A 60,948-nucleotide genomic window follows, 5' to 3' on the forward strand; every position below is an offset into this window, starting at 1 on the left:
TTATTTTATTTTCACTTACTGAATACGGGACAGACTTGACTGGGGAAAAGAAGGGGAGAAAGAAAGAGGGAAAGAGAAACAGCTGAGAAGAGGGACGGGCAGAGAAAAAAAATGCATATATCAATCACCTGGGTCACCTGCTGAGAAAGAAAAAAGAAAACAAGCAGAAGAGAACAAGAGTAATAGAATAAACAGCATCACAATGATATATGGGAATATGACAGTAAATACTAAATATTAAACATTATTGTGCAGCACATAAGATCAACAGAACACAGTGTGCTTTGAGGTAGGAGCCAAAAAGGGTGTAGTTTGTGGGTGTGATCACCCGTGTGTACACCTGTGAGCATGGACGCGCTTGTTTTTTTAAAAGGTTCCTTCATGTAATGATCTGCTAGAGGGTGTGGGGGGGCCACAGCCCCGTCCTCCAGGGCATGAAGCAGGTATGGAGGAGATCAAAACTCCAGACATCCAGAGGCCCCCAGAACACAAGAGACCAAGGAAGACTAACAGAGGGGCAGCTGCGCCACTGTCCCAGAAAGAGCTGAGGAGAGTCCCAGATGAGGGCTCACTCAGCAGCCGCGGAGCAGAAGCCAGGGGGAGTTGCAGTGACGCGCCCGTGAGCTCCGCCGGCAGCCAGCCATGCCTGAGTGACCGAGCCCCAGGCCGAGAGGCCGGGGGCACCCCACCTCCGAAGTGGTCCGAGCGAGCCCCAGGCTCCAGGCCCCGATAAGCGGCCGCCAAGGAGTGAGTCGGTGTGTACCTGGACGCCCGTCCCCGGACACAAAGAACCACCAACGCACCGATGTCTGAGGGAGTCCGCCACTGGCAGGGGAAGTGGTGGTAGGGGGAGATAGGCCTCCAAACCTTGGAGGGCCTGAGATGTCCCCGGAGAGGTGGCGCCTGACACCCAACCTGACATATAGACACAGACATACAGGCACACACATATACAAACATCCATGCTCTCATATGCACTTACTCCACACTCAACCAACGTGGAGACAGACATAAAGAGACGTTGTACACACGATCACACTCCCCAAGCGTACTCTACAAACCGGGTCTAGGTACCCTTGCCCCTGGAGGGGGAACTGCACCCATATCCAACAACCTCGCACAGCCATTGAAGTGGAGTGGACCAACATTCCACAGGCCACAATTGACAATCTGATAGACTCCATGCGACAATGTGTTGCACTGCATCAGGCAAATGGTGGTCACACCAGATACTGACCGGTTCTGGGTCCCCAGACCCCCAATAGCGCAAAAAACTGCACATTCCAGGGTGGCCTTTTGTTGTGGGCAGTCTGAGGTACACCTGTGGACTACTCATGATGTCAGATCAGCATCCTGATGTGGCACACCTGTGAGGTGGGATGGATTATCTCAATATAGCAGATGTGCCCACTACCACACATTTGGACTGATTTGTGACCACCGTTTGGGAGGGATGGTTATATTGTGTATCTGGAATGAATTTTAGGTCTCTACGTCCATCCCATGGGGAATGGGAGCAGTAACAAAGGTGTTGCATTTATATTTTTGTTGAGTGTAGCTGCGTGTGTGTGTGTGTGTGTGTGTGTGTGTGTGTGTGTGTGTGTGTGTGTGTGTGTGTGTGTGTGTGTGTGACAGAATGCAGAAATCTAACTTTTGAACATATTCCAACCCCCCAAAAAGACAAATTATGGAATTTTCTGCAACTGAATATTTCATTAATTTTGGTTGGTCTTCCTTGAGTTTGGCCTCATTGGCTCAGTGGGCATTATAACCTACAACTCTTGCACCAATTTTGAACATAACAATGAAGCTGAAAAAATGTAGTTGTTCACCAGCATCGCAATTCCATTACTTTTTATCATGGCTTACCTTAGTGTGGTTTGCAAAGTGCTTCAGAAAGGAAATCTGTTTCTTGCACCCATCCTGATTTATTTCCACTACCAGTACTTCCTACTGGTCCATCTCTGACAAAGTGGTCTGCATAATGTATGTGTGGGAACACAAACAGTGAAGTAATTGTGTTGCCAATGGCATTAACCGCATATCCAAAGGTGACCAGTGAACATCTCTCTGCTGATGTCATTGCCCCAACTTGTTTAATATATGTTAAATTAATAGTGTGGTAAGTTGCAACATTTGCATTATTGTTACAACTAACCCAGACTGTTGCTGTTACAACTGACCCAGACTCCTGTAGCCATGAACTAGCTAACATTACAGCCAACGGCTAAAACATCAGCACTAAAGACTTACACAGAATATATCCCCATAGAATTACAAATAACATAATCTAAGTTTGACGAGTTTAACTGCAAAGCAGATAATGCTATTAGAAGATGAAATAAAGGAGAAAAAAAAAAAGGAAAAAAAACCCTTACTTTTTGGCATACAAATTACTTTTTTTCTTCTTAAATTGTCAGTGTTTGACAAAATGTGCTGATTTTTCACATGTGATAGAAGAACTGAATTGGGCATGTACAGGATGAATCACATCATTTGAAACTTAGCCCTGATTGGAGAAATTGGAAGTGTTACAACTGACCCACGTTACAACTATCCCTGGGCTCCCCTACTTTGGTGTTCCTCCACCTCCAAATAAATGTCAAAAGGAGTCCGAACCACAAAAGAAGCACGTATTCTCGGAAAAGTGGTTGCAGGAGGTGAACTGGCTTCAAACAAACGATGAAAGCACAGAGATGTGGTGAAAATCCCACTCTAGCTGACAAAAACAGTGCCTATTATATGTACGCAAACGCCCGTTGCAACTTCTTATCTGGTGTGCGTCTTTTATTTTGACAGCGCACCTGCGGACCACTTATGTGCACGGCAATGAAAACGGGTGTTAAACACGGTGCCTAAACCAAAATATTGTGAAAATGCAAGAAAGCAGACCTACACATTTTTTTTAATATGCACATTGAAGGACACGTTCTGGTGAAAATGACTCCAGGATTCCTAATAGTGTTAATGGAGGCCATAGTAATGCCATCTAGAGCAAGTATCTGATTAGACACCATGTTTCGGAGATTTTTAGGGTACAATAACCTCAGTTTGATCTGAATTTAGAAGCAGGAAATTATAGTTCATGCCTTTAGGATATTGGTATGGCTTAAAGATATTAACTGAGATGAGTTTCAGGGGTGATTTGTGGCAGAAGGATAGCACCACTAATGAAAGAGGAGGTTTGCAAAATGGTAGTGAGATCTGCTGTGATGTATGATTTCAGAATTGTGGAACTGACAAAAAGACCGAAGTCAGAGCTGAAATTGGCTAAGTTAAAGATGAGTAGACATTTCAGTGGGGTTAAGTAAGTAAGTGTCTAAAATTGACAACATTCGAAATTAGCACATCAGAGGCATAGCCCAGATTGAGCAGTTTGGAGACCAAATTATTATTAGGAAAACCTTGAGACAATTCGGACATGTGCAGAGCAGGGAGAGAGTATATAGTGGACAAAGGATATTAGACATTATTAGACAAAGAAGTAACAATAATACAGTCCATGGTAGGATATCCCTGTGTTAATACTATGTAGTACTAGGGATTACTATAGCCTGTAAAGTTGTACAAATGTAGCATGAAATTCCTGTTGTAGATGAAGCCCCTGTTTCTCAGCCATACAGGCACATTCCACCAAATCAGTACAAAGAGGTCAGGGAGCACATTTCTGAACTGTTGAGAAAGGGGGTGATTCAGGAGAGTTCGAGTTCCTATGCTTCACCAGTTGTTCTGGTACGCAAGTCAGATGGGAGTCTTAGACTGTGTGTAGACTACCGCAGACTAAACGCGAAGACCAGGCGTGATGCGTTTCCACTCCCTCGCATTGAGAAGAGCCTGGATGCCTTGAGTGGTGCAGAGTTCTTCTCAACCATAGATCTTGCCAGTGGCTACCATCAGGTAGCGGTACATGAGAAAAACAGCCTTTACCACACCATTTGGCCTGTATGAATACTTAAGGATGCCTTTTGGGTTATGTAATGCCCCCGCGACGTTTCAACGTCTTATGCAGGCCACAATGAGTGATTTGGTCTTTCAGATTGTATTGATCTACTTGGATGATCTGCTTGTGTTTTCATCAACATTCCAGGATCACATTGTGAGACTGGAGACTGTTTTGAAAAGGCTGAGGGATACGGGGCTGAAGGTTAAGGTTGAGAAGTGCCATTTCCTCCAGCTCAAGGTCAAGTTTCTCGGTCATGAAGTGTCGGCTCAGGGAATAAGCACAGATCCTGACAAGATAAACGCTGTGGCAAAATGGCCCATCCCTAGTACTGTGAAAGAGCTAAGGTCCTTTTTAGGATTTTGCAGCTACTATAGGAGATTCATTGAGGGCTTTTCCCAAACTGCGGGGCCACTCCATGATGTGGTGAATGTCTGTGTTAAGGAGATAAGTCCTGTCAGGGCTAAACAGCTTTTTGCTTCAGCCTGGACACCGCAATGCTTACAAGCTTTTGAGTTGCTTAAGGGAAAGTTGACTAGTGCCCCTGTTCTAGGCTATGCTGACTTCAGTCTCCCTTTCATGCTGGAAACGGATGCTAGCAGTCTTGGATTAGGCGCTGTCCTGTCTCAGAAGCAGGGGGGAAGGAATAAAGTCATAGCTTATGCTAGTAGGAGGCTCAGAGGGGCTGAGAAGAATGATCAAAACTTTAGCAGCATGAAGCTCGAACTCCTAGCGTTAAAGTGGGCAGTCACCGAAAAATTTAGGAGTTATCTGCTGGGGTCCAAGTTCACAATCATAATGGATAACAATCCCTTGTGCCACCTGCCCACTGCTAATTTAGGAGCCATTCAACAGAGGTGGGTAGCTCAGCTGTCTGTGTTTGACTTCGATGTTAAGTATCGCCCTGGCCGCTGCAACACTGCCGCTGATGCCCTCTCTCGGCAACCAACAGTTGACACGGCAGAACCTGACAGTGAGGATGCAGAATATGATGGCTCTATATCCATATGTAATGTGCTAAGGGCAGGTACAAGTCTAGGCTCAGATCTTGTCATGGCTGGAGTTGAGGCTTGTAGGATCAGACTGCTGCAGGCCTCCGAACCAGATGGGGAAGCAGTCAGTGAGGCTGTGCTGGGCAACACCCCAACGATGCCTGGTTATTCCAATGCAGAACTCTATCGCTTCCAAGTGTCAGACCCAACAATTGGTGTTTTGAGAGAGTTTTGGAGCAGACAGAAGAGACCCACCTACAGAGAGAGAGGGGGTCTGTCTAAACCGGTACGTTCTCTACTGAAGCAGTGGCCTCGGATCAGAGAAAAGGATGGACTGCTATACCGTGTAATTGAAGATGCTCACCTTGGACAGTGCCATCAGCTGCTACTACCTGCCTGTCTTAAAGAAAAAGTGCTCAGGAGTGTGCATGATCACATGGGACACCAGGGAATCGAACGCACACTGGGATTGTTGAAACAAAGATGTTTCTGGGGAGGCATGTTTGAAGATGTTGAGCACTGGGTGAAGAAATGTCAGAGGTGTGTGTTAACAAAGATGCCTCAACCCAAAGTTCAGGCACCCCACGCTCCATTTTTGGCTACCCGTCCACTTGAAGTTGTTGCTGTTGATTATACCACCCTTGAGATGGTCGTGAAAACGTTCTTGTAATGACTGACGTGTTCACCAAGTTCAGTCAGGCATTTGCCACACGAGATCAAAAAGCAGATACCACAGCTAAGGTTATCCTGAAAGAGTGGTTCCTGAAGTATGGGGTACCAGAGCGCCTGCACTCAGACCAGGGCAGGAATTTTGAAAGCGCAGTGATTGCTGAGCTATGCAAACTGTATGGAGTGAAGAAAACGCGTACAACACCCCACCACCCTCAGGGTAACCCACATTGTGAGAGGTTCAACAGGACTTTACACAACCTCTTGCGTACGCTTCCCCCTGAGAAGAAGCGGCGCTGGCCCGAGCATCTGTCAGAGCTGGTGTATGCTTACAATGTCACGCCGCACTCAACGACAGGGTATTCTCCCCATTACCTGCTGTTTGGGGTCCACCCACATCTACCCGTTGATGCATTGTTGGGCCGGGAGGAAGTGAAGGATGACAAACTGGACTGGTTAGCAGTGCACCAGGAGCGTCTCCAGGATGCACATGCCAGAGCCAGAGAATTTGCCGAACGGAAGGCTGCAGAGAGAGTGGTTCAGCAGCAAGGAAAGGTGTTCTGTCCACCTGTTGACATCGGACAGTTTGTGTATCTCCGTTACCGACCACCAGGAAGGAATAAAATTCAAGATGCCTGGGCAGCCCCTGTGTACAAAGTGGTTGATATCCAAGGGACAACATACACAGTAGTGCCACTGGAAGGAGGGCTGGTGAAAAGAGTCCACAGATCTAACTTGAGGCCATGCGTGGGGTCTATACCTGCACCCAACCCAAGGCTACGTGACCAGGAAGTCAGTTCTGCAGATGAGCACCAAGTGTCTGATACGGAGCTTGAGCATCCAGAGTTTGCCTTGATGGAGGAGGTCCAGTACCCAATGGAGCTGCCAGTGGCTCAGGGACCTGGGAACTTGGTTCCGACGGTCAACGAGCCTGGAAACCAATTGGAGAATGGAACTGAAAATATGGGTGAGGATCTGCTAGGGCAAGAGAGCAGCGACAACCCTGATGACCTCGAGGTGGAGCCAGCAGCTTACCTTCCACCTGGGCCAGGAAGCATTGGATTCTCCAGTGAAGAACCGGTGGCAAAACCTGTTCCAGCTCCTAGGAAAGGAAAGAAAGAGAAAGCGGAGGCCGGTCCACCCACACCTGCTACACGCAGGAGTAGGAGAGAAACTGCAGGGGTCCACACAAACCCATTTAATCTACCTAGGTCAGCATGCAATGCAGTATCCTTCAGTCCAGATGTACTCTCCCAGGTGTTAGCCGGTATGGTTCTCTACACCACCAAACTCAGGGGAATGGTGGATGAGCAGGGGGTCACCGAGGACATTGACTCGTAGCAGGGGAGAATGTAGCCAAGTGAACTAATACTACGCATGGAAAGGGTTTAAAAAGAGGGAATTGTGTTTTTGACTGGTTGCCTGTCTACCGGAGGTCTGTTGTAGGGTTGTCATGGTGATGACTAGACCTCGCGTTTTGGGGGTATACTGTCCCTTTAAGAGCCGCCATAAGCCAGAGCACGCATGCACTCAAGTTTGTGTCACACTGAGCGCTGTGAGCGGGAGCACTGGAGAGTTAGAGACTGCAAAAGATTCTGTGGCTAGCTACACACGAGGTAAATGTGCTAAAAAGTGTAGCATACTGCAAAATATTGTCACCAGTGTTGTAGTAGACTGTAATTAGCTAAGTTTCTTTAGCAATGACTCCAGGTTTGTGACCATTTCTGTACAGTTCTTAACGCGCGACGGGTCCATGTTTAATGGTCACGTGCTGTGAAAGGGACTGAAGAGCGGGTTGGCGTGAGTAGTTACAGTGTCCTAACAGATTTCAAAGTTGTTAAGTTTATACTTTTACTCACTTTGCATAACTCTGTATGTTTCTGTTTGATTCAGAGGGGAGATCACTTGCTGTGTGATTCCTGCGTGTGTACTTGTCCTAGCACAGTAGCTGTGTGGAGAAACCGAAGTGAGTTCATGATGTTCTCCCATAGAAATGTATGTTTAAAAGAGAGTTTACAGTGCACTTTATTGCCAGTTGACCTGCGAAGTTGTGGGATGTAAACAATGTGTTTATTTGTTTTGTTTTCTCTTTTTTTGTTGTATTTGTTTCTTGACAGGTCACTACTGTTGTCTATACTGTTTGGATTTAACATGTACATATGATAGTTACTGTTGTCTCAGACCCTGAAAGGCAGTTTAGGCTGAGCCAGTGGAATAGTTAAATTTTGCCGTTTCACTCAAAACTACAGAATTAAAACTGTGCTCCTCCGAGTACAGTCGGAGAATAAAAAAGCCCACAAAAGAGTATTTCCTGTGTCCTGTCTCATTCCCCATGACCGGGCCACACAAATAACAGACCTAAGCTCCAAATCTGCAGTTTGAGAAGGTTTTTGAAAAAGATCTACCTTTAAATAATATTTGTCACATTCGGAAAGTGCTTCAAGTAACAGCATAACAGACACTCTGACAAAGGGGAAGGGGAAAAGATGACTATACATATGCACAGAAGGGCAGGTAGGGAAAGAGGAGTCCTTTCCTTCCTCTGGCTAACAGAGGAACTACATCACAGAAGACAAGAAAAGCAAAACTAAAAGCAAAACACAACAAAAACTAACTCTTAAAGTAAAACAGAAAGTGTAACAGCTAAAGAGGGAAAACACAGACATGAATGAACGAAATACAGTAAACGTGACACCAGAGGATGGAATACTCTGGAGAGAAGAAAAGTATAAAAAAGCTAGCGTCTTGGAACAAGACTAAATACAAGAATGAACAAAATTGAAATCTGAGTAAACTAACCCTGTGTGATTCATTTACTTAACCTGCATGTCAGTAATTCAATAAGTAATGTGAACAAGAAAACTATGCTTCTTCAAAGTCACATGGCTTACTTGAAAACAAATAGATGAATATGAAAGTGAAAGCAGTAAGGAAACTAACAGAATACCCCCACACACCCCATTGCAGTCATTGTGTCCAGAACCACGTCGGAGAAGGTAAGACCTTTTCAATTATACTGCTTTGACTCACTGCAGTGATTTCAATGACAGAATCATGCCTGTTTTTAATGCAGTGCAGCCTGATCCTGAACACCCAATGTTGCTGAAATTGTTCCATAATTTGCATAATGTTTGTAGATTGATGAATTTCTGCCCATATTTATTTCTAACAAACTCTGCCTAAGATGCTCTTTTTATACCCAATCATGTCACTGAGCTGTTGTAAATTAACCTATTTAGCTGTAAAGTGTTCCTCTGGCTGCTTCTTGTTAGCACCATTTACTTTTCCAGCATTTTGTTGCTCACCTCCAAAGTTTTTTGTAGCATGTTGCTGTCATCATATTCACAATTAACGATTAAATTAATATTTTTATTAGTTTGTATAAATATACTTATAACTTATATTTATACTAATTACTAATATTTTTCATGAAACAGTAAAATATCTTAGTTTAAATATCTGTTATATTTTCTGTTTTACTGTCAATAAAATATTTGTTTATGAGACTCAATTGAAGGATTCTGAATCTTGGAATGGACTCAAACGCATATAGTGAGGAGGAAGGGACCATGAAAGACTCTGAATTGCAAATCATATCTAGTTTCATCTTTTTTTATTTCAGTTTGCTGACCTTTTCATATAATTGTCTTGTTTTACAGATATGGGCGGAGGTAAGTCCTGACCTGTTACATGTCGCACTAGTCTCAGAGCAAAATGCATGATCGTTCCATTGATCCAGAGTTTAAAAAAAATTAAAAACATTTATGATTGGGTTTTTTATTTTATTTTTACAACAAACACTGAAAACTGTGAAATCCTTATATGTGAAACATTTTTAAAGAACTTTTATTCTTCAACCTAACCAAGTAATTAAGGTGAACATCAAAAAAACAGTAACAATATTAGCAATAGATGCTCCACCTACTGTCACTCAAATTTTATTAAATGATAATGATGTCAAGGTAACACTTTTGCATTGTGACACTATTTGTTTATGTTCCTGTCTTCCCATTATGTTAACATATGTGATTTTCCTCTTCAGTATTTAGTCAGTCATGGAGGCCTTTGCCAAAGTGAGTATGATAAACATATATTATTGTTTTGGCTTCGTTCTGCTCCTTAACACAGAATTTAGATTTTTTGTTTTGGTAGCTGACTGTTGTGTGTGATAGCAGAGCATCGCTCTTATGCTAATAGTGCAAGCCATATCTTATTTCAATGTTTTGTTTTGTTTTAATTAACAAGAATAAATAAAAAATTCTTGATTTTGTGAAATTTCAAAAATATCAAAATAATGAAACCATTCTTCTCAAACCCCTTCTTAGCGGGCCAGCTAGTGAACAAGAATAACTCTGTTGAGACTACAGTGGTGTGAAAATGTGTTTGTCCTCTTTCTTTTGTATTCATTTTTCTTTTTTCACAATTAAATGTTTCAGATTATCAAATAAATGTAAATATTAGACAAAGATAATATAAGGAAAGACACACTACAGTTTCTAAACAAAGGCGTTACTGATTGGGGGGGGGGATCCAAACCTACATGCCCCAGATCACTGACATAATATTTGGTGTTGTTTATCCTGCTCATGATAGCTCAGTTTTTGTTGGTAAAACACAAAACTGGTATGGCCTAAAAGAAGGTTTTGGCTAAAGTTCAAGAAATATTATTTATGCTAAATTTTTAGAAAAATTTAAGTGATACCTTTTTATTTCTAAAAACAAAAACAAATTATTTGTAAAGTTTCAGTGTCTGTTTGGTTGATTGTTTGCAGGAATAACCAGGATACGCTGGATTTTCTGAAATCGTACAGTCCTCGAAATCATGAAGCTACCCATCTCAGAATTCTGCTTATTGGGCCAACTGGTGAGGGGAAATCTACCTTCATCAACTCTGTTGACAGCGTTTTACAAGGCAGAGTTGCTAGTCGAGCTCCAACAGATCAACACGTTACAGCAGATTCATTCACCAAAAAGGTATGTATGTTTCCATCTATCTATCTATCTATCTATCTATCATTTTTTTACTGTCAAATAATGACTGTAGCTGCTTTAAACAAAGACTTATGAACTCCATCTTCTGTTTTCAGTACAAAACATATAAATTCTCCAAAACCAATGAAGGTCATTACTCATTTGTTATTAATGACATCATGGGCATGGAAAGGACCAAAGGCGTTCATGTGGAAGACATTAAGCTTGCCCTACGAGGACATGTGAAAGATGGTTACGAGGTAGAATCTTTTGACCTTTGGCTTTGCTTCATATGTCTAGTTTTTTGGTTTTGTTTATTTGTGTTCTTATATGGGTTCATACGATTTGCAAATCACTAGATTTGCATTTACATTTTAGTGTTACAGTGTTTTCATTTCAAATGTATGGGATATAGTAGGGGAATATATGTTTACAAATTATTATTTTATATGCCTACAAGATAAAAGTTAATATCTTAAAAATAAGCTGTGTGAGTTCAGAGTTGAGTAATGGTGTGTAGTCTTGGTTTAGATCTTGTGACAAGTTCTGTTTATGATGTGCTACCTTTCTTTTGAGTCATAATAATTTTAGCAGTGATATTCTCAGTCTCAGCATGAGCCTGCTATTCTTCTTTCAAGCATCACTCCCTCCATGTCCTCAGGCATTTATCACAGGCTGATAATTTCTGGACTTCAGCAGCCTTTAAGTCCTTATTGCATAGTCAGTTCATTCTTTTCTGACTTTGAAGACCCTTGATTCTGACTTCTACCGTCTTTCATCCTATCTCATCTTCTCCACAGTCAAAACTTCGTAAGACTTTTTTCAGGGCTCTGTTTAGTTTGTGCCTTCTGAATATAATCATAATTAATCACAATTATTACTTAAACTCTTGTTTATTTAATAAACAAGAGATATAAACTGAGATGAGTTTCAGTAAGAAGAGGTGTAATCTTCTTTACACCTCTTCTTACTCCATTGTTTTCTAGTTTGATCCTGAAAACAAGCTGGAAGAGGGAGATCTAGGATACAACGCTGCTCCTGAACTGAGTGAAAGAGTTCATGTTGTGGTCACTGTTGTTCCTGCTGGCGTAGTGTCTTTACTAACTTCGGACATGATCGCAAAGCTGAGAGATATCAGACTGGCAGCCACTACGTTGGGTAAGGTAGCAGTTGCAAATTTTTCTGTAATACATTATTTGGACTAATTATATATATACATATATATACACATATATACATACATATATATATATATACATATATACATACATATATACATATATATATATATATTAGGGGTGCAACGATACTCGTATCGATATTGAACCGTTCGATATAGTGCTTTCGGTTCGCTACGCATATGTATCGAACAATACAACATTTGTAATTTATTTTATCAACTTTCCTTCTGACAATGCTGTCTGTGTTGAGCGCTCAGTGAATCTGCGTTCGACTACTCCGCCTAGGCTGCACTGTCGAGCGCAGATCCACTGAGCGTTCAACACAGACAGCATTGCCAGAAGGAAGAGCGCAGGGCAAGCTAGCAAGACAGAAGTTAAGCTCACCTTGCAACATGGCAAATTGAACCTCCCCCACCCTCATTCAGATCTGGCGTTTGGAATTATTTTGGTTTTCATGTGACGTATGACCCTGAAGGTAAGCGCGTCATGGACTAAAGTAAAACAGTATGTTGGATGTGCCATGCAATGCTCAATTACATGGGTGGGAACTAGTGTGTTAGTGCAGTTAGCTCGTTAACGTGTTGGCCGTCTAGCCCCACGCACGGGGCGATCAGGGGTAGCTCGTTAACGGAGATTTGCCGTGTTGTGGCGTTAAGGTCATTTCAACGAGATTAACGCAGACAACATTAGTGGGAACACAACGAATATGACTGCACATTTACGCCGACATCATCCTAGTGCAAAGACAAGTGGAAGCAGACGAAAACAACAAGCATGCAGGCATGCATGCTACAAACTTTACCCGAGTCATTTAGACAGCCGTTAGCACATGATTCTCCTTATGGGGACCTGATATGTTTAATATTGTGGCGAGCTCAGACAAGGAGGAGACGGATGTGTCTCCTCCTTGTCTTTACCCCACACAAAGTCCTGCAAATGTCCAGGTGCCTTCTTTTGGCGCACCGGCCGGTCACGACCCGCGGGGGAAAAGTCACTCGGGTCAGAACATGGGGTGCCACCATCATCCCACTTCTGACACCAATGTGGCGAGCTCAGACAAGGGGGAGACGGAGGTGTCGTTTGGTCTTACTTCCCGTGAGCTAGCCAGGGGGCACAGCCGTTTATTGACATCTGCAGAAGAACACTGCCGCTAGCTAACTGCTCAGCGCGGCAACAGCACAGCAACAACAACAACACCACACAAAAAAAAACCCACACAAACACAGGGCGCCCTCTGACCCCGGAAGGACACCGTCGGAGCGAGAGGGCGTCACCCGTCACTATGGCAACATAAACAAAACATAACTGTACAAACAGAACCCCGAACAGCCCTGACCCGCTACATAGCCCCCATCTAAGGGGTCAGTCGTCCCCGACGACCCCATTACCCCACACAAAGTCCTGCAAATGTCCAGGTGCCTTCTTTTGGCGCACCGGCTGGTCACGACCCGCGGGGGAAAAGTCACTCGGGTCAGAACATGGGGTGCCACCATCATCCCACTTCTGACACCAATGTGGCGAGCTCAGACAAGGAGGAGAGGGAGGTGTCGTTTGGTCTTACTTCCCGTGAGCTAGCCAGGGAGCACAGCCGTTTATTGACATCTGCAGAAGAACACTGCCGCTAGCTAACTGCTCAGCGCGGCAACCGCACAGCAACAACAACAACACACAGGGCGCCCATGTGGAAATGTACATACAATCAATATCAGACTCCACCAACAAAAAAGCTCTCAAAACAATATATGTATGTGAATTTTTGCGTGTATTCCTATAATTGTTACCTTTTTCTTTTACCCTTGGCTTTTATGTTCATGTTCTGTTGTTTTGTATACTTCATCTGTTCGTATGTTGTATACTCATTGTTTGTTAAATAAAGTTAAAAAAACAACAAAAAAAAAACACACACACACACAGGGCGCCCTCTGACCCCGGAAGGACACACCGTCGCAGCGAGAGGGCGTCACCCGTCACTATGGCAACATAAACAAAACATAACTGTACAAACAGAACTCCGAACAGCCCTGACCCGCTACAATATGCTGCTGAGAATATAGCCCAGAAGAAGCGGATAGTATAGCTTTTATTTTGGAAAGAGCCATTTCTCTGTAATAAACTCTCTTTTCCAAAGATGAGTGATTCCTCAATCAGATACAGGGCTTGCAACATCGCTAGCCCGACGTCCCGGGGCTAGCGATTTTTCCAGTCGGGCTACCAAAATCGATCTCTGCCCTGCCCGTCGGCCTATTGTAGGAAGGAAAAATATATGTCAATGCTTTTGCATTCTTTCGGAAATGTAGCTGGGTAATTATGTCATTGGCATCGGTGAGCCACTGTCAATATGTGACATATTGAAATCGCGTTTGAATTTGCGCTTGTTTTTTGCTTTCACTTTGCAATCGCCCGAACTGTGTATAGAGAGCGACAGCACTGATTGGTGAGTGATGATAATTTGTGCACCAATTCCTCTGACATCGTCTTATCAATCGTTAGCTTACTATGCAAACATGACAAGTGAAATCTCCCGCAGCAAGCTTAAACATGTGAGAGGTTGATCGCGCAGAGAATCGCTGACCGTTATGTGTGTGTGTGTAAAAGCAGCAGGATATATATTTTAGTTCTGCTGAGCCAAATAAGACAGGTCAGGGTGAAGAAGTGACAGCCAAAGAAAAGCTTACCACAAAACGGAAAAGTTATGACAAATCAGACTATAAGGCAAAAAGAAAGTGCAGCTTTATGGTTTCATGGACAAAAGAATTTCTGTGGCTGCAATATGACGAGCTAAATAACCAGGGCTGCACATAAGTGGTCCGCAGGTGCGCATTCGCTGTCAAAAAAAAAAAAAAAAACGCGCACAAGATATGAAGTTGTAACGCGTGTTTGCATACATAAGATTTTCTGGAGGAGGACAGACATTTGTTTAGAACTCTTAAAGATGTCGAAGAAGCTCCTTTAAGCAATTACTTTGGTGTTCCTCCACCTCCAAACAAATGTCAGAAGGAGTCCGAACCACAAAAGAAGCACGTATTCTCGGAAAAGTGGTTGCAGGAGGTGAGCTGGCTTCAAACAAATGATGAACGCACAGAGATGTGGTGCGGAATGTGCCGTGAAAATCCCACTCTAGCGGACAAAAACAGTGCTTTTTATATGGACGCAAACGCGCGTTGCAACTTCTTATCTGGTGCGCGTCTTTTATTTTGACAGCGAACGCGCACATGCGGACCACTTATGTGCACCCGTGTAAATAACATAATGTTCTGCCGGGTGTGTTGTTGGTTTTCTCTCGATTTCTGAGTCGACAAGCGCCTTTGTTACTGGGACCAGTCATTTTAAGAAAGGCCCCCATTAGAACCCATGAGAAATGCAAGAAATGCATTATTGCTCAGTCTGCAATATCTTTCCCAGAACAAACACCAATTGCAAATAACATACTAAAAATAAACCTGAAAAATCTGTTTAGAACAGCGTACTATGTTGCAAAGAGTGAACTACCACTGGCAAAATTTAGCAGTCTTTGCAAACTTCAAAAAGCAAATGGCCTAGATCTTGGTTCCACTTTTTTCTTACCCGTAACTTCAGTGGAAATTTCAAATTCAGGATCTGACACAGACTGATTCATGTCCTACACAGTTCTTACAAGTTCATAGAAATTTCTGTTCAATTAGAACCAAGTATTTGAGTTGATGATTGTAATTTTTATACAATGTTGTAATTTGTTTTTCAACAATTTTTTGATTAATGTTTTGTTTCCTTTACAATATTATACTTTAATGTATAATATTGTAAAGGAAACAAAACATCAATCAAAAAATTGCTCTCTTTTTTATTCGGGCTACTTAAATTTATTTTGGGCTACCAAAAACTGAAGAGTCCCTGCCCGAAGGGCTACCAGGGATTTTGAAATTTTGAGAGCCCTGAGATATATTTATTTTTTTAATTACTTTTGTTTCAGCAACATTAAATTAAAAAACTGTACTTTTGAGTTAAAATATATATTTATAAGTTTAATAAATGACAAATTAAAAAGGCATGAACATTTTTTTTGTATCGAAAAAATATCGAACCGTGACACCAAAGTATCGAACCGAACCGTGAATTTTGTGTATCGTTGCACCCCTAATATATATATATGTATATATATATACACATATATATATGTATATATATATATACATATATATATGTGTATATATATATACATATATACACATATATATATAAGTATATACACATATATATATGTATATATATATGTGTATATATATATATACATATATATATATATGTGTATATATATATATACATACAGTGGGGCAAAAAAGTATTTAGTCAGCCACCGATTGTGCAAGTTCCCCCACCTAAAATGATGACAGAGGTCAGTAATTTGCACCAGATGTACACGTCAACTGTGAGAGACAGAATGTGAAAAAAAAAATCCATGAATCCACATGGTAGGATTTGTAAAGAATCTATTCGTAAATCAGGGTGGAAAATAAGTATTTGGTCAATAACAAAATACAACTCAATACTTTGTAACATAACCTTTGTTGGCAATAACAGAGGTCAAACGTTTACTATAGGTCTTTACCAGGTTTGCACACACAGTAGCTGGTATTTTGGCCCATTCCTCCATGCAGATCTTCTCGAGAGCAGTGATGTTTTGGGGCTGTCGCCGAGCAACACGGACTTTCAACTCCCGCCACAGATTTTCTATGGGGTTGAGGTCTGGAGACTGGCTAGGCCACTCCAGGACTTTCAAATGCTTCTTACGGAGCCACTCCTTTGTTGCCCGGGCGGTGTGTTTTGGATCATTGTCATGTTGGAAGACCCAGCCTCGTTTCATCTTCAAAGTTCTCACTGATGGAAGGAGGTTTTGGCTCAAAATCTCACGATACACGGCCCCATTCATTCTGTCCTTAACAAGGATCAGTCGTCCTGTCCCCTGGGCAGAAAAACAGCCCCATAGCATGATGTTTCCACCCCCATGCTTCACAGTAGGTATGGTGTTCTTGGGATGCAACTCAGTATTCTTCTTCCTCCAAACACGACGAGTTGAGTTTATACCAAAAAGTTCTACTTTGGTTTCATCTGACCACATGACATTCTCCCAATCCTCTGCTGTATCATCCATGTGCTCTCTGGCAAACTTCAGACGGGCCTGGACATGCACTGGCTTCAGCAGCGGAACACGTCTGGCACTGCGGGATTTGATTCCCTGCCGTTGTAGTGTGTTACTGATGGTGACCTTTGTTACTTTGGTCCCAGCTCTCTGCAGGTCATTCACCAGGTCCCCCCGTGTGGTTCTGGGATCTTTGCTCACCGTTCTCATGATCATTTTGACCCCACGGGATGAGATCTTGCGTGGAGCCCCAGATCGAGGGAGATTATCAGTGGTCTTGTATGTCTTCCATTTTCTGATGATTGCTCCCACAGTTGATTTTTTCACACCAAGCTGCTTGCCTATTGTAGATTCACTCTTCCCAGTCTGGTGCAGGTCTACAATACTTTTCCTGGTGTCCTTCGAGAGCTCTTTGGTCTTGGCCATGGCGGAGTTTGGAGTCTGACTGTTTGAGGCTGTGGACAGGTGTCTTTTATACAGATGATGAGTTCAAACAGGTGCCATTCATACAGGTAATGAGTGGGGAACAGAAAAGCTTCTTACAGAAGACGTTACAGGTCTGTGAGAGCCAGAGATTTTCCTTGTTTGAGGTGACCAAATACTTATTTTCCACCCTAATTTACGAATAAATTCTTTACAAATCCTACCATGTGAATTCATGGATTTTTTTTTTCACATTCTGTCTCTCACAGTTGAAGTGTACCTCTGGTGCAAATTACTGACCTCTGTCATCATTTTAAGTGGGGGAACTTGCACAATTGGTGGCTGACTAAATACTTTTTTGCCCCACTGTATATATATGTGTATATATATATATATATATATATATATATATATATATATATATATATATATATATATATATAAATTTATGGAATATGCAGCAAAAAAAAGAGGGAGAAAAACAAATGTTTATAAAGTGATTACGTTTTTGCATTAACAGAAATTCCCCAGCTGGCTATTCTCACTAAAGTTGATGACGCCTGTCCCAAGGCACAAAAGAATGTGAACAACATCTACAAGAGTGACTACCTGAAGGAACAGGTAAATTTTATTAATTTTGAATGCACTTTTTCAGTTACATTTTCTAAATTTAGCACTGAAATCTTTTTACAGTTACTGAATCACTGAAATCTTTTCAACACTCAGGTCTACAAATTTAGCCAGCTTCTGGGCCTCCCAGTGAACAGCATCTTTCTTGTGAAGAACTACAGTTCAGAAATCAATACAAATGATGCCACTGATGCTCACATCCTGTGTGCACTGAAACAGATGATTGTCTTTGGAGAAGACTATCTCAGCCACTTGAATGACTGAGACATGAGAAAATGAAACATTTCATTTAAACATCAGACTGAATATTTATTCAGTCGCACGTTTTATACCTAGACTGTCTGTTAATTTTCACAGTCAGCTTTCTTTCCTGGCTTCAAATAGGCTAAAGTTCATTAATATGTAGCATTTCTTTTCCTATCTCACTGACTTAATGCACAAACTTTTAATAATACATTAGTCTACAGTGCCTTTCCTCTCATACACATCACACCACTGCTTTTATGCAAAAACTGTATTGTTTTCAGTCTGTATTGTGTGTTTGACCTCGTCATGTTTTTCCCATAGCACAAGTCACCAGTGTCTTCTGCTTGATTTTACTTCCTCCCCAGTGTGATTGTTTCAATTGTTTTTATCTGTGTCTGTTTTGCCCCTACGGTTTCCACTTCTTTTGTATTTTTTTTTACTCACTTAAAAACTCAGATTAAAAAAAAAGAAAAGCTTTCAAATTGTGTGAATAGAGTCATTGTGTTTCAGGACTAGGCTTTACTCCAGGACATTGTGGGTGTGACCTTTAGTCCAGATCTTTCCCAGAAGTATTTTCCAGTTCCTCCTAGGGGATCTCACACTGCTCCCTGCTGGGTGTGCCAGGAAAAACCTTTAACCATTTGATCAGATGGCTCCATGTCAGCTGCATCCTTTCAACATGAACGGGGAGCATGGCCACTAGCTCTGCTAGCTCCCTGATACCAATTTTTCAAACATGTTAGATAATGGATTTGCATCTATATTAGTTTCATACATTAGTTAGAATAGAGTCATCTCCAACAGTCATTCACTGTATTAGAAAGAATGAAAGAAAGAAATAACTATATGGATGACATTTTCACTCTTGGGCCAGCACGGTGGCATGGTGGTTAACACTGTTGCCACACAGCAAGAAGGTCCACCATCTGGTTGGTGCCTTTCAGTAGGGTTTGAGGTTGGACTTCCTTTATTTTACTCATCTATTAGATCATCCTAGCTTCTGAAGTAAAAATACTTGTTAAGTATTTTTGTCTGAGTTTGTTATTTATAGAGAAAGACCACAATATTCTGATTCAGGACTCTCCAAGCCTTCACTGAAGAAAGACAACCTATAGAAGTTAAAGTTGTACACAAAATTTGTTTTTCCATTTGATTTTTTTTAAGTCATCCGTGTGACTGTTCATAATCTAATTGTACATTTAGCTGAGCTAAATTATGTATGGGACTCCCTTAGTACTCACTGAGTACATCATACATCAAATTTAATGAAGTCCTTTTGTGTGGGATTGCATCTCCCCCCATGCTCTTATCTGCTTAACTCTACTTTTGTCAAATAAAGACTCCGAAACAAAAACCCTTAAATTATCTTCAGCTGACTGAATATGGTTTCAGGGAAACCAGAGAGGTGGTTCAGGCACAAGGATGTCTCCTGGGGGGGTGTTCTGGGTTTGTCCCACTGGGAGGAAGCCTGGGGGCAGAACCAGGACACGGTGGAGAGATTGCTGCGTAGCACGTCCGATAGGCTCATCTACAGAGACGTCACTGCAATGGGTCATTTTATAGTGTACAGAGGAGAGAGTCTAGTGGGAATGAACAAATTCTACTTTTAAACAGTTCATCAGTGAAAAATCATACAGGGTAAAAGCACTGGAAGGTTTCATAGGTAAACATATACCGATTTTTGCCATAATGTGGCACAGTGAGACTTTATTCATGTATGAAATACACGCGCTTGATTAAATCACACTCAGAATTAACACATGCTTTAAAAGAGACAATATCCCAAAACGTTGCATCCACCAAGAAGTGAGTGGTCGCTCTTCTTCATAAAAGAGGGTCAACGAGTCAACAAGTCAGTGAAGCTGGACTTGGGTCCAGCTCGGGTCCAGGAAAAATTCAGGCTCTAGAGCTCATTTTTATCAGGTAAGTAATTCTTTGAGCACTGGAGATTATTCTCTTTGTCGCTGTTCAGAGAAGAAGAATTATTATGTTAAAGCCTAATAATCAGAATTTTATGGTTAGATTTAGATGAAAGTTGTGTACTGTAAAAGAGAAATGTTTAGCTGTTACGGTAAATAAGTCACCTTATCAGCGGAGACCATAAGGCAGTTGGTATTGTGATTCAATAAACTGAGGCTTAAATAAGGCTGTTTCCTAAAAGTACAAATAGATAAGTCAGTGAAACTGAACTCCAAACTGAAAATCAGTGTCACGCCAGCACTTCACTCGCCCTGAATAACTGATCCTGAATCAGCATGACCTTGTTCCACTTTGACCTTGAGTGGTTCTCTCTCTCTCTCCCAGTCACCATCTACTGTGTGTGTGTGTGTGTGTGTGTGTGTGTATGTGTGTGTGTGTGTGTGTGTGTGTGTGTGTGTGTGTGTGTGCGTGCGTGTTGCTTCTGCTTATTTGCAGGAGTGGAGATAAGTCTCTTGTAGCAGAGTTTCTCAAGTTTATATGTCTTCTAAAAACCACAACCTGCTTTATCGTCCCATCTCCGGCTCCTTCCTGCTGGATCACCCTGTTGCCGCACCAACCCGACTTAGCTCTTCCATCCACCACTTCTGGTTTCCACTTGCCTGCAGTCAGCCTGTGGCCTATTTACTGAAACTGTGAAACATCCTTTCTCAGTCAATCAGGCCGACTCTGTTATTTGTTTTAGGAAATTGCTAAAAACTAATTTTTATATATATTTGATCATTTTTGGCCTTAGTTTGCAATCATGTATGTGTGTATGCATGTATGTTGGAATGAATGTTTGTCATTATGGCTGATTACATGTCTGTATGTTTTAACATGTACACTTATTTTCAATCTCTGGCTTTTATTTGAACTGTTAAGCACCTGTAATTCTGTTTTGAAAAGTGCCATATAAATGAAGTTACAATAATAACAACAACAACAACAATAATAATAATAATAATAATAATACTGCCTCCTCACTTTTTTTTTAACATATTTCCCTTTAGTCTCTAGCACAGTGTAGATTGATGACAGGGGAGAAGGCTCTGATAGGCTGGGTGAGGTCTGCAATGATACAGTTGATAATAAATCTGTTAGGATGACATTTGAGCACCTATACTGTGCAAAGTCATTGCTTATTACTAAAAGGCCAGCCAAGGCTGATAGAGAAACCCATATGCTGACTAGTTTCATCACAGCTTAGCTAAACACTTACAGCGCATGAAATACAAACTTGGTTCAAAACTGGCATGTACTGTTTTCGGGAAGTTTTCCTGAGGAGCTGCGTTGGCCAGAGCTCGGCTGATCGTTCTGCCTCGTAAAGCATCATCAACCGAGTTGATGAGGCTGGACTTTCCAGAACCAGTGGGTCCATAAAGAAGAATTCTGAGATACTGGATCTCACTGTTATGAGGCTGGTATGTATTTATGTACTGTAGATCATTCTCTTTTCTATTTGTGGAAGAACATTTGCGGTGTTAAAGCCAAATAAGCTAGTGATGCAGATACTTTATAGTTACAGTACAGACGCAGTTCAGAACAAGGGTAATGGTGACTGATTGCAGAAGGTAATCATTTGTAGTTTTAGTCCATGAAGCCAAAAAGCAAACACTGAACATCAGCACACATTCATCTTCATTCTAGTTTCCGCCATTCATTTTCTAAATCTAACAAAATACATAAAGAACATTAACTGTGCAATGTTTCCCAGTTGTTTTTGTAAAGCTTAAACTTGATTCTCCGTTTTAAACGTCTTACTCTTAGAAGACAAGGAGTCATCAGGTTGAGAGCTCTGTCCTCCCATAGCTACAACAAAGCACAATATTACAGCACCTACACCTACATAGGCACAAATATTCTTTTTGAAAAGGGCCGCTGGCAACATCTCCACAACATGTAGACCAACTAATGCTACTAACCCTCATCTCCAGGCAGAAAAACATGCAACACTAAAGAGAAGTAACTAGTTACAACCATTATAGATGGTTTCAATGTCATAAAAATTAATTAATTAAAACTAATTAAGCTCAAGAAAAAAACAGGAAGTTATACTGAACATTTTTCAGCCTCCTTACCTCAAACAATGTACCAGGGGAAACTACTCAGCTGTGTATGCTTTTTGCTTCTCTCTAAAATAAATGTTTGAGCTGCTCTTTTTTTGTTGACAACTACACAGAAAGATTTTCTATTTTCATGTCACATTTTATTTAAAAGTATTTTCCCTTATCTTCCTCCATGTGCTTTACATGTTGTCACAACACACCCTGGGATTCTCTCTCTACAGCATCCAGCATGCCGTGGGATTATATCTAAAACTTTCACAAGGTTTTGTGTGTGTGTGTGTGTGTGTGTGTGTGTGTGTGTGTGTGTGTGTGTGTGTGTGTGTGTGTGTGTGTGTGAGTGTGTGAGTGTGTCGACCTTAAGCTCCCTACATTTCTGCACAGTATCTTAGCTATTCTGTGACTGCACTCTTCTGGACAGAGACCTCCAGTGTTGTACCTGGAATCTACTGGAGCCATTGGAGGACTTACAGCTCGCAATGCTCATATTACCACTAGAACTACTTCAGATGGTTCTAGCTGGTGTTTTCTCTGGGGTGGAATGATTGTACATAACAAACCTTTGAATTTTTTAAGTTATTAATTACTTTAATGACTTTACAAAACAAGACAAAAACTGATAACTGCAAGCTCGACTTAAATTTGCAGCTGCCCACATGGACAAGTTTACCACAGTGTTTGTCAAACACAGCGGTAGTAGCATCATGCTCAGGCTTTTTGCTGCCTGTGGTAGTGATACATTGTAGATTGAAGACAAAGTAGATTGATTAACAAAGAAGGAAGACAACCTCAACTTCACCTCAAATCAACAGTTGAAACTTGGATCTTCCAAGGACATTGATCCCAGACACAAGCCAACATTGTTTTTGAAATGGATAAAAAAGGCTGACATTAAACTTCTGGAATGTTCTTCCCAAAGCCCCGACCTAAGCCAACCTTTTTAGAAACGAACAAGTTTATCTGAACTCCTCCAATTCTGGTCAAATTAGCAGAATTATTCCAGAAGCTTGTTGATGACATGGGGATAAACATTTAAAAAAATATGTCAGAAGCTGAAGAACTACATGAAGAACAACAAAAAACAAATAATCAAAATGAAAATTCCTTGGCTTTGTAACCCTAGCCCTTTTCTCACAAGTTAATTAAAAAATTTAACATACCTTCAAACGAAAGTGCAAAATTGAAAATCAGTTAATTAGTTAATCTGTTTGTTTATTCATTAATCGTGTGTGTTATGTGTCAGACAGACACTTAATCACACAGTCAAACCGCAGTCAAACAAAACAAAATCATGTTGTTTTTTCAGGATGATTCCAACATCAGATCAATGATGAAATTAGCCTCCTAACCACACTCATTTATCTGTGCATTTAATTACCACAAAACAATATTCCAAGGATATTCCTTTATTGTCCGAGTTTTGCTGGTTACACAGAAATAATTTGGAAATAAGTTTAAGAGTTTGGGTGTCTAAGTAATTCAAAGCGCATTAGAAGTATTGCAATACAAAACTAGGTATACTAAGAGAAAACAAACAATAAAGATGATACATATAAAATATCGTGCAATCAGTGGCATAAAATTATATGATAAAAACATACAAAGAAGTTTATGAAAAAAATATAATCTATTAGTATTTACAGATTTAATTTTTGTATTTGTAATGTTACAAATGTATCTGGTGTATAAACTCAATATTTATTTATCTCAAAATAATATCATGTCTAAATACTGAATTACAGCATGAGCAACTGCCCAGATTCACATCTGAGCAAAGGAGAAAAACTCATAACTACAACATGCACCTGATAAAAGTATTTATTGGTATGTTGTTTGGCTTGAATCTCTTGATTTACAAATCTTCCACTGATTTCTGTCATAGTCAAGTGGGTAAGAGTCATCAAAAGATTCACATTCGCTTATAAACGTAGATGACTCTGCCACAGGATGAACAGTGGTGCTCCACATCTTGACAGGAATCAACGCAGAATGGGATACAGCAGCAAAGAAAGCACCTGTAGGTGGAAAAAAGCACTTGTAATGTTAAGGTTTTCTTAAGATCAAATATGTGTCTCAGCTCTTTTAGAGTTTTAGCTTGAAAATCCTCTACCTAAATGGTTGTATTTACCCAAAGAAGACGAGGCCTCCACAAATAGCCCACGTCAGCAGGCCCGGGGTGTGTTGTGTCCTGGTGATCACTGCCTGGTGGCAGTGAGGACACACAGTTTGTCCAGGAACATCCTGTAGCCTCGGTGTTACTACAATGTTAGTCACTGAGGAACAGAAATGTGTAAAACACAGAATAAAGGTGTTTATTCCTATTATTTCTATTAACCTTTGTTTCCATTTTAAAATTCAAAGCACAGTCGAGCTTCATAGACTGGCTTTAAACTGACTATCAAACTGGCAGTGAGGATCTCATGTCTGTTGCATCTTGCAGCAGACATTTGCAAGATGCAGGCTGATGACCAGAACTCTCCTGCAAAGGAAAACCAAACAACCCTCAAAACTTCCATAAGGAGCCACCTTATGTTGATTGATCTCAAGCCAACTTCCTGCAGCTGGCCTGCTCCTATTACTTAACTATAACCAAACCCAGTGTGGTTTCAAATCATTCGTCAAGTGTGTGACCCTTCACTTGCATTACTTAAGTCAGTGGAAATGTGTTCCCCATCCTTGCCTTGTATCAACAGCTAAGACTCGACATCACCACTGGAGGGTGCAAGTAGCAAGCAGTAGTGGTTGCAGTAGTAAGTTGTGGGTGGAAAGGGGCTTTTTTTTCAAAGCCTTTCTGTTGTCTTGTATTTTAAAGTAATGAGCCATTCAAGCACTAAGGTTTCTAGTAGCAGATGTCCAGCACAGCATAGACCAGTAATATAGTCTAGAAGTAGAAGACTACTGGTATTAGTAGTAGTATATAACTGTACAACTGTGACATAGTTAATGTTTTACATGTGTTTAACACACAAATGTGGCTTTGGAGTGAATTCTTATGCATCTATTTCAAAAGGCAGGACTCAGGATGTGACTGCACATGGGGTGAACTCTGAACAATTGCTTTTCCCTGTAGAGAGGCTACAAACAAGCCTATTCTTCAGATCAGTTTGATATGAGACCAAGAATTTCAGCCAGTGTCTACAGAGGCAGCTCTGTTCACTTTACACGCTGGAGCAGATGCACATTCATTTTTTTTAACAGCTTTTTAACAGCTGTGAGAAGTTACACTTTAACCTTTTAATGTTTTTATTTTCCCATGATGCATATTTGCATGCAAGAGTTCTGAGAAATCATACAAAGACACGTAGGTGTACTTTACAGGATCAGGTTGCCTCACCTGTTGTGACAGGTGCACCCGGTGCAGGAGCAAAGACACCGCCTGTTAAACAAAGTACACAAGTCATCACAACAGGGACGAATATACATACGTAAATAAGTACTTTACTATACTGTTTGAAGAGAACTGTCACTCTATAATTTATCTCTTTAATCTTTAATCTCTTTCATTTGTGTATTTAAGCAAACACATAACAACAAAGGTTTATTAGAATATTTTGGTATAAAAAGCAGGAATAATTTGTGAGTGCAGACACAGACCTGGCTGATATCCTGCAGGAGAAGGTGCTGGCTGAGGGTACATCCCTGGTTGAGGGTACGTCCCTGGTTGAGGGTACGTCCCTGGTTGAGGATACGTCCCTGGCTGAGGATACGTCCCTGGCTGAGGATACGTCCCTGGCTGAGGCATTCCTTGTCCATAGTCCAAGGGTGGGCCGGGGTAAGGTGGAGCTGATTCCTGTGGTGGATATCCTTTTTCCATCTTCAGAAATGTAAACTGAAACTGAATGAGTACAAATAAAAACTTAAGACGTATTGATCTAAGTTTTCTGGCACTGCAACACAGTATTTGAGATTTGTGTCACTTTCAATGAGTGACGAGGAACTTGTAATTTGCTTTGTCCAATGCAAACAGGAGGCAAAATATTAATTGCATTTGTTTATTCAAAGGTTTGTGTGTGACAACCAGTTATATGGTTTCAGAGGAAACATTAGCAGATGTTGGTGTGAGCTAAAGCTTTTTAAAAGCTAACCACAGCATCACATAAATATTTCCAGTGGTTGATATCCTTCTAATGGTTTATGAGGTTAGTATCTGACTATTGCTCAGATACTGAGCTCATTACCCAGTGTAGCACAAAAAATATGTTAAGAGGCCCTCCAATCTGTAACCACAAGTATTCAACTCAACTCAACACAATTGCAGTGGCTTAGATACGTAGACAGAAATCCAAGATTCACACTCTTTTGGGGGCGGGGGGGGGGGGGGGGGGGGGGGGGGGGGGGTTGTAGTTTTTCTGCAGTTTATATTATAAATATTTAATATTTAATATAATGCTAGATCCGCCCCTGCACAGTTACCAGCCGTCAGCTACGTAGAAAAGGATCCTGGTGTAGAAAGTAATATTAAATAAATTCGAACTACAGCTTATCAAGGTTAAACGTGCTGCTGTTGTTCAGCCGCTGGTTTCCTCTTTCTGGCACGAAGTGGGCCAAAAACAAGCAAGAGAGACGAACTTGCGACAGAAAAGCCGATCAGCTGATCATTGATCAGTTTCATGAGTGAGGTAGCAGCAGGAAGGGGAGGGAGAGAGAAGAGGCAGTCGCTCCATATATCGTTGTTAAGCTTAACGCGGGAATGCTTTACAAACATTCAGAGATGAACTTACACACTTGCTCTACTTCTCTCTGGGATCACTTCCTCGGAGATGAAATGCTGGTTTGGTAGTGAGGCTACAAATACACACAGCCTCTATCACGTGAGCACACTGCTCCCACGTGCTACGGTTATGAGGTCAGTATCGGACCGATACGTAATATCGGATCGGTCCATCTCTAGTTGAAACTTATCATAGTAACTCCTGAAAAAAAGATTAAGTAAAATTGTGGTTCTGTATGAAAAGTAACTGCCCCATTAACCTAACAAATGGTTGTGCCGCCCTTGGCAGCAGGAACTGCAATCAAGCATTTGAGATAACCTGAACTGAGTCTTTTACAGCACTGTGGAGAAATTTTGGCCCACTCTTCTAAGCACAATTGTTTTAATTTAGCCTCATTGGAAGGTTTCTAAAATGAATAGCCTGTTTAGGCCACACCAAAGGATCTCAACTCAACAAAGTCTGGACTTTGACTAGACTGGGCAATAATCTTTATTGTCTAGAGCTTCAGCCTATGAGCTGAACTGGAAATTCTCCTTTAGGATTTTCTGGTAGAGAGCAGAATTCGTGTTTCCATCAATTACAGCAAGTCCTTCTGATGCAGAAAAACAGCCTCACACCACCACACTACCACCAACAAGTTTGACTCTTGGTGTGAAATATGATATTTCCCATAAGTCTCGAGGATCATCAACATGTTTCTTGGCAAATCTGAGACGAGACTTCATGTTCTTTTTGGTCAGGAGAGGTTTTCTCCTTGAACTCTCCCATGGGTGCCATTTTTACCCTATCTCTTTCTTATTGTTGAATCATGAACTCTGACTTTAACTGAGATGAGTGAGACCAGCAGTTCTTTAGATGCTGTGCTAGGTTGTTTTGTGACCTCCTGGATGAGTCTTCAATGCACTCAACCACTCCTGGGAAGGTTCACCACTGTTCCAAGTTTTCTCTGTTTGTGGAAAATGGTTCCAAAGTCTTCAAGCCTTAGAAATTGCTTTGTAACCCAGACTGAAAGATGACTGTTTCATGGCACGATGTGTTGCTTTTTGAGGGGTTTTAGCCTATTTCACATCATCAGACAGCTTTATTCATACAGGCGCAGGTAGTTTTGAAGAACTTTATTCCCTTTATAAACAAAGTCATTACTTTAAAAGTTATATCTGTCTAATATTAAAATGTGTTTAATGATCTGAAACATGTAAATGTGACAAATATGCACAAAAATAAGAAATCAGGAAGTGGGTAAATACTTTTCCATAGCACTGTATATATAGCGCAGTCATCTGAAGTACTAATAACAAAGAAATACTCTCTCCAACATAAGCAAATACCTTAATGATAAAAAAGTAATATTTACTAAGTGTTATTCAAGGGCTCAAGTAAAGTGGCTCCAAAAATGTTCTTCCTGAATGTTACAATTTTATATAAAATACTATGAAAAAAACTCAACTAAGACGGGTTGCTCATATAGTTGGTGTGGGGTTTTGTTGTTGTTGTTGTTGTTTTTTGTGGTTTTAACTTCGACAGTGTTTTGTATTTTAAAAATTAAATCTTAATCCACATCTACACAGAGCTGAAATGAACTGAAGTACCAAACAGGAAAGTAACAATAACGAAGCTATGCTACTGTGTAACACATTTACTTAGTTTGTGAGACATGATGCAATCTGGTTTGAATGCACTTTACTCAGTTTGAGTCCTGTTGTACATTGACTACAGATTACTGGTCTTAGTCTCTTTTTATAATACAGAGCCTACATTGTGTACCGTGGGCTGGTCAGTGTGGTAGGAAAGAGGCCCAGTCAGTCCAACCAAGCCTTTCTGTATCTTGCTCTAAATCCATCCTAAATCAATTACAGAGAGCTACAAACCACTTAAACTAATGAGGCGCTGTCATTCCCCTGAGCACACCCTGTGCACCTCATCCAGTTTTGTTTGAATGTTCTTTCTGAATAAGCGTTAGTGTTGATGAAGCTATGAAGCATAACTACAGAAGAAATACCTTTTTTTCCATTTCTGTTCTACAAAAGTACATAAAAAAACAGGCAGTCTAACTATGAACCAGGAAGAAACTCATCCTTATTTGACAGCAAACGTAAAACAACATTAACTTACCTCTTATCTCACCAAAAAAAAGTTTTTTCCTGGAGCTCTCTGTCAGTGCCTGAAGGGGAAACACAGTAAAACCACAACAGGAAGGTCCATACAGAGTACCGATGGACACGACTGCTACAAAATCTTGTAAACCAACGGAGAAGAAGCGTATTTCCTCAGTCAGCTTTGGAAGGCTTTTGAGCTGTGGATCTGTTAGTCTTCACTCTCTGTTTCCCCGTTCGCTCCCTCCTCCCCTCATATGTAACTGGGTGTGTCAGAAGAAGAAGAAATGAAGAAAAGCATTTCCCTGTTCGCTCAGTTATTGTTTAAACAACCCATAAAAAGCACAGCCATAAGATATATGTGAGCACAAATATGAAAAGACAGGGAGAGTGTGTCCCGCTGCTGAGAACAAAGTGTTCCTTGTTTACCACAATTCGTCTTATCAGTTTTAGCCTGTGTCTACAGCCCTGCCTACGTGTTTAAAAAAACTACGCACGCATAGAGTCCGATAACAGCATGAATCATCTCACTTAACATCTGGAGATCAAGAAACAAGATTTATTTTCATGTGAACCGTTTTTGTTTTGTTATTTTCTTAGACTTTGGTAGTGTAAACCAATCAATGCATGGTACAGCTTTTGGTTTCTGTATTCTTGTTTTTTTTTTGCCTACATCTGTGGTTTCCTGTGGTTTTGACTTCCTCAGTGAACTCAGTAAATGAAAACTTATGTGGCCATATTTTCTTTCACATCCAGCCTTGCTCTTTAGAAGCACAATGAGAAAACTGAATTTCATAAGGACATTCTCAGTCTTCCAAAACAGTTTGAATGTGCTGACAAAAATGTGCTCAACCAGATTTACAATACAAGAAATAATGTTGTACTGAATAATAGAATAGCAGCTATATAAATGCCTGCTATTCTATTATATATCCACTTTCCTCTCAGGTGCTACGTGCTTTTACATGAATATTTGTTTCTCATTTCCTGCATGAGTGTTGTACGTTTACTTCCACATTTTTGTGATTGCTTCCATTTGCCCTCTAAACACATCACTTTGACACACCAAGGTCTTGCGATATTCAGGAAAGGACGCTGAGAGGTTCACGGGACTGTTACAATACCATTACTCATCAGTTCTGGAAGACACTGCAGTGTCCGAGTATGAGTGCAGCCGGCCTGACCAGTGTCTGCTTTCAATTTACGACCACTAGAGGTCAGCGTAATTCCAGTGTTGCAACACTGTTTTTTATTTCCTCTAAACTTAGGGAGCAGTTCAAGCATCCTTCAGACTGGAGAGTGCGCCAGCACACAAAGAGTATCTCAAGCATCCGGTAATTGCAACATAGATTGGTATTTCTTGGGAATCAATTCCAGGCTTAAAACTAGTGTGATATCAGGCTTTAATATAAGAAATGTTCCTGTTTCGTGCCATCAGACAGCACTAGATTGCTTTAAGCAGAACAATGATTGTTCATTGACCATAAACAAAGGTTTGCATACTGTAGACTGTATTATATGCTAATCTTGAAGTCCATCCATTCATTTCCTTCATTACTCAGGGCCACAGGTGAGCTGGAACCTATCCTAGCTGTTGGAGAGTAAAAGGCGGGGTACACCCTGCACAGGGCACCAGTCTGTTACAGGGCTAACACATAGAGACAGCCAAGCTTTCAAGCTCACATTTACATATGATCCATTTACAATGGTCATACAAATATATATTCATAAAGTAACAAAGGAGAAAACATTTGCTTTTTTTAAAAAAAGAAAAAAAGTGCGAGGAGCCAGACATGTATAGGACAATCTAATCTAGCGCTACTGGTCTGAATGTTAGTGATGTGCAACACCACTAATTTCCTTTCCGATCCGATACCAAGTAAAATTCAGGGTGGTATCGACGATACTGATCCGATACCGATACTTTGTACAAAAACTTATTTTATTTATTGTATCTCAAGTTATAGCGTCATAATGATTACAGGACATCAGATTACTTGTTCTTATCACTTAATAATGCAGAATTCATCATATAGAAATAAAAAACTTGAATTTGTGCACTATTTGAACACCTTGCCTGCCTGCAGCACTAAAGGACTCCGTGAGAGACGTGTGTCTCACCCTAGCAGCACCTGTCTCTGTCCACTCCTCCTCTTCAGTTCGCCTCAACATACGCTCGTCATATTCTGTGATATGATTTACTCTGAGGTGTTTGACAAATTTGTGGTGTTGCCACAACACCTCACTTTCTTGCAAACCACGTCTGTGGATGTAAAATACGCACATAACTCCAGTTACGCTCAGTCATTGTTCTGAGTGCGCACGCCAGAGGCTGCGACACATTTATACAGCCGTATTTCGCACATGACTAGTAGTAGTAGTTCCTTCTAATGTAGACAATCCGAATGAAATAGGTTCTTCCCACTGTGTTCCTGTTAATGATAAACTACAAATTTACCCGAAATTACTAAAATATCGATATTTTACTGTGAGAATCGATTCTAGAACATACAGTGGCTTGCAAAAGTATTCACCCCCCTTGAATTTTTCCACATTTTGTCACATTACAGCCACAAATATGAATCAATTTTATTGGATTTCCACGTGAAAGACCAACACAAAGTGGTGTACACGTGAGAAGTGGAACGAAAATTATACATGACACAAAAAAAAGATTTCCTAAGCCTTGAACATCCCACGGAGCACTGTTCAAGCGATCATTCAGAAATGGAAGGAGTATGGCACAACTGTAAACCTACCAAGACAAGGCCGTCCACCTAAACTCACAGGCCGAACAAGGAGAGCGCTGATCAGACATGCAGCCAAGAGGCCCATGGTGACTCTGGACGAGCTGCAGAGATCTACAGCTCAGGTGGGGGAATCTGTCCATAGGACAACTATTAGTCGGGCACTGCACAAAGTTGGCCTTTATGGAAGAGTGGCAAGAAGAAAGCCATTGTTAACAGAAAACCATAAGAAGTCCTGTTTGCAGTTTGCCACAAGCCATGTGGGGGACACAGCAAACATGTGGAAGAAGGTGCTCTGGTCAGATGAGACCAAAATGGAACTTTTTGGCCAAAATGCAAAACGCTATGTGTGGTGGAAAACTAACACTGCACATCACTCTGAACACACCATCCCCACTGTCAAACATGGTGGTGGCAGCATCATGCTCTGGGGGTGCTTCTCTTCAGCAGGGAAAGGAAGCTGGTCAGAGTTCATGAGAAGATGGATGGAGCCAAATACAGGGCAATCTTGGAAGAAAACCTCTTGGAGTCTGCAAAAGACTTGAGACTGGGGCCGAGGTTCACCTTCCAGCAGGACAACGACCCTAAACGTAAAGCCAGGGCAACAGTGGGATGGTTTAAAACAAAACATATCCATGTGTTAGAATGGCCCAGTCAAAGTCCAGATCTAAATCCAATCGAGAATCTGTGGCAAGATCTGAAAACTGCTGTTCACAGACGCTGTCCATCTAATCTGACTGAGCTGGAGCTGTTTTGCAAAGAAGAATGGGCAAGGATTTCAGTCTCTGTGCTAGTGATGGGATTTCCGGCTCTTTTTAGAGATCCGGCTCTTTCGGTTCGGCTCACTAAAAAGAGCCGGCTCTTTCGGCTCCGAACCGGCTCTTCAGGTTGTTTTGTTGCTTTAATTAATTTATTATTAACAATAATATAAAATTATGCACAAAAGGAATTACTAACGTAAAAAGTGGTTTTATTTATATATGTTTATATATAAATATATGCGGTGGCCCCTAGAGACAAAACACGTACAAACTCCAAAACACATTTCTAGCATGAACTGAACTTCCAAAGCAGAGCTACTAGATCACTTAAATTACACAGTTGAAAGCATGTGTGTATTGTTTGTGTATTTATACACAGGCACTCATATATATATTCAAATAATTTAAAAAAAAAGTTCATTTACCTGTTATTACCACACACCAAATCCGGTCGTTGGTACTTGCTGGCTTGTGTAGCCGCAAGATAACAAAGGCTCAACACTGCGCCCAGCATCCTGGAGCACTTCTGTTGTCTTTTGTACGTGTTTTGAGTTTTTATGTGCTTCTGAGTTTTTATATGCTTCTGAGTTTTTACGTGCTTCGGAGTTTGTACGTGTTTTTACGTGTTTTGGAGTTTTTACGTGTTTTGGAGTTTGTACGTGTTTTTACGTGTTTTGGAGTTTGTACATGCTTCAGAGTTCGTACGTGATTTGAAGTTTGTATGTGCTTTGTCTCTAGGGGCCACCGTAAATATACTTTTATTTATTCACTCCACATAAAATGTAATAAATAAATCATATAATACAAAAATCAACTATTCACATTTCAAGTTTTAACTATTTAAATTTTCAGCTTTTTCCTTTCATAAATTTAAAGTGAAAAGAACACAAAACACTGCAAACCACAACACAATTAAATATAAATTATAATATGAAAACTAAAAGAACATGCATATTCTCTGTCATATGGACCTGCATGAATAAACTTTCTCAATCCTTTATCATCTGCAACCGAAAATAGTTGTGGATGATTACTATACCTTTCTAATGTTGTTGTCCCTGCCTCTCTTTCTCTCTCTCTGGCTCTGTTCCTGTGCTACTGAGTGTAACTACCGCCCCTCCCCCCTCTGCCCAGCGTAAAGCACAAGGCTCGCGTGCAGAGTGAAGCGGAAAAAAAGTGCGAGAGAGAGGCTGAGAGAAAGAAAAAAAAAAAAAAAACCCATGTGACGGCTCGCGATAAGGAGCCGGCTCGCGTCGTTCACGTCAAAGAGCCGGCTCTAAGAGCCATTTCGTTCGCGAACGACCCATCACTACTCTGTGCAAAGCTGGTAGAGACATACCCTGAAACAGCGGTCCCCAACCTTTTTCGCGCCACGGACCGGTTCATGCCCAACAATATTTTCACGGACCCGCCTGTAAGGTGTCGCAGATAAATACAACAAAATAAAACTAGTACCGGTACCGTAAAAAAGAAGATTTATTCATAACACACATGAAAAGACCCAGGAATACCGAGTTAACAATAAAAACGATAACAAAATAACGCTGAAAACCGATAAAAACCCTGAAAACCATACATTTCACACCTGAGCCTCAACTCTCGTGGCCCGGTACCAAACGACTCACGGACCGGTACCAGTCCGAGGCCCGGGGGTTGGGGACCACTGCCCTAAAAGACTGGCAGCTGTAATTGCAGCAAAAGGTGGTTCTACAAAGTATTGACTCAGGGGGCTGAATAATTAAGCACACCCCACTTTTCAGTTATTTATTTGTAAAAAATGTTTGGAATCATGTATGATTTTCGTTCCACTTCTCACGTGTACACCACTTTGTGTTGGTCTTTCACGTGGAATTCCAATAAAATTGATTCATGTTTGTGGCTGTAATGTGACAAAATGTGGAAAAGTTCAAGGGGGGCGAATACTTTTGCAAGCCACTGTATGTTCTAGAATCAATTCTCACATTAAAATATCGATATGTAAATGACTGGTATCGGAGGAATCGATATTTCAGGATCAATCCGCACATCACTACTGAATGTGGCAAGTGTTTCACATTTTTGCACTGAAATCAAATCCTGGACAGTTTAACAATGAGCAAGTAGCTGCAGCTTGTTTGTGATTGAAAATAAAGACAAAAAAATAATGCCTTGTTTTACTTTATTTTATTTTAATTTACTTACTGAAAGTTAGGGCATAGTATATATTATTCTGAGGGAAAAGTGAATTTAACCCCTTTAACTTCCACCCGTGTTGCAACAACTGATTCATAGTGTCTGTCATAATCACACAGGAAATCTTGCAAAGTGAACCTGTTCACTAAATGTGATTTTCTTTTCTTCATCAGATTCAACCCAGAAGGTATTTATGTCTCACCCTGGGGTTAAATCAGTGATCTTTTTCTTTTTAGGTGAATGTGTAAACCACTATGTTACTTCATTCAGTGCATATTTTCACAATACTAACTTATCTCCCCAGGTAAAAAAGCAGATAAGAGCTCTATTAAAATATTATAGTGTACAGATCATAAAACAGTGTTGGAAAGGTTTAGTCATCAAATTGAGCTACAGATGGAAATTGCTCCAGTTTTAAACAAAGTAAGATCAATTACAGTCCAAATACTTTCATACATACAAAAAACATAAATGGAAAATATGTCAAACAAAATTAGAAAAATAGTGTTGTGTTCCTTTACTTAAGTATATGTTCAGACAAACACTCTTGACACCAAGGTTAATTTAGGATTACAGCATCCATCAACAGCAGAGCAGGGCAGGAGGCAACTCCCAGGGAACGTTTGCACAGATTTGTGTCCACGTTTGTGATCTCAGAACTCAGGCCCAACCATGGGACTCAATGGACGGCAAGCATAAGTGTTTGTTTCTGTTCTAAGAACAAATGAGCTTGTGGTTCCTCTTCCTTCCCCTCACTCACACGTCTAATACAAACACACACTGGGTGGGTGTTGGGGTTTATTTGCCTGCGCTTGGTACATGGCTGGCAGTGATTGGTTTAAGCTGCACATTTTTCAAAAGCCACACTGACACAGTTTCTCAGAGCTTGATATTGTTTCCTCCAACATCTCTAGAAACTAACATTTAACAAAATCCCCAGTGATTTGTGTCTTTTTCCATTTTGAGAACATTTGAGGACTTTGTGGCCTATGACCGTACCCCTGGGTGCTTTTCAATGATAAGTGGTGAATAGTGGGAATGCTGCGACCTAACTTGACCCAGCGATCATTCTTGTTGCTACATGTTTGGCCTTCATTTTCATTGGTTTTCGTTCTATTGTCATGCTGTGAGCTGTCATCTCAGACTGAAACTTCCTGCAGTCTGGGTAGGCTAACTGTGAATGAGAAACTGTTTACTTGGAGTAATGTATTTGGGTGTGTATGTATCATTTTGTGCAGATGTCGTCTTTAGCTCAGTTACTCTGTCATTCAGAGTTCTGGTTTTGGGGGGATTTTTTTTTTTATTGAGAACAATGATAAATACACTCAAGTCACAGGGTTGCTTCCACATCCATTTTTAAACAATCACACTTTTTTTTGCTGTCGCTAAAGTACTCCGGCTGTGCATTGGAAAAGCCGCAGGTTTAAGGATGTAGGCCAAGTTCAGGTCTCAGTTTAATCAGCGTTCATAGTAGCTTGTACTACTGCGTATGCAATTTTAAGCAAAAGTGACCTGATAAAGACAAAGAAGTCAAGTTATCTTTCCTGTTGAGGCCTAAGTGGCCATGCTTGGAAAGTCTCTCTTATCAGCACAATTCCATATTATTATATAATTATTTTTATTTCAAATAGTTTTCTATTGCTCTATTTCCTCTATTTTTAGAGGAATAAACTTTGTATTCAGCATTTCTCCCATTTCTAAGATGCTTATTGTGGGGCCAGGATTCTGTCTGGTGCGCATTACAAGAGTAAGAGGTCATCTTTTCACATATCTGGCATTAAAATAAACAAATGAAGTTTGTAAGTTATAAGTTTAGTATCATTCGTGTGAGGGACCAGTTTACACACTGATTGTTTAATGCAAAAATCAAAGCTAAAGTTTGTTATTATGTTGTTATGTGATATTTGTTTTAAATGTGCTCCAGTATCTGATAAAACGATTAGCTGTTATTGTAGCCTCTGTTCTGTTCTGTCATCAGTAGGGATCTCTCTCTCAGCCACACATTTCTTGTGAGAGTTGTATGTGTTGACTTTTGTAAACTAGAGCCAATGGAAATTTGGAGCAGTGTCTCAGGATGATCAGTGGGGGGTAAAATCATAAAATAGTGCTGTCCCATGTAAAGTGAAATACTCTGTAACCTTAGTTATAAAGTATAGTTGTTGTAATAGATTATTATAAGGGAGTGAGAACTGAATCGATGGGATTATGTAGTATTCAGAACACTTTCCCAAATATTTAAGGGATGAGTCAGAGTTAAAATAATAGCTCTGTGCCAATCCTACACTATTTCAACACAAAAGTTGATCCATAAAATCTTTCATCTACAATCCTGTGAAAACATGTTTTTTCACAGGACTCTGTGCAGTCCTGAGCTCCCCATGAACCAGTAGCTTGTAGAACAACCTTTAGCAGCAATAAATTTAAGTCACTTTCAGTATGACTAATTAGTGTCCCGCATCATGGAGGAACTTTGCCCCTCTCTTCGTTACAACTTTGTTGAATTTTGCAGGCACGGCTCTCTGAAGGTCCCACCGCAGCATTTCAGTCAGGCTGAGGTCTCGTCTTTGACTCGACCATTGCAGAACCTTGATTCTTTCCTTTTTCAGACATTTTGTTGTAGATTTGCTGCTGTGCTTGTGATCATTGCCCTGTTGCATTATGGGCAAGTTTTAACTGTTGGTAGATGACCTCACAACTCAATGAATGCAAGCTGCCCAGGTTCTTTAGCCACAAAACAAGCCAAAATCATGACCGCTCCACCACCGTGCCTAACAGCTGGTATGAGGAGCTGCTGTAGTGCTGATATGCTATGTTTGCTTTTTCCAAATGTTTCGCTGTGCATGGCTATACATCTCCACTTTGGTCACATCTGTCCAAAGGACATTGTACCAGTATCTTTATGGTTTGTTCATTTAAAACTTTACAGACTTAATCTGAGCTGCCATGTTGTTTTTAGAGAGAAGAGGCTTTTTCCTGGAAACCCTTTCATATCTATTTAGTCCAGAGAAGTCTGTGATGTGGCATTGCTCCAGACTAGCAACAAAATCTCTGCTTTTATAGAGGTGCTCTATCTGGAGATCAGATAATACAGGCATCTAATTATCCATACCTGGTTGTGATTTACCTTCTTAATTTCTACTGATAACTGAGTTGCTTGTGAGCTTCATAAGCAGCACAAATGAATTCAAAAGCACAAAAATAATCAAAATAAGCAACATCAGCTTCTAACGTTTTTGTTATCAGTTAAATAATTAAGGTTTTATAGGATTAGTTAAGTCTCCACTTAAGCCATCTACGTCCACTGTGAGCGACCATCTTTGAACAGAGGCGGTGGTTTACAACACCAACTGTCTGCCATCTATAATCCAGTTTTGAGTTCCCTCCCCAGACGTCTTAACGCCCACTCACATCCTGGGCCATCTGACCTTAGGAATTCGCATGATAATGTGGGGCCAGGTTTCACAATGAGCTCACCCGAAACCCTGGCTGATTGGGACCCACACCCAGTTTCACACCTTGGCTCACGTGATTAGGTAGAGGATCATCAGGGGGTCCTTTGTCCCTCTGCGCGGGGTTACTCCCACTAGGTTTAAATCTGGGACTCTCCACCATTTGACCTTACAACTGAAGAAGCTTCTCGGATGAGAGGTGAAACGTCTTCAAGCAACTTAAAGAAGTCCAGACGCTTTTCTTTGCAAGCTCCTCTGACTACGATGACCTGGATGACTGAGAACCTTCACAGACTTAAGTCTCCACTGTTTTACCCATAGACTGTATATAAAGATGGATGTTTTCTCTGGCTCTGAAAAATGAAGCTAATGTGAAATTGGCTTAAGCTCTTTCTCAGTGCCAACAGGGGGAAACTGTGTTGATAATAGAAATAAGTTTGACTGTGTTGAAGCTCACTTCATAAACCCTATTAAAACAATTTAAACTTTAACCCTGTAAAACTTGAATTGACAGGAAGTTCTTTTTCTTTTAATTAACATTTTCTTGACTAGCCACTTTTTTTAAATTGGGAGATTAAATATTAATCTGCATATATGAGTTTTAACTTGTATTATATTTGCTATATCCAGAAGTTAATGCAATTTATTGCTTTAAAAGGTGGTGGGGGGGAGGGGGAGAGGGGCACTTGGCATTAAAGGGTTATTTATCTTACAATTGTAGAAAGAGGTCTCAGTCTCTACTTGCTGTTCTTTTTCTGGTGCAGCATGATGTTTGTTCAGTGACTTATGGTCCTGTTTAGTGTTGCTAGATAATGACTTGCATGTGTTATGGGGGGGTGGGTTTTTTGTACTGTAGTGTGCTGTCCCTCTGTTCCTGATTTTGGTACAGACCATTCATAACATTCTGTTTCCAAACCCTTAGATGCCGATGCAAAACTCGAGGCTTCAAGCTGGGACTTCACTAACCGATGAACAACATTACTGAACACTGACTGCATCCACAGGCTATAAGTACTGTCCACGTTAAAATGTTAAATAATTTGTATAAGTTGCACAAAAATAAGGTTTGTGTCGTGCATTAACAATTGTGCAAGAATTGCCAAAGGTGCTTGTTTGTGTCAGCAGCTGAGAGTTACTTGCTGCACTTGCAGTAAATCTTGAATGTTGGTTTTCTTTGCAGTAACTCAGATTTTTTTAAAATTATTCAGATAAACAGAAGTATTTTTTCACAATATAAAGCAACTCTTTCATATTTCTTTGAAATAATCCTACTTTACATCTGTAGATAAAACAATATGCCATGTTGCTAAGGACCATTTCCTCAGCTTCTTGTAACATATTAACATATTTAAGCTGTTAAGGCCTGAACATGCCACTAATTTAGAATTCGTAATGGATGAGCAATAGGGTGAATAGAGAGTGTCAGCAGGTGTAGTTCCTGTTATACCTAACAGCTTAGTCAGTAAACCAACCCCTCTACAGTGATAAGCAAATGTGAATGTCATACATTTCTGCAGCTTTGGATGGGAGGCAACGAGGGAGCGGCCACAGTTTCCACATACCTTCAGTTACATTCGACAGCATTTCTGCTGAGACAGAAACCAAACAGCTTCTACATAGCATAATAATAATTTTGAAGTGAGAGAAATAGAAGAGGTGCTAAATTAACAATAGATCCAGCTGTAATCTGTCTAACGGCTTACAGTCAGCATGGTTACGGTGGACTTCAAGACACTCACAGCACCGGTGGGCATTTTAAGGATACTGGCAGTGGTCTTAACCTGCATCTCCTTCAGCCTGGTGGCATCACTGGGCCACATTTCTGTGTCCTTCTGGGCCTGGTGCATGTTCAGCTGGTGTTTCTGCTTCTGCATCACCTTCCTCGTGCTCCTCCTGGAACTGACAACTCTAAATACAAAGCTGCCCATCTCCTGGGATGACTTCACTGCTGCATTTGCCATGTTGGCTACCCTGATGGTATGTGTCGATTTTTATTTTTTAAACTCTAATGTCATTTGTCTGTTCTTGCTATAGCTATTGCTGCAGGTTGTATGAAGGACTAGCCAGCTTTCTTCATGATCACTGCCACTGAGACTTGAAGAAAATAAAGGTGTTTTAAGCTGAACTTAAATTTAAAGGTTTCATACGGCTCAAACTACTTTAAGTACAATTAAACTACTTCATGAAAAATAAGAGGCAGATTAACTATGTTTTTAGAGATAGACATATCAACACCCTAAATGATGAGTTTAAAAGTCCCATGGTAGAGCTTTATTTTTTTGCAGCTTTATCAATAATCTATAACTAGTTAAACGGAGTGACACACAAGAAATCAGTCAAAATCAACTCTGAGTAAAAAAAAATTCCACCCTTTCTTCCACACAGATGTTCACAGCAGCTGTGATCTATCCATATTTCTTCGTCTGCTCTAGCTGCGGCAGAGGTATTGGTGCCAGTGTCACGACCTGCTTGGCCTTCATCCTCTACGCCGTTGAGGTGGGGCTAACCCGGGCCAAACCTGGTGAGATCAGTGGATTCCTTTCCACAGTCCCAGGCCTCCTCAAGGTTTTAGAGGCCTTTGTGGCCTGCATCATCTTCATCTGTTTGGACTTCACCTTTTACTCTATCTTCCCGGGGCTCCAGTGGTGCGTTGCCGTCTACTCCATCTGCTTCATTTTTGCCCTCCTCGTCATCATTTTTACCATCGGCCGCCTGCTGTCGCTCTTCCCTGCGCCCTTCGACAAAGTCTTGACGGTGTGCAATGTGCTGGCAGTGCTGATGTACTTCACAGCTGTGGTCATTTGGCCATTTTACAGCTTTAGGAACAATTTAGGCAGCAATAATTTTTACATAGTCATTACTGTGATGACCTGCTTGAACCTCATTGCTTACATTGTGGATACAGTTTACTCGTTTAAGCTCGTCTTCTTCGTCAGCAGAACATAGGTTGCAAAAAGTCAGCTTGAACTTATCTTTCATTGATTGATTGATTGATTGTATGATAGTTATTTTTATGATGGTTTATGTCATTCTTTTACTGCAGATTTCATATTAATTAGAGTAGCTTTTTTTAAACACGATTTTGCATTTTTTGAAGCGTTAACGTAGCTGTGGTTGATTCAGGGGTTTTTTTATTCAGGTTTATGAGCCTGTAAAAGTACCGAGTGGGAAACTCATTCAGTATAGTTTCTTACAAATCTCACCCTGATAAAGAACATTAAAATCCAGTCATTGTGGTTACTGAACGTTATTGAACAAGCCTACATACCCATATGGTTGTTTTAGCACCTCGGTAATAAAGTATGATAAGTAAATCTTAAATAAATACCACTTTCATGGTTTCAGGGTTAAATAATGAACTCCCCTTTGAGAATGTTTGCAAAGGTGTGTGCATATCCTGCAATACACACAGCTATGGGTTTTGAGCTAACAACTCCACTCCCTTTTTTTGATTATGGGCATGGAGTAAGTGAAAGAGAACAAAAAAGAGCAGATTTAAGAAAGTTTTTTCTTCTTGTAGTTTTTTTAAAAGGCAGTCTTTAGCTGTTAAAGAAAGAAGCTGCTTTGTTTTGTCCTAATGATTTAACTGCTGATGATGAGCTGAGCTGTCGAACGGCTCCTCATGTGTGTTTACACAGGAAAAGAATTACTGGACGTTTACTGCCAGAACAGGTTTATTTAGGTTTATTTATTCAATCCAAAGCTCTAAAGCCAGTTGGAACAATAATCAGTGACGACTTTGCTGTTTGATTAGTCTACAATGGTTCTGGTTATTCTTTCAGTAAACAGTGAAAAATGCACAGTTTAAACTGGTTGTATTTGGATTTTGTCCAAACAGTAATAAAACATTATTTTTATAAATATTTTAAAGTTTTTAAAGATGAAGCACACCTTCACTCAGTGTCACAAAATAAAAATTTCCCTTAGTAAATCTATTACTTAAAGGGAGAGTACAGGATAAGTACTTTTCCATTTTAGTTTTCTTTTAACAGACCATTCGAACCATAAAAGCAGTTGCTCAAGGTTAGCCCAGTTTGCTTATCAGAGTATAAGTAATAAAACTGATAACCACTAGCATATATGGTTGAAGCGTAACCTTTCACCCATCATGTACAGCAACCCGCATACAAAAATGGGAACAACTATGAAAAGCGATTGTATGTAGTAGTATGTAGTTTTGTGAGCAATGAGAGATTTTGTTTTTGTTTTTTAAAAAAGGAAAAAGCTACAAAATGGAAGAACTGGAGAGGAAGAGACCACATGGGTCACATCCACATTCTGCATCTGCAGATTTAATGTGTGTTAAAGTACCGTAGTGATTGTGTGTTCTTTTAAATGTATTCTTATAAATGTACACTTTTCTCTGCTTCTTTGTTTTGTGGTTTGTTTAACGTTTTCTTACATTTTAAATATTCCATGAATGTTTAAGGAAATGAATCATATGATGTCCAATGTGTTAGTGTAAATGGAATAGTACTTATATAACAGTACTTATTATCTATTCTAACCCTCATTTATCCAACCTTTCACACACATTCGTACAAGCTCTTCATTCTATAGCACCTTTTGTAGCTTTCATGCTAACACTCACACGGATGCACCATGGAGGGAACTCAGGTCAGTGTCTTCAGTGCCTGAAATTTAAAAGCTCAATAACATAATTTAGTGTCCCAAATTGCTCTCTTTTAACTACACAGAAGCAATAAATCAAGTCAACAAAACTACAGGAAAAAACGCATTTATTTCTAGGATATGACCTACACCCCATCACTATGCTGTACTGAGCTGGGTTTGTGCCAAAGACCAGAGTCCAGTGTGGGTTGCGAGGCTAACATGATAACGCTCATGAGTATCCAATCAATGGCGTGAAACAGGGGTCATAAACAGCTCAGATAAGCCCAGGATGCTCTGAGTGAATGTGCACCACCACTTGCGTTTCTGTTTCAAAGAACACACCTGCTCTGGTCTTTGCCTTCATGGACATCTTTAGCTGCTATCATTTAAGCTGGTTTCAAAGTCAAAGGCTTGCTGTACACTGAGTACAGTAAACTGACTTGGAAAACCAAAGAATACTTTTTTTTTTAAGGTCAAAGACACTCATCCTGTCCAGACATGGTGAATGTAGATGTCCGATCCCTTACCCAGCCAGTGGGGATCATGCGAATAATGGCAGCTATCCTCACTTGCATGTGTTTTAGCCTGGCGGGAGCGGCAGGAGCTAATTCATCTTCCTACTGGGCGTGGTGCATGTTCACTTGGTGCTTCTGCTTCTTCTTCACGTTTCTGATTGTCATCCTGGAGTTCACCACCGTCAACAGCAAAGTACCTTTCGCCTGGGATGACTTCACTACCGCTTTTGCAATGCTTGCGAGCCTCATGTGCCTGATCGTCTCCATCATCTACCCCACTTTTTTCACTTGCAAAACCTGCCACCGTGCTATCGGTGCCTCCGTGGTCTCCTGGGTTTGTTTCGCCACATATGCAGGTGAGGTGGTCTTAACACGCCTTTATCCTCGTGGGGAAACCAGCGGGTTCCTCTCCACGCTGCCGGGGATAATGAAGATGCTGGAGACCTTCATTGCCTGTCTCATCTTTGTATCCCTGGATCAAGGCCAGTACACTGGTAATTCAGGACTCCAGTGGTGTGTGGCTGTGTATTCCTTGTGTTTTATCTTTTCCATCATCATAATCCTGCTCACCCTCGCACAGCTGACCTCCTACTTGCCGATCTCCTTCGACATGGTGGTGATTGTCTATAACATTTTGGCAGCAGTGATGTACACGACAGCTATGGTGATCTGGCCACTCTACAGTTTCTCTAAGAACAAACAAAGACCCCCTAACTGTGGTCACTTCTGTCCCTGGGATAAGCTGGTGGTGGTCACCTTCATGACAATCTTTAACTTTATTGTTTACACCCTGGACGCTGTGTACTCGATACGTCTTGTGTTCTGCATCATGAATCGTGAAGACTAATATGAAACAAAACATGCTCTGTGTTTGCATCACTCTTAATAGAACAAGGTTATAAAAGTGTTTCAATTTTTTATAAACTTGTGTTATACAGCTGCTGACCAAATAACGAATCCAACATAGTCTATTATAATCTAAAGTGCTGTCTTAAATAACTGCATAAAAGAAATGTAAAGTACCAAAACATACTCAGTTAATGATTAGATCTGTGGTATCACTGTCGTAAGATCTAAAAACAAAACAAATATCTGAGGGGAACTTTGGATCCTCAGGTGATGGAACAGTACAGGTAATAATGTTGAGGTCATCTATAGCTCTGCTGCGTCGTGTAGTCAAATTATATGCCAAATAAAGGTGGGTGTGTTCACATTCATCTTTTTACTTGACGGTGTCACAACTTTCTGATGAAAGGAAGAGTTTGACAGTTGACATTTCGCTGTATAATAAACACGGTGGTTATTTTTCAAAAAAAAAATGAAGGCCAAGAGCAAAATGTTATTGATGCACTCTTGAGTATTAGCGTAAAGCCTGACTGATATGTTATTTGTTTAGGCCGATACCGATATCTGCTGATTTAAAAAGTCTGATATCCAACATTGGATGATATAAATGTAAACAGATTTCAGCCAATAACTGCACATTTGCTGTTTGTAGTTTATATACTTGTTTACATTCTGGCCAGTCAGCTGGTTGTTGTGTTTGTGGCAACTTTCCTGTTGCCAACAAGAAAGTTACTGAATGCCCTCTGCTGGTCAAACTTCTCGGCATGAAGACTCGTGCTGCATGAGTGCTTCTCCAGTCCCTTGGTTACTTTTTAATTTTCATTTACTGGCCAATATAAATGCCAGTACAGTCAGATCGACATTTAGATAACGGTATCTCCTTCGAAGGTGAAGGTCGATATTGCTACCTTCATGTAGAACCAAGTATCCTGCATTGAAAAGTGAAAGCAAAAGTCTAGTATCATTTTGTTTGTGCTGAACTACCTAAAAATGAACGTGTCCTAGTTTCAACAATAGTAATCTACAAACCAATGCGTGACATTGACATGTATGTTCATCTTTTAGATCCAGTTAATAACAACTGTTTCCATGTTCCCAGACTTTCTGCTATTCGGGTGTGGTCACCTGAATTATATAATAAAGACCACATTTTGTTCCCTAAATGTCAAGCCAGTGTTGCAGATAAATATATAATAAAACCAAAATCCTTAGTGTGCAGCACAAACAGGAAAATATAAACACTGAAAGGCAAACAGACCTGTCACTGAGATGGGGCTGGAAGAAATGAGAGAAATACTGGGACTTTTTTTTTTTCTAAAGGCGGAGATGAAGCAGAGACAGCAGTGAGACGGCAAGAAATTTCCAGACCTTGGTGGGATACGTGGGAAAGCCAAAAAAGAAAATGAAGTTGGATTTGTTGGAAGGTGTTTTCTTTCTTTTTTTCCCCCCTTTCTTTCTTCTTTGGAGATGTGCTGGGCAGGCCTGGAAAGCTAGGAAGCAAAAAGTAGGACCTCAGTTAATTCTTTTAAAACAGCTTCATCCAGATCTTACATGTAATCCCAAAAGTATTGTGCTGCCCGGTATACCAATCTGTGTGAGTGAGCTTGGGTCAAATAGAGTAAGTGAAGCATGGAAATTTAGCTTTTCTTCTCATGTCAGTCTGTCAGAAGGAAAGACCACATTTAAGTAAATCGTCTATATATGCCAGACGTGACAGTAAATTGGATTCTGTAAGGTGTGCTTTGATTTAGATTACCGAATGGACAACTCACGATCAACAGTTCACGAGTTTCTTCCACTTCAGGGGGGAAAAGAGGTATGAAAAAGTACACTGTACAACACATCCAAAATGTGCCTTCCTTATTAAAAGGAGTTGCAGTAAAATGTATTTTGTGACTGTATTTACTATTCAAAGCATCTATGTAAAGAGGTGTTACATTTAGTGTGGTTAAATCAACCAACGCTTTCTCCCTGTGTGTTTGCTCATTAAATACCAGCAGAGTTAGAACTAGTTAATGATTACCACTAACTTTTAGTTGGAATACTAAAGTAATACGGAAGAGAACAAAGCATTGTTGATAACATAAAGCAACTGTTCAATTATTAAAGTACAAAACTACCATAGAAAACATAATGCAAAAGAGTTTAACACAATCTTAAGCTGAATTATTATTTTGAAAAATGAAACAAACAGTTTCAGTTTAAGAAGCCTTATAGTGCGCAGAGTGCACAGTGAACACATAAAAAATAGGACCCCCTGATGATCCTCTAATCGCCTGAGCCAAGGTGGGAAACTGGGTGTGGCTCAGGCGATTAGAGGATCATCAGGGGGTCCTTTTGTCCCTCTGTGGGGGGACACTCCCACTAGGTTTATATCTGGGACTCTCCACCATTTGACCTTAGAACTGAAGAAGCTTCTCGGATGAGAGGCGAAACGTCTTCAAGCAACTTAAAGAAGTCCAGACGCTTTTCTTTGCAAGCTCCTTTGACTTCTTCTTCTCTAGTTTCACCAAATGCAGCTGCTAAGGGATTTGAGTTCTCCTAATAAACTTCTCCTTGACCTAATATTGTAAGATCTTTACCTCACATTATAAAGTCAGTGTTTTGTGAATTAGAACTAAATGAATAAATACAACCGAAGTGAACTGAATGGAAGCTGAATTAAATTATATTTAAATTTATGGCCAAAATATTGAACTGAAGACTACTCAAGGCACATATTTGATGCTTAAAAAAAGCAGTTGCTGTATCTTCATGCAGGTATTTTTTTTTTCCTTTCTTCATTTTTTTTGTCTCATGTGTCCAAAGAGACTGCACGTTTAAAAAAGTCAGATTGAAAAAAAACATCTGGAGGCTTGATGAGTATATTCAGCTTGAGATAGAGGTCGACTGATCGTCCGTCAGCGTGCATGTGACTGTTCAAAATCAGGGATTCTGGCTGTGAAAGAAGGCTGAAAGTCAGCAGTGTGAGTTAACACAGCATGTATGTTTAATGCAACTGGTGATCTGTATGTCCAGCTAATCTCGTAGGGCATGCTATTGCAAGAATATTTCATTCTGGGACTAACAAGGCAGAACAATCTGAACCACACATCACAAACCAAATGGTATGTGATAAATACAGGCACTGGTACAGCCACAGAGAAAACTAATCTACGCACAGGGTTTAGGCCGTACATTAATTTTAAGCAAAAAATCCAGGCCTACTCTATGTCAGCATGTCAGCAATAAAATTATGCTAACCCAGTTATTCGTGTGCAAGTAACATGGCCCAGCTGGTAGATTTGATTGTGGCAGATTTGTGTAAACCCGTGTGTGTGTGTGTGTGTATGTGTTCGCGTGAGGCATATTCTTCGTCACATCATCACCGAGCAATATTCAGATCAATCACTGCTATGCGGCCGTCACAGTGTTGTTCAGAAAATAGCACAGAAATTCATTTGTCCCCATGCTGAACTTTCTAGACCGAATTGTTATGTGATTTATTGAATTATGTTCCCAACTAGATGTGAAAAAAACACGGTAATCTGTGTTTCAAAAGAGGTCCTTGAAAAAAGAGGTAAGAAGCGCCAGAGGTAGGTGCATCTGACAGGAAAGAGAAAGGAAAGACCATCAGAGCAGCAGATGAGAGGCTTCCTGTCCTGGAGAGGAAAGGGATGAACGTGCAGACCACCCCAGAGTCAAAGCAGAAAGTCAGCCTGAACGTTTGCTAATGATAACATGTGGATAGTACGACTGAATTTTATTGTTGGGAATTACTCATCTTAACGTCAACTGACTCTGCTTTTTAAAGGGTTTTGTTAGAGGGGACACGTGCTCCTTTCCTTTCATACCAACCTGCAGTACATTCATCAAACACTGAAAAGCAAAACCTTTCCACGGGCGCAACCTCAATTGTTCCCTTTAACTTGCTTTCAAAGCTGCTTCATTTATACAGTTAAATTCAGACATCATTGTTTACCTCCTTAATAATTATCACCAAATATAAAAGAAATACTATTTCTGCAGCACTTTTGAAATCACAAAAACATAGAGCTTTAATAAGACTGAAACATGAGAATAATAACTACACCCACGTGCTGCTTTATTAGTTGTGCTTTCAGCTTGTACCTTTACAACACATGTCATATTCAACAAGCTGCCATACCAGCATGACAGGATCACATAGTTGCTGCAGATTTGTCAGCTGTACATACATAATAAAAATCACACCACCACATCCCAAAAGGGCTTGGAATGCTGATCTACATGATCAGCAATAATACTCAGGTACTTGTGGCATTTAAACAATCTGCAACTGGTACTAAATGGCCCAGAGTGCGCTAATATCCTCTATACTACACCAACAACAACAACCTGAATTATAGGTGCAACATGGGATGGCTCATGTTGGTTGTACCAACATGAAACCCCTTACCTTCGAGGTGTGGCACCTTGTGTGGTCTTCTGCTGCTGTAGCCTATATGCTTCACAGTTGCTCGTCTGCATACAACTAGATTTTTAACTTATTGTTGCCTTCCTATGAGCTCAGAGCAGTTTGCCCATTCTGCTTTGACCTCTGGCATCAATTTGGCCTTTTTGCGCAGTGAAATGCAGCTCATTGGATATTTCCTCTTTTTCAGACTTCTCAGCAAACTCAAGAGATGGTTGTGTAGAAAGTCCCAGGACATCAAACTCAAAGTCACTTAAATCACCTTTCTTCCCCATTCTGATGCTCAGTTTGAAAGGCTTTCTTGACCACATCTGCATTTCTAAATGTACCGATTTGCTGCCATGTGATTGGCTGATTAGATATTTTTGATAAACAACAAATTAATGTGTACATCAAATTAAAGGCAGGTGACTGTAAATCAAATACCACAACTAAAGTGTACAAAAAACAATCTCTATATAAAAGAAAAACCAAATGCAAGTCATTTACTTCTTTTTAAAGCAGATTTGGAGACACTTCTGTGCAGGTCTTTAAAATGTCGGGGAACACAGACTCGTGTATTTTGTTAAACAACTTGAGTCAGTTCAGTTTAGCCATGGCTTATTCATTCATTTAATATTTCTCTCTTACATACACACCTCTCTGCAGAGGTTATTCTGAGCTGCTTCCTTTTTGTGTAGATCCTTCAATTCTCCAGGGGGAAAGATGAATGCAGGCTGACACTGTCTCTCCAGTAAAAGCCAAACGATGCCTAAATGCTTAGTGACATGTCTCGTTTTAGAAATTGGTTGTTGCATCCAAAACTAGTGTCCCGACAAGTTATAATTATCATTGTCAAACTGGCTTATTTTGATAATACAATCTAGCCTTTCAGTCTTTCCTAATTAACTCCTCTAATTTGCCCTTCAGGGTAAAGTATAAAGGGGCTTTTGTTAGAAGGAATATTAAGCACTGCTATTATTAGCATAATGAGAAAGGGAACATGGACCTGTGTTCAGATCCTCTCAAACTATGCGATTTGTAAAGGCTCGAAAAAATATAGGGTTTGACGCCTGAGTGGTTGACAAGCAGTGGAAGAAGGTGATGTTATGAGCTACAGAATTTAATAAATATCACTACACTGTCCACTTCATGGAAGATGTTTATTTTAATAAGTGAAACCAGTAGTAAATTTTAGTGCTTAAACTGGTAGTAGTAGTAGTAAAACAGGTCTTATCTTTGATCATAAAATATTCAAACTTCCCCAAAACTTCAGCTCTGGCTCATATCATATATAAAACTACTTTATTACTAACCCACTGCACCGTGGACAGAGACAATGTTATCCTGTCTTCCTCCCCTCACCCCAACCGGTTGTGAGAGATGGCCGCCCCTCCCTGAGCCTGGTTCTGCTGCAGGTATCTTCCTGTTAAAAGGGAGTTTTTCCTTCCTACTTTCACCAAAGTCCTTGCTCATAGGAGGTCACTCTGCTTCCTGACATTGGACCCACATTAAACTCATGGACTGAACATACACACACCAACAACCACCAATAACTGAACACACACACACTTGAGCAAAAACAAACAAATGGCCAACTGTACCCTCATACACACAATAATAACATGGCCTGAACCACCACTCACAACCACTAGCACTTTATATAACCACTGTAGAAATTATCCACATATCTCACTGATCTAAACTGCACTACTGTCAATGCTGTATAGACAATCATTCTATACAATACAATAATTATAGTCCTACAACTGTTTATAACTTGTATAGTTCATATTTCATATTTCTCTATAGTTTCACATTTATATCTTGTACATAGCTTGAACACTCACTACAGCCTGTACATACTTATAGTTATAGCATATTCATAATATACCTTCATACCATGTACATTGTAACAATAATAGACCCATTTTTGTAATATATCTATATATCTAAATTATTGTTAATATATATTTTGTAATATATCTATATTGTTGCTAAAGCACTTTCTGGATGGATGCAAACTGCATTTCATTGCCTTGTACTTGTGACATGTGCAATGACAATAAAGTTGAATTATATTCTATTCTATATGATTGTTGGGTTTTTCTCTGTATGTATTATTGTAGGGTCAACCTTACAATATAAAGCATCTTGAGGCGACTGCTGTTGTGATTTGGCGAGGTATAAATAACACTGAATAGGCCATAACTTGAGTTAAGTTCAAGGTAAAGTTACTTTAACTTAACTCTGTCTTTATGTCAAATGATTTATGAACTTGTTTTTTGTCAGTGATGTGACATGCAAATACAGACAAAAACATGTAATAAATCCTCAGAGTGATGGTGTACTTTTGATTGTATAACATAAAAATGCATCAGTTTTGTCAAAAAAATTATAATTTAACTAAACTGTCTTTATCTTTTTAATCACTGATCACTTTCAAACCATGACCCTGCAGTAGAAAAGTTGTTAATAAATTGGATGAGTGGATGAACCCATCTCTGCATAGATATGTTGAAGTATTTTATTAAAAGAAAAGGCCTTTATGAATGACTGATATCTGATGGCCTTAAAAAAAAGTGTGCATGGTTATTAGAATAATATTGAAATCCCACTAGGGGAAGCTGTTACTCCACAAACACCCTGAGCCATTAAGCACTGTCTTATAAAAGAAAATAATTGAATCAAATTGTTCCTCTGTTGTGTAATACTTCTCCTTTCAGATATTTTTTGAATATATATATATATATTTCAATAACAAACAGCTTCGGCATTTCATTGAATTACACTAAATCTGTTTAAATCAGGAACTGCCTCATTGAAGTGTAAAGTCCAGGAAGTGCCGTAATAACTGCAAATACTGCAGCTTTTCACATTAGCGAGATACTTTAGCCTTGCGGGTGGTTTTAAACTAGCAGGGAACGTGCCAAATTATAAAATGTTTGTTAAAACTCTCATCTTGGCACACATTTGACAAAGGGGTTGCTTGAATCCAGGTAAACCTTGTTAGCTTTTAGCACGATGCTTGTCCCCACATGCTAACACCGTGCACGTTAAGGTCACCACAGCCATCGGCTCCATTTGAAGTCTGTGTAGAAGCAAACAGCCTCATTATTTGCCTTCGTTGTAACAAAAGTAAATGCGCACAGGTGGCCTGGTGATCACTCTTAAATCACTTTTAAGTTGAAGCAGAAAGTAAATAAATGCAGGCTTTTTTTGTTGGATCAAGATTGTCGTGTCTCCTACCACTAGGCACAGGCCAGTTTCTATAATACAATTTAATTAAACTTGCATAAAAGCTTATGACATGACTGCACTGTGATGTAATCAGATCACAAGATAATAAACAAAACTCTTACCCCTGGGTGCTGTATGTCAAGAAGATCACTCTAAATAGCTAGCTCACTTCAGATTCTGTGAATTTTAGCTGTTTTTAGCTCTGCCAAGGTGATTTTAGAGGGAGTTAAACACATAGATCTGTCAACACATAGACACACAATCCCCACTTTGGACATCATCTGATTAATCTCTCTCTTCTGTCTTCCTCTTTCTTTCACTCATCCCCTCTGTCTCCTCTTTATAACCAGAGGTTCAGTATTGATTTAGCTGGGTCAAGAGCTCCTCCAGTTCCAAGCACATAAGTATCGCTCCATTTACCTAGAAGTAGTTCTCTCATCGATCTCTGCCAGCTTTTTGCCGTCGGCCAGACAAAGTCAGTGACAGACACCGCTCTGATATCATCTCAGTGCCCACAGAGAGAAGGCTTGATATAGAAAGGCAGGGGGCATGACAACCGCTGTAAGCCACAGTGACTCGTATGAGAAAAGAAAGGCAGAGATCAAGAAGAAAGGAAACCGTTATGCTTCACTTCCAACTGCATTTCAACATTTTTATATTTCCTACATGAAGCCGTTATTGGACCGTGAATTTACTCATGAAAGAAAATGCTTTCTCATGTTTCTAATGCAGGCTTATTCATGGATGATCTGATATCCTCGTGTTGGTGTTGTTCCCAGACCATCATGAAAATGTTGTTCCAGGTTCAACATTGCAAGTGACCAATCACATTGTTGTGACGTTATTCTTTTGCGCGCCAAGCCATTCGTGCATTTATGAAATTCCAATGTTGCAAGGACAATATCAATTCTGCTTACCGTTTATTAAAGGGTTACGGTTAGGGTCAGGGTCAGGGTCCGTTGATCGGCGGACAGAGGCGGTTTCACGCAGCTTTAGTACAGTTTTTTGTTTTACGCCGTTTTTTCCCGAAGTCGCAAGAGTATGACGTCACAACATTCTGATTGGTCACTTGCAATGTTGATCCTGGAACAACATTTAGTATGATGATCTGGGAACAACACCAACACGAGGATATCAGATCAACCCTAATTCATAGATCATTCATCGTTTAATGAAGGGAAAAAAGATGCTTTCATGAGTAAATGACATGTATAATACAGAAAAACTAAATTAAATTAAATTAAATTAAAAAGGAAGCACTACGAGAGTGCAAACCACTGCCAAGGCAGCTCACTCTTTGAGCAGTAGTACTGTATTGTGTGTATGTGTGCTCTTTAAACATACACTAAGAAGTTTGTAGTGTAGTGACATATAAGAATAGCATGACAGATGTTGGAAGGTCAGAGGTCAAACGTGACATCATGTCTCCTATAATGTGATATTTAGAATCTCTAGATATCATTCTCTACATGCTTACATGTTGTCAATACAAAATATGGCAGTAAGAAACACAGTTTATAACAGCTCTGTATGACATCATAATAATTTTGACCTTCAAATCTATTGACCTTGAAGGAGAGAGTCAAAGTTTAACATATAGTAAACTGGGTTAATTTGGTTTGTTTCAATACATGACAACAGTTTGCCATAGTTCAAATGATAGTGTGATTATTTGGTTAGCATTAAATTTGGTCTGCATATGATGCGGAAATACGTGTGTGTAATCTTACGTGTTCACCTGTAACAGAAAGAAGAGTTATTACACAGTTTTATAAAGAACAGAAGGAATGCAAAGAGCGTTCCTTCGACAAAAAGACAGAATAAATCTGCATCCCTCAGTAAGAACAATGCAGCTGGATGAAAGATCCAGGTGTTTTCTTCTAGCAGCTAATGCAGTCTCTGAGGAGAAGTTTAGAAATGTCTGGTATGCTGACTTTATTCTAACCTTCACTGCACCAGATTTTGGCTGGAGCCACAGTTTAGACATCTAAACTGTATTTGAGCTCCTCTTTAATAGTCCTGCTGTTAATAGTTACAGACCAGTTTAGCAACTTTTCATTTGTTTAGTTTTCTATAAAGTAAAAAGCATTTGTGAAGCTCTTTAGTTCTGGAAAAACTAAACAAAAACAAAAACGTTGGCTGTATAAAATTTGAACCCATGAGCCTGCATTGGTGAGAGCTTAGTATAAATGAGCCTTATCATTATCCTGGTATCCTAAATGCCCCTACACACCACCTGTCCCTTCAGGGCAAGCCTCTGTGCACACCTGTCCGGCAGTGTTTACTTATAAACAGTTGATCTGGTTTGAACCAGTGAACTGGACCTTTCAAACTGTGAGAAGTCACTGATGTCCCTGTGTGGTGTTTTAGCCTGATACAGACATGACACTAATGACATGAGCGGGGCATTGTGTGAGTGTGCCTCTGCAAGCGCACTCTGCCTGCATATGTGGTGTGTGTGTGTGTGTGTGTGTGTGTGTGTGTGTGTGTGTGTGTGTGTGTGTGTGTGTGTGTTAACGCTGCACTGACCTGGATGACAACAACATGAAACTAATTGCTTGAAATTAGGCAGCTTTCCCACACAATTATCATCAAATGTCTTCCTCAAAAGTGTACCCTCACCCTCCCTTCCACTTTCCTTCCCTTTTCCTTTTGCTCTAATATCTCAGGTGCCCAAGGCCACCATCAAGGTAATTTATTCCTCTGGCTGGAGCTTGGCACTGCTCCATCTCCCTCCACTATTTTCATAATAATGGTAAAAGTGTCATGTTATCATTAACCTAAAGGGCGGCAATAAAAGTCGCAGTAAAAAATTAAAGGAAAGGAGGGCTGTAATGCATGCTTTTATACCAACAACTGACCTCGTGGGTGGGGCTTCCTCATCCGAAGGCGGGACGAAGTTTCCCCACACATTAACACTCACAGTGAGTCGTGGATACTACAAGACCTTCTCATCATTGCAGGAGAGCATCTCTCCGCACACTGGGTTTTCTTCTCTAGAAGAAGCTTGAGGAAAATCGTGGGGAGGCGAAGATAACAGCAGTCTTGGCGTGGCTGGTTATGGAGACTGGACCACGGAGACTTCGGGAAGATGGCACAAAATGAGAAGTCAAGTGAGATGCTTCCTGTTTAAAAGAAATTGTGAAAGGAGCGTTGGCGTTTCCAAAAGCGCATGAGTGCCTAAGACGCGCTGGGTCGTGGAGAGGCGCACGGGAGCGCACAGGTTGGTGGAAGCAAATGCTTGGACATGAATTACATGTTAACTTAGACTGCGTTTAAAGAATATTCGAAGAGGTATTTTAATAGTTTAACTAATATTTACCAAAAGTGGGCAAAAATACGTTGTTATGCTTAGAAAAATGTTCAAGAAGCCTTAAAGTTTTATTTATGAAAGTAGTAGTTTAGTTGATTTCGTTTATTGAATATGAATATGAACGGTTAAACTGTCTCCCTTAACTGGGGGCTATGGTGGAAAACAAAAATGGCAAGCTTAAAGCAGCCTGAAGGCTCAGGGGCTGGACATATTTTGTTTTCTCAACATTATACTGCGGGCTGCGCGTCACTCCTTTGTTTTTCAGCGTGTTTCGGTTAATATTTACGTCACACTATTTATTTGTGCAACAAATTTTCACAGCTTCAGCTGGGAACGCCCGACAACAGGCAGTTATAAGATTATTTAAGTGAGCTACCGAAGGAGCAGTTACTACAAGTGCGCGGATTATTAACTATTAGAATGCTGGCTGCTTTGGTCGTTGCCATCATTACTCTTTGTTGTTTTACATCGTGTGACACGTTTATGGCGCCTGGGGGCAACTTTGAGATGCCAACATGAAACAGAATACCAGTTTGAAGGTTTTGGGGTGTTTTTAACAGCAACAACAACATAAAAAAAAGGTAGAAGCTGTAAATAGGAGAAGAAAGTTGATTGTTTTTGCCACTTTTTACTCTCTTTATGTCTGATGAATTGGTTCAGCTGAAGTTAGTCTGCAGTTTTGCTTTGAGCTTTGCATCTGTACCAGCTTTTGAAAATATCTCTCATTTGAATTACATCGTTTTGGTTTAGTTTAGCGCCTCAAACAAATATACATTAAAAAATCTCACTTAAAGGTTGGGGGGGGGGGGGGGGGGGGGGGGTTAAACCAAAGGGAAGAATCCTCCTAGATCTGTGAAAATGCAATATAGATTATCATGTCCTTTTTCTTTAATATAAAAAGCGAATGTAATCAAATACGTAATGCTTGTGCTGGCCACAAACACATAAAATGATGATCACGGCTGCCTGTTCTGGTGAAGTGGCAACTGTTTTGATTGCAGCAGTGAGCATATGTGAGAAGAAGTGAACTCAAGAGCCTTGGGAGGCATTTTCTTTACTCTCTCTTTCACTCAGAGTATTCACTGGAGAGTTTCTCCTGGTAAATATGAAGAAATCGGTGCTCTCCCCATATGTTGCTGATTCTCTGTGATCCAAAGGGCAGCAAAAATAGAGTTCCTAAAGCAGAAACCTACAGAATAGTAAATCCTCCACAATATAATAAACTATAGCTCTTTTCATATGCACTGCAGCAGCAGAGGTGCACAAACAGAACTTTACTCACTACCGTGTCAGTGTGCACCAGTGTGCAAGTAGCATTAATAATATTCTGGTACATTTATGGCTAGAGAGTGACTGTCATGTATGCAGACTTCTGAACTCTCTATCCAGATAACAACCTCATAGAAAGCACACAGATTGTTAACAGCACTGCAAATGCATTTGCAGCAGTGAAAACATTTACGGGGTGATTTAGGTTTGTGGTATAATAATTGTACAACTCTGTCTTTTTCTCTTTTGTGACTTTTTCTAGCATAACTCCAGTGGACATCAGCTCTACCTCCTTGAAGATGGAGGACTACAGTGGGATATTTGAGAATGTCAGCATCTCTTCCACTTACAACTTTACTGCGGACAGTTTCTCAAACACCACCATGCTGCTACCGTTTAACAAGGTCATTGTCATCATCCACACCATCGTCTTCATCGTGGGTTTTCTGGGTAACACACTGGCCATCTACGTGATGGCCCGCTATGCAAAAATGAACACAGCAACTAACATTTACATCCTGAACTTAGCTGTGGCGGATGAACTCTACATTCTGGGGATTCCCTTCATAGGGACCAACAGCGTGCTTTCCTATTGGCCATTTGGAGAAGCTGTCTGCAAGATCAGCATGACTGCTGATGCTATGAGCCAGTTTGCATCCACCTTTTCCCTGACACTGATGAGCATCGATCGCTTCCTTTTCGTGGTTTATCCTGTTCGCAGTGTTAAATGGCGGAAACCAAGGTTGGCGAAGATAACTAGTTGCATAGTCTGGGTTGTGTCATTCCTGATTGTTCTGCCAGTCATCATCTTCTCAAGTGTACAGGAGGACTTTAAGACCTGCAACATGAGCTGGCCTGAACCACATGATGTGTGGTCTGCTGTCTTCATCCTCTACACCTCTATCCTGAGCTTCTTTGGTCCTCTGATTGTTGTCTGCCTCTGCTACCTCTTCATTGTCATTAAGGTAAAGTGACAAATAAAAGCACCCTGTGACTTAGCTAATATATTTTTTTGTTATTCTGCTGAGATTCTGCTCTCACGCTCTCATTAAAACTTTCTTTTAATTTTCCTTTTCAGGTGAGGTCAGCACGTGAACGTGCAGGCCTGACTAAGCGGCGCAAATCCGAGCGCAAGGTGACACGCATGGTGGTCATCATCGTGCTGGTCTTTGTATTTTGTTGGCTTCCCTTTTACACCACCAACATTGTCAACCTGATTCATATCATCCCTGAGCACAGTATGGACATCTACTTTTCCGTGGTCATCCTCACCTACGTCAACTCCTGTGCCAACCCGTTTCTTTATGCTTTCCTCTCCAAAAACTTCAAAGAGAGCTTCCAGAAAGTGCTCTGCTTTCAGAAAGCAAATGTTGCCAGAGCTGCACAGGTGCTGCAGGGTAGACAGAATGATACCAAGGTAAACCAATATCCTGTTTTCTCATACAGCATTTGTGCAAAGTTTTAATAGGAACAGTAAGACACTAACACTTGAAGGGGTGGTGGCGGTGGCGGGGGGTCACCTAACCCTTTTTATTGATCCAATTAGGTGCAAAGTTTTTGCATAGATTACAGCTGTATTTTAGGTTATTGTCCGCAGCTTACAGGTTGCATTGGCTGGTTAGCACTAGACAGTCCTGGGTGTTAAATCCGTGCATGTTCTCACGGTGCCTACGTGGTTGCTCTCCACATACTCCAGCTTCCTCCCACAGTGCAAAAACATGCATGCAAGGACAATTGGCTTTTATAAATTGGCTGCACGTGTAAATGTGAACATGAATGGTTATCTGTCTTTCTGTATTGGTCCTGCAACCTATCCAGGGTCTACCTCCCATGGCACTTGCAGCCATGAATTGGATTAGCAAAGAAAAATGGGTAGATTTTCTTTTCCTTTTTTTTTCTTTTCTCAACATATATAAAACACTCACAACAGCCCTGAAACAAGCTATTTTTACAGTCTTCATCTGCACATTGTGTACATTTGTGCGTCTCAAGCGGTTCCTTTTAATTGATGTGGCTTTTCTGCCAACTCTGCTTCGAAGGCCAGAATCCAAGAAAGGCCAAGAAACACATGTTTACCATTGACACTCGGGCATTTTTCATGCAGGTACCATTTCATCTGAACTTGTGAGGCATGTTTCTTCAAAGTGGAGATATTGATGTTGTTCTCTTGGTTACCCGTGAACCCTTACCCTCCACTTGTATTTCTAGTCTGGTTAGAGCTAGCTCATAACAAGCGTTATATCTCTATTTCATTGAGTAAGAAGAAGTTGAAGAGGCTTATTTGAGGGTTAGTCTAATGATCAGTTACACTTTAAACAAGCTAAAATTAAGTAGAAATATTATTGAGTAACGCAATCCTTCACTGGAATACAGATTAGTTCTGAAAATATGCCTCTGCATTCCTGCCCAGATATGTGTTGAGATCTTTCAAAATAATGGCATTTCCTAGAAACACTAAACTTCTGAGCACTTTTTTTAGCGCATGTGAATGTGTCAACACAACTAAATGCCTTCCTGTCTCTGAATTGCAAATATCAGCTTGTACTTTTGAATAAGTCTGAAAATTGTAATAATACTTACCCAGATCCAGATCTATATGTATATGTTTTCCATTGCTGCATTTACTGCATCTCTAATCCAGTTTTGTGCCTGCTTTTGTCTCCATAGTCCGTCCAGCTGAAGGATCTCAGGACCGCTCACAGTGAGCCTCTCAGTACAAAAAATGTGGTGAATGGCCAATGACTGCTGATCCACTATGTACTGTTTTGATACCACATGGAACCTGGATGCTTTCTCCCTTGTCATTTAATAACCTGCCTTTATTAATGATCATTTCTTCCTGAGTGGAACATTCAAAGGAGTAAAAAGAAGTCATTGCAGCATATTTTTTATAGCTTTGTACTAGACTGACTGTGTTATACAAGGCATAAGTTTATGTCATGATGACGTAGAAAACGTCATCGGATTACAAAATGCTGAAAATTTTCAATTTGCATTATTAGACCCCATGCTTTCTCACCTCTATTAGCTTGTCATGGTGCTGTTACCTGTTAATTCAGTCAAATGTGCATTTCAGTGAAAGTACTGACTTTACCTTACTGAGCGCATTTGGGACTAAACAACTATCATACTCTTTTCTGTGTTGAAGTAACTGTGATAAAAACAAGAGGGGTCTTTTAGTGCTCAGCTTAAAAATAAAATTAGGTTAATTTTTTTGAAAAGTGAAAGCATTCCTTTAGAAATAAACTGTGTATAACAAAGTAGTTAATCAGTTCTGTGGAAATACCGGTATACATTTTAATGACGTTAGATTGAACGTATATTCATGTATCAGGTATTAGCCTTACATTCACGCCATCTTTGACCCGGGCTCCTATTGTACCGCTTTATCTCAGACACTGTTCGTTCTTTAATTTGTGAATTTACAGTATTCGGTTTGTACTGCTGTTACTAGACTTGTGACTGTCTTGTTGATTGATGTAAAGCTGGCTGAATGGTCATGACTGTTACGGTGGATTTTCATGTGACAGGTTTTTTGGGACATATTAAAGTCAGTCTGACAGACTGGAGTGGACAACACGGGGAAGTAAAGCAGCATTCTCAACCTGGTGGACAAACCTGCTGAGCAGCACTTACCCGTCTTATATTTGTAACATGAGTCAAGCAAAAAGCATGTGACCAGTCGTGACTTTGAGCTTGGTTAAAAATCCAGATGGACTTGTGAAAGCCTTACAGGTGAGAATGGAACAAGGGAATTTTTTTGTGTTCAAAGCACTGTGAATTATGAAAAGACGAGTGAATTTGAGTTTGTTATGCATATGAAAGTTAAATGTGTTGTATATGGGTCACCTATACGAAGGAAAAAAATAGTGAAGCTACTTTGACCATTAATAAACGGTGACGTCTGTTACTCTGCATCTCCATGGTCACAGTTGCTCCAAGACAGTAAGAACAGTAACTAACTAAACAAAATTAATTGTATATATATATATATATATATATATATTACAAAGTTGCATTATATGTACATTTATTCCACTAACTGTGATTGTATGTTTTTTTAAATAAAAGCAGATGTATGTTTCAGCACGTTCCCATTGAATCTGATAGTAAATGTTAATATTTTTATGCATTATTCCTTCCATTCATAGGAGTAGTAAAAGGGGAGTAGCTGTCTCATTTTTCTTATGAAGGAAAATGGTCAAATAGTAAGTAAACACTGGTATGAGAGCTGTTAGACATATAAAATGCATACATCAAAACAAAGTATCTAATATTTCTAAAGTAGCAACATGTTTGTATATTCTCTAATTTGTAGATATGGAATGGGGCTGACACACAGCAGGATGTATTATAAGTGCACAGTTGTGATATGTGCATTCACTGGGCCTCTTGGCAGCCACACCTGTTCACCTGCTAAATTCCTTAACACAATTATCTAATTAGGCAATCACACTGCAGCAGTTCAGTGGATTTAGACACATAAACGTGCAAGATAACCTGCTGAAGTTCAAACAGAGCATCAGAATGAGGAAGAAAGGTGACTTTGAATGTACCGCAGTTGTTGGTACCAGACAGCCACCAACTGAGTATTCCAGAAACTGCTGGGACTTTCC

The 60,948-nt window shown here is 40.3% G+C and overlaps 5 protein-coding genes across 6 annotated transcripts; 4 read left to right on the forward strand and 1 right to left on the reverse strand.

Annotated features, from left to right (window-relative positions):
- The first annotated feature begins 9,262 nt into the window (after nucleotides 1-9,262).
- LOC101487000 (interferon-induced protein 44-like) lies at nucleotides 9,263-18,620 on the forward strand. The gene is made up of 7 exons (XM_024802311.2): nucleotides 9,263-9,272; nucleotides 9,644-9,674; nucleotides 10,374-10,575; nucleotides 10,689-10,832; nucleotides 11,559-11,730; nucleotides 17,813-17,913; nucleotides 18,019-18,620. The coding sequence occupies exons 1-7, from the start codon at nucleotides 9,263-9,265 to the stop codon at nucleotides 18,184-18,186; spliced, it is 828 nt and encodes a 275-aa protein (XP_024658079.1). The 3' UTR covers nucleotides 18,187-18,620.
- A 4,960-nt stretch (nucleotides 18,621-23,580) lies between these two features.
- Nucleotides 23,581-33,698, reverse strand: LOC101468495 (lipopolysaccharide-induced tumor necrosis factor-alpha factor homolog). Of its 2 annotated transcripts, none has more exons than XM_076883105.1 (5): nucleotides 33,543-33,698; nucleotides 25,785-26,025; nucleotides 25,525-25,566; nucleotides 24,319-24,463; nucleotides 23,581-24,205 (listed from the first exon to the last, which is right to left on the reverse strand). In XM_076883105.1, the coding sequence occupies exons 2-5, from the start codon at nucleotides 26,002-26,004 to the stop codon at nucleotides 24,100-24,102; spliced, it is 513 nt and encodes a 170-aa protein (XP_076739220.1). In that variant the 5' UTR covers nucleotides 26,005-26,025; nucleotides 33,543-33,698; the 3' UTR covers nucleotides 23,581-24,099. The 2 variants fall into 2 exon arrangements, with proteins under 2 accessions (XP_076739220.1, XP_004576488.2); XM_004576431.4 differs by lacking the exon at nucleotides 33,543-33,698 and adding an exon at nucleotides 29,015-29,400.
- A 6,064-nt stretch (nucleotides 33,699-39,762) lies between these two features.
- On the forward strand, nucleotides 39,763-41,464 carry LOC101475460 (myeloid-associated differentiation marker-like). The gene is made up of 2 exons (XM_004558463.3): nucleotides 39,763-40,101; nucleotides 40,510-41,464. Exons 1-2 carry the CDS (start codon nucleotides 39,835-39,837, stop codon nucleotides 41,068-41,070), a joined length of 828 nt encoding a protein of 275 aa, XP_004558520.2. The 5' UTR covers nucleotides 39,763-39,834; the 3' UTR covers nucleotides 41,071-41,464.
- A 1,611-nt stretch (nucleotides 41,465-43,075) lies between these two features.
- Nucleotides 43,076-44,512, forward strand: LOC101486715 (myeloid-associated differentiation marker homolog). The gene has a single exon (XM_004558500.3). The coding sequence runs from the start codon at nucleotides 43,237-43,239 to the stop codon at nucleotides 44,098-44,100; it is 864 nt and encodes a 287-aa protein (XP_004558557.2). The 5' UTR covers nucleotides 43,076-43,236; the 3' UTR covers nucleotides 44,101-44,512.
- Nucleotides 44,513-54,697: 10,185 nt separating this feature from the next.
- LOC101474991 (somatostatin receptor type 5) lies at nucleotides 54,698-60,418 on the forward strand. The gene is made up of 4 exons (XM_004558461.2): nucleotides 54,698-54,973; nucleotides 56,595-57,297; nucleotides 57,411-57,749; nucleotides 59,000-60,418. Exons 2-4 carry the CDS (start codon nucleotides 56,632-56,634, stop codon nucleotides 59,072-59,074), a joined length of 1,080 nt encoding a protein of 359 aa, XP_004558518.1. The 5' UTR covers nucleotides 54,698-54,973; nucleotides 56,595-56,631; the 3' UTR covers nucleotides 59,075-60,418.
- Nucleotides 60,419-60,948: the final 530 nt, after the last annotated feature.

Source organism: Maylandia zebra, linkage group LG4 (genome assembly GCF_041146795.1).
Source record: "Maylandia zebra isolate NMK-2024a linkage group LG4, Mzebra_GT3a, whole genome shotgun sequence".
Taxonomy (NCBI): Eukaryota; Metazoa; Chordata; class Actinopteri; order Cichliformes; family Cichlidae; genus Maylandia; species Maylandia zebra.

What these genes read in the sequence shown, in the direction of transcription:
- LOC101486715 (XM_004558500.3), top strand. Translation starts at nt 43,237, where the DNA reads ATGGTGAATGTAGATGTCCGATCCCTTACCCAGCCAGTGGGGATCATG.
- LOC101487000 (XM_024802311.2), top strand. An exon ending in CAGATTCATTCACCAAAAAG is followed by an intron (nt 10,576 to 10,688) that starts GTATGTATGTTT and finishes TTCTGTTTTCAG; the next exon opens with TACAAAACATATAAATTCTC. An exon ending in GTGACTACCTGAAGGAACAG is followed by an intron (nt 17,914 to 18,018) that starts GTAAATTTTATT and finishes TTCAACACTCAG; the next exon opens with GTCTACAAATTTAGCCAGCT.
- LOC101474991 (XM_004558461.2), top strand. Translation starts at nt 56,632, where the DNA reads ATGGAGGACTACAGTGGGATATTTGAGAATGTCAGCATCTCTTCCACT. An exon ending in ACCTCTTCATTGTCATTAAG is followed by an intron (nt 57,298 to 57,410) that starts GTAAAGTGACAA and finishes TTTCCTTTTCAG; the next exon opens with GTGAGGTCAGCACGTGAACG. An exon ending in GTAGACAGAATGATACCAAG is followed by an intron (nt 57,750 to 58,999) that starts GTAAACCAATAT and finishes TTGTCTCCATAG; the next exon opens with TCCGTCCAGCTGAAGGATCT.
- LOC101468495 (XM_076883105.1), bottom strand. Translation starts at nt 26,004, where the DNA reads ATGGAAAAAGGATATCCACCACAGGAATCAGCTCCACCTTACCCCGGC. An exon ending in GGGTGCACCTGTCACAACAG is followed by an intron (nt 24,464 to 25,524) that starts GTGAGGCAACCT and finishes TCTGTTCCTCAG; the next exon opens with TGACTAACATTGTAGTAACA. An exon ending in GGAGGCCTCGTCTTCTTTGG is followed by an intron (nt 24,206 to 24,318) that starts GTAAATACAACC and finishes TTCCACCTACAG; the next exon opens with GTGCTTTCTTTGCTGCTGTA.
- LOC101475460 (XM_004558463.3), top strand. Translation starts at nt 39,835, where the DNA reads ATGGTTACGGTGGACTTCAAGACACTCACAGCACCGGTGGGCATTTTA. An exon ending in CCATGTTGGCTACCCTGATG is followed by an intron (nt 40,102 to 40,509) that starts GTATGTGTCGAT and finishes TCTTCCACACAG; the next exon opens with ATGTTCACAGCAGCTGTGAT.